This window comes from Pelobates fuscus, chromosome 1, assembly GCF_036172605.1.
Source record: "Pelobates fuscus isolate aPelFus1 chromosome 1, aPelFus1.pri, whole genome shotgun sequence".
Lineage (NCBI taxonomy): Eukaryota > Metazoa > Chordata > Amphibia > Anura > Pelobatidae > Pelobates > Pelobates fuscus.
Window position 1 is genome coordinate 329,570,897 of NC_086317.1, and position 62,983 is coordinate 329,633,879.

Sequence of the window (62,983 nt, forward strand, 5' to 3'; positions counted from 1 at the left end):
CAGGGTCCTACATATTGCAAGGCGGGCCTTGGAAACAGTATTTCTCGGACAAAGTAGTAACGACAGATCAAGTTTCCAATATTCTCCCAGAATACCTTGCTGAATATTCAGATGAGCATAGACAGGCGTCATGTTTCAGATTAATATCACATCTCTCTAGGTACCATTTTAGCATTTGAGCACTGTTTTAAAAGGTAAGTGTCCCTTCCCAGGGTTTTTATATTATATTTGCTTATCTCCTATATTTAACAAATATGTGTTTGTGGGGTCTATAAAATATAATAAAATGTAAGAACCCATACAGCTGTATCTACCTTGACCCTGGAATTGAGTGGCTCCAATATAGTTTCCTGTTATTCACTAAACCTACATGTAAAACAATGGAACATCACAAGAATGAATGAACGAACACAAAGTATAGATGATTATAATGGTTTATTCAATGGTGGAATTTCCAGAGATGTTACAGATCCCTTTTAAACACAGATGTAACCTATCCAAACACAACACCCATTCACTGACAGCACAGTTTCATCCGTTTGGGTTCCATAGGACGAAACGGAGAAGGGCATGGTTTCTTTGTGGTCCTTTTGGGTCTAATTCAAGCTTGATTTCTCTTTGGTTTGGTTTGCTAAAAGTACATGAGCAAATGTAGAATGAAGTGTGAAATGTGTTTGCATATTTAGAAAGAGCAATCTTCGTAAACAGAGGGTTTTATTGCATTATTCTTTCAACATGGCTTTTTTAATTACTTATTTTTTTTGCACATGTTGCTACCCTTTCTTATTCATATAAGAAATATTTAAGTTAGATATTACGGTTGGTAAAGAAGTTTTACTCATGTTTCATATTTTACATTTAATTATGTATTATTTAGAAATATCCATTTCATTTAAAAATGCTACTTTTTTTTAAAAATGCTACTTTTTTTTAATAGTCAAATGAAAAGATTTGTCAATACTTTTACAAACATTTAAAAAATTATAAAAAAGGGGGACAGAAAATAAAAAAAGGGGAGCAAAAAAGGGGGATAAAACATCCATTCAAATTATTTAGAGAAAATATGAGAAAGGGGGAAAAGTGAAGCATTAGAGACATCATCACTTTGTAATGAGTACTACCAGTTTCCATCTCCTTTTAGATCTTCAATCATAAACATTACCTACTGAGAAGAAAAACACAAGACTGATAGCTTCCACAACGACCATCAGATAAAAGACATTCTTCCAACTACTTGTGTACAACCATCTTAAAAGCAACTAGTTCCAGATGAGCAGATAAGAAATGCTGACAAGCTACATACAGGTATGTCGATAGACACATAATGACAGCTGTTAACTCTATAAACAATGTAATAATCATACTTATGTTATCCATTAGGCTCTAGTAATGTTGGTAATGCAGCCAGCAGCATGTAGGCAATTTATGGCATGTCTAATTACGCAGTTTAGGTCACCACAACGAGCATTTGTGTATTCTAAGGATGTCATGCAAATATATATACTATGAATGGTACACACGCACACATTTATTCATAAAATATTTTACCAGGAAGGATACATTGGGTATGTCCTGGGTCCACAAACACTGCATTGTTACAATAGTGTAAATATAATGTTAAAAACACACAATAATATAAACATACGGATATATAAATTTAACACATGTATGTATATGACTGTTATATTAATCGGAATCAGCTTGTAAGCATTAGGGTGCACTGTATTCTTTGCTGTGACAAATGTTGAATAATGGTGATAATATTCTTGAGTATGAAGTATTCTTGTTGGTGTTTAGATTCATATCTGTTGTTTTCCCTTAAAAAATATCCATCATGAAACGTGCACCCCTAAAAAAAAATCATGTGATCCATAAAGTGGAATTAGAATAGTGATCAGGGTAATATGAAAAAATTTAGAAATACATTTTTTTGGCATGTGTACCTTATTGGGCAGATGTCATATAATTTTCATTAACAGATCTGCACTATGTTAATATGCAAAACATAAGACTATATATAGTCTCAATTGTGCTCCACAGACCCAGATATCCTCTTTTAAATGTACAAAAATGTGCATTTTCTTCTAAGGCCTCTACTAAGTGAGTGATCATGCAGTCTTTTTTTTTATAGCATTTACACAAATAAATAAATGGGGGCCTGTAAATAGTGATTAGTTGAGAACTTGCTTATAGCATTTATTTTAATGTCTCCTACATCACATTACAAATTGTAAGCTCACCACAACTCACTATACAGTAAATAAAGACATTTGTTTCAGTTTTATAGATTGACAGGGGTTTTCACTTAAGACTGCATTGTCTAAGGGAAATACGCATTTAAGGTCAAATAGCAAAACTGAAAACATAACTGTCTTGAAATTTTTTTTCCTATTGGCTATTTGACCTAAAGATGGAAATTTACAATTTACAGCAGTCAATTTTATTGTTTTCAAAGATATTTACTGCTGGTTGTTCTTATCTTGAATTTAGGCTTTTCTCTACATTAAAAAGAAAAGAAAAAAGAAGAGCAGACCTCTTGCTCATCCAAAAGATAAACATTGAATTACAGGCATTTTTCCTCTTTTGGAAGTGATGACAGCAGCCTCTGTTCTACACAGCGTTTATCTGTCAATCAAGCCCATGAGTAATATATGTGTTATTTTTTAAATCTACAGCTGGATCCAGGGTCATCACTACACATCACCTATACCCTGATAGTACCTAAACTGAAATAAATCTAGAAGACTGGTTACCTTTCAGGTCACCTACATTGTCATTATAAAGGTAGGAGAGTGCAGAATGTAAAACATGGTCTATTAGTCACTCATTCAAAACAAGTGTTGCAATTTCAGATCACGGCCTCTAACACTCACTACTGTATAAAACTCCATCTCCAAGACTTTAAAGAGACACACTTAAGAAGCTTTACCTCCAATTTAAAGTCATAATCAAGATAATACATTAAAAAAAAAAATACACTCCATGTAACCCACCTAAAATTCTTGCACTAGCACAAATTAAACAGTTCAATTAGTACAAGTTCCACTACCCTGTTTTAGTGGTTCCCAAGCTTTTTGGAACGGGCATAATTTAATGACAGGGAAAAAAAACTATGAAAGCACTTTATCAGTGGCTTGTAAATGGTATTGTTTACATACTCTTAGTTGAAACATATACGGTACAAACACGTTTGTATCAATTTATGTGCAGTTCAGTGTGTGGTAAGAACTGTGAACCACTATTCTGGCCTAATTTTCCCATTTTATTGTCAATCCCTTTTTTTCCATAATTTGTATCATAATCCTCATAAATCCTCCTTCTTTGCAATGCTTCTCGCACCTAACGCTTTATGAAACCCTGCGATGGCGTTCTCAGTGTAATCTTGATTTTTTTTTATTTAAAATCCAGGATATCAGCTATGAGAAGCTGTCTACAAACCTCAGATCTTAACTAAGAACTTCTTTAGACCTTCTCTTTATTATGGAATGGTCATCTCTCGCTATCACTGGGAAACAGATACCGTAACCTAAACACTCTGAAAATTTGGAGCCCCAACTAAAAAGAAGAATTCAGATGTTAAATTAACATTCTAAGCATGGAATTAACTGTCTAATTAGTCTTCTCTATCATTTCATTTTAATGTTTGCTTCAGCAAAGGACAGAGCCTCTGGTTTGTCATACAAATGGGGTTATCACTGACAGACCTCACTGACTTGAGAATATACTAAAAACCAAAGGCAAATTTCAAGAAAAAAAACCCCACACATTCATACCTGAGAAGTGCTCAGTTTATTAGAACAGAATAATTTATCTTTAAAATATGAACACTTACTGAATGCATGCATTTGCTAGTATGATTTCTCAAAAAAAGAAAAAAAATGACTGTATTTGCCTGTGCAGCTAAGCATGAAAGTAGACGCAGGAAGCTGTTACTATGTATTTTGTGCCATAGTCAGTCCTTATAATTAAGCTTTGTCACAGTGGGAACTGACAGATCTGTCTTTAATTATGAGATTGTCAAAATTATGCAGAAGTGTGTACTAAGAATTAGAAATCTCTAACGTAATGAAGCAAACCACTCAGTCTGATACTAACATCTCTGCTAAAGGCACCCCAATCTACAGAGGAACATCTTTAGAATAAACCGTAATCTGCTGTAGACTGACACCAGTGATCACTGAGAGGAAATTGTGACTTGAGGAAATAATTAAACTGTATAAGAAGCCGTACATTTGTTCCCTGCAATGTCAGCCATTAGATAGAAGTTAGGAAAATTGACAATCGCAGCTGACAATTACATAGGTAATTAAAAGACATCTAATTTAAACATACATTGGATGTTAAGTCAGCCATGCTGGAGGTTTATTTTAGGATCATTAGCTTACATTGTGTTAAGCTTAATGGTAAGGAGTTTGGTGATCAGAATGGAAATATAAAGCTCTCTTTTTTACAATTAAAGGGACATTTCAGACACCTTAATAACTTCAGCTTGCTGAAGTGCTTTATGTAGGAAGCATGTGTCCTGGCTTGCTTAGCATCCAGTATATGTATACATTAGATATCTCTTTTTGTCATTTACTTCCGGGTTGCATAAACCAGTGGAGCTAAACACAAGAGATAGACAATTGTCCAAGGCACCTGCCTTGCAAATACTTTATCATTTAATTGTATTGGGAAGTCTGATTGGACAGCCACATGAAGAGATATGCCGCTTTTGCAATCTATTTTTACATAAACCCCCAATGAGGGTATATCAACTAAACAGTGACTATTTTAAACTTTTCTTTTTGTAGCTTGGCAGTTGTACCTTTAACTGAAAATGTGTCTATCTTAACCAGCATTGCAGAAAAGGGAAACATATCTGGAATAAATAATCAAAAGTATCATTGTCCGAAATGACTATTTTTTTTTTTTTATTACTTTTAGTGTATAATCATTAATGTTTAATTTATTATCATTATTGCTAAGAACGCATTCTTCAACACAAACATAGTACTAGGCAAAAGAGACAATAGATTGGGTTAAGCATGACAATGAATAATAGAATATGAGAAGATGTGGAGAAACCCCAACAGTATTACAGATGGACAGATCTCGCCATTAACATTTTTGAGTCAGTTCTACTACCTTCATGACTAATCAGTCGAAAGGAGGAGACAAAACAAAACAATGGTATACAATAATTTAATTTCAAGAAAATGCAGTAATTGTATATGCACTTAAGAGAATATGCACCCAGAGGACCCAGGTAATTTGACATATGGTTCTAAAATGGTTTTACAAATTGCACTTGGACTGTGCTAGGGCACTCCTGGCAACATAACCAACAGGGGGGTGTAGTGGTTATGGTGCTTGGAATGTTCCTATAAATGTATAAAACATTCAAGTGTCATTTTTTTTGGTAAAATCTTATTTTAGCGTTGTCCATAAACATATTTTGTTTTACTTTCTCATGCCTCTTGCAGTCAAAACTGACCACTTTGACCACAATAAATCAAGAGGAAGAAGCTTAAAACTGCAATTCTTACCAATCTTTCCAGTGAATTAACTAATGTAAACAAACTGTTACAGGATATGCTTTAAACTTTACTTTACATGCGCAACGCTTTATCACCTAGCCCCCCAAAGATACCTTCAACAGCAATACCCATGAATTGAATAGAACAATTATTAAACATGTTCAGGGTTATGAACTAATGTGTGGATTCTAAGGAACTAAACGTGAATTTAACATTTTAGTGCAAACTAGTTAGATTGATATGATAGTTGACATTTAGTTGAATTTTTCCACTTTGACAATTTTGGCCCGAAATTCATTGCATTTATTTGTGTGTCTTTAAAATGAGGTTGCCTGTACACCTGACTATAACCAGGCTAATCAAAAAAGATATATGTAATATTGAATTTATATTAAATTTGCAAATTACTCTGAGTTATGTTATTTATTTATATTATTAAAAGTAAAAAGGGAAAGAAAGAAAGAGAGATGAGAGAGAGAGAAAAAGAGAGAGAGAAAGAGCGCGCGCGAGAAAGAGAGAGAAAGAGAGAGAGAGAGAGAGAAAGAGTTTACAATGCACTCATATAATTAACAAGAATTAACCATCTGGTCCAGATGGCCTGTGAACCTATGAATAAGATACCTATATATCTTAGCTTAGAATATTCCTACGGCATTATTTTTAATCTCTGCAGACTGAATTTCTTCTGGCACAGAATTTCTATATTTACGGAAAGGAGATAGTATTTAAAAAGGAAACCAGAGCTCAACCTGGGAATTACTGACCTACACACTTGACATTGATATTGAGGAAGCAACATGAAGTGTTACTAAAGAACATAAATTCACACAAATATGTTTTGGACCACAAGAATATTAGGTCGGTCAGTGTAGTTTATGAAGGGTAGGTCGTATTGAAGTAGCTTGCCTGCTTTCTATGAGAATATAAGCAGGATGTTACACAATAAATGTGAATCACTTAAATTTGCAATATCTTTTCTAAGAGCTCTACTTATAGGGCTGGATTGTCATCTTGGAGTAAAGGTTTAATCGGTTAGCTGAATAGCAATTCTGTCATTGAACGCTATGGGAAAATTGCTAATCAGTAAGCAGAATAAACCATCTAGGAGAATACAGGCCGTAGACTCAGTACATTTAATGCAATGGGTAATAGGAATACATTAGTCAACATGTACAACATTCCTTCTTTAAAGAAAGTATTTGCTTCATATTCCATTTTGGAAAAATTTTTAAAAGAAAGTATCACAATGTACTATGAAATGAGTGCTAGCATGTTTCATTAGGCCCCAGCATTCATATAAAAAAGGCCACATTTTGAAAAGGTATTTTCTTTTATCAGATTGCCATAAAAGATAGAAATTACAACTAGCATACAGAAGTCTGAATGTGTTAAACAAAATAGAGCAGCAGAGAATCCCTGATTTCCTGTAGTCCAGTTATCTCGTTCCTACTTCTTTGTCAGTGTATGGTATTTTTGTCAACTTCCCTTTTGTCTTCTTGGGAGTTATGTGCTATTGTTGGTGTGTGAGGTAGTCTGCGTATCTGTTACCATGGTAATCATGAGTTAATGTTATTATTTACTACTGTAGGTATATATTTGTCAGCTGTGACAAATGGTTCTCTCAAATATATGTAACATTAACCAATATAAAATCTCTATGAATAATGAGCTTTGCTTTACAATATCAGTGTAATCCGCTAAATTGAGAATTGACGGAGAACTGCGAGGGAATAGTCGTTTTTTAACCATAAAAAGGGTAAGTGTAAAAATGGCAGTGTTGGTGAATGATTCCAATTCAGCTATTTTAAACAAACTTTTATACATCTTCATAAAGTCCCTGTTTAATGAATAACCCTGCAAATGTTTATTTCAGAGACCAATGCTAATTTCCTAATCACACCTCATTAAATATATATATATATACATGTGTGTGTAAGATTGAATCCTTTAGACCAGGGGTGCCCAAAAGGTAGATACCCATGGATTCTAAAACAGCAACTTCCATGATGCTGATTAGATTATATGCTTATTAAATCCTAGGTATAGACAACAGGTATTTTCCTGTTCACATTTAAAAGAGAAAAAAAAAAGAAAAAGTAAACTAGTCATAATGTCATCTGTATAAAGAAATGTACTACTCCTTTGCTATCAATACAAGTTGGACAGTGGACACTCAGGTCCACAAGGAAGGGATGTTGTCCAGAAGGAAAGTTTCAGGCATCAACCTACTCTTTGTAAGTCTTTGATACAATTTGCTGGCGATGCTAGCTCCGGTGTCCACATTACTTCTTTCTTGTGTATTCTTTATGGCACATACAGAATAAACATGAAAAAAAATGAAAATTGCTGAGACTGGTAAAATTGATGCGAGTTGTAAATCATTTAGTCACTAAGAAAAACATTTAATTCAAGAATACCTCTTTGGTATGGTCGGAGAAACAACTGGAAATGAAATGTTGTTGTCAATAGAGGGAAATTAATTCATGTCAAAGGTCTTGGTTAGAGATTTCTTGAATAATTTTAACCCCTTAAGGACCAAACTTCTGGAATAAAAGGGAATCATGACGTGTCACACACGTCATGTGTCCTTAAGGGGTTAAATAAAGCAACAGGTAGACAACAGACACATGAGATGTCACAGGTCAGTAATGTGGGTAGCTAGCATTACTTGATTTCTGCTCGAGTGTGCTTAATCATAGGCGTACTAAATAAAGCACAGTTAACTAAACTTCAATTAGTGAGCTTAAAATGAAAGGCAATACTAATAAAGGGTCTATGTATAGGAATATTGAGTGAAAAAATCAAATAACTATTTAATGGTATGAGCTACAATGATCACTTTAGTTGAAGTTTCTTCTAAATGTATTTTTGAGTACTTGCATAATATGCATTTTTTTTCTTTTTCTACTTTCCACCTGTCAGCATAATGCAATACAAGAGAATTCATCCAGTGTACTATTTGGCATTTTCAACAACTATCTGACATGCAAAGGAAAGCAAGTAAAAGAGAGACCTAAACACACGACGACCTGGTCTATAAAGTTTCCACACTTACAATAGACAATAGCAGTCTCACTGATCAATTCTCTGCCATGTAGGACTTAAATCACTTTTGCTTCTGTTTATGCAGGTCTAGCAACACCTCTGCTGGCTGTGACTCATGCAGCCTACATGAAAACAAAAAAATATGTGGCTGTTTAGTGTCCTGTTTAGTGTCCTGCCCCCCTCAGCTTGCAGGGAAAAGGTGTGTACTCACCTCTTCTCCCTCGCTGTACCGTACACATCGCGGCTAGCCTTACCTCCCTGCCTGAGATCATCAGTCTTGATGATTTCAGCCAATCCAATGCTTTCCCACAGGAAAAAAATGGAAGGCTATTGCATAAGTGCAGCATTTAACCTTAATCATATACAGGAAGCTCCTGCAAAGTCTAGCAAGCTATTAACAGTGCTGGAGATAAGAAATTATAAATTAAACAAAATTTGCAATAAAGGAAGTATAACCATTAGAGCTCACTTTACAGGAAGTGTTAGGAAGGCTGTTCAAGTTACTTGCAGGAAAACTAGTGATGTATAACCAAAGTGATTTAACTCTTAAATAGCAGAGAATTGAGCAGTGAGTCTGCAGGAGCATGATCTATACACCAAAATTGTTTCATTAAAGGGTTACTTGATTTCATCGATTTCAATAAAAGCTGAAAAACTATTTTTTTTATTTCCGTGCCTCTTCCTGACCTCACTGGGGCCACGCGTAGTCCAATCACAGACTTTTCATAGAGAAACCTGTGATTGGACCAATTGGATGTGAAACGAGGCAGGGAGGGTATGTAAAATAAAAGATTGCAATGGAGGGTGGTGGGAATGAGCGCCCATCGGGAGGGAAGGTAGGAGAGGAGAGTTAGCTTTCCTTTGCAGGTGATCTACCTGCAAAGGGAAGATTTTAGCAGTTGTCAGCAATGTTAAGTGTGTGCAGGTGTTAAGTATACACAGAATTGACATTAGCCAACCCAGGAACAGAGTTACATGTGGTTATGTGCAACTAGTCCCCAGCACACAATTACAAATATCTCAGTATGTGCAATGTTTCAAGCCAAAACACTTCACATACTGACTCCTGCCACCATGACCATGTTCATTGTGGTTGGGGTAACCCTTTAAGCTTAAGTTGTTTTGGTTACCAGGGCTGTCCCAAGATATTGTGCTGCCTGGGTCCAAGGATGAAATGCTGCCACTTGTCCCCTCACCAGAGCATCTGCCCAACCATTGTGTCATACATGATAATTAGAACTAAAATGAAACTTATCAAGATAATGATTAGATCAATAGATTCCATGAACATATTTAGAGCAATGTACACTAAATTAGATGTCACAACAATTATGCTTCAGAAATGGTATTAAAATATTAGCCAAGAACAATATACGTCAATCACTAACAATAATGAAGCAAAAAGAAGTAAATTAAATTGAGATGTGGGATGTATCCATTGTGTGTAGAGTGGATGCAGAGTTGGTGTGTTTAGTTGCTGCAGTGTGTTTATAGCTTATGTAGAGTGCGTGTAAATATGTAGAGTAGAACAGGGGCTGCATTATGTAATTTTAATTTATTCCCCCATCCCTGCCTCTTACTTCCCTTGGTGCAGTAGGTTTGAATATGCATGATGCAGCCAGTAGCCTGGGGCCCACAGTGTCATGTCTGTTATACAAAATGACTGCTTCCTGGGCTGACAGGCAAGTTTGCAGAGCAGGGGTGGGCTGGTAACTTGTGGCTTGGGGGGCAAAGACAATTTAGTGGCCTATAGTGCAGTTTTACCAACACACCTGTTAACATCAGCGATAGACACAACTACACAAACAAAATATATGTGTTGATAGACAAACAATATCAATGAATACAAAGAATTAAAGTGTTACACTTGGGCATTTACATGTGAACAGCCCAGGGAGCAACTCCCTGCCCACTTGACCCTTGAGCATCCCTAATCAATGAGGAAGATCTCCCCAAACAGGCAAGCATTTAGTAAAAGGAGTTCTGAAGGATTTTCCAGCAAGGGAATGCTAAACCTTAAATTCATAAACCTTTTATATTATGCCCATGAGCAGTAAATACATAGTATATCATGCCAATGAGCAGTGCATGTGTGGGATGTAGTGTTTGTGTAGTGGATGCAGTGTGTGTAGGGGATGTCCCATATTTGTGTATAGGAGTGTAAATTTGTGTATATTTGTGTATAGGAGTGTGTGTGTGTGTGTGTGTGTGTGTGTGTGTGCAAGGTAGAATGTGAAGGGGGTGAGGTTATGCAGTCTGTGGTAATGCAATCTGAGTGTGATGGGGATGTAGTGTGTAAGGAGTGTTTTGTGTGTCCGGGTGATGTAGTGTGTCTATGTTGGGCATGTTGTATGAGATAGGGGATGCAACATGTATAGGGAATGTATTGTGTGTGTGCTGGTGATGGAGTCTTATATGTGTGTGCTGGTGATACAGTGTTGTGTGTGCCCCATTTCCTGACACCCCTGTAATGGATTGTTTGGGGATTGTTTGACTGATGTGTTGCAGTCACATTCATAATAAAGTGTGGGGGGGGGGGGGGAAGGGTTTCAGTTGTTAATAAAGTGTTGCATTTCTGTCTAATATTCCTTTAAGTTATTGCTAGTATGGTGTATGTGTCTCTTGGCTTATGAGCAGAGTACCAGTTTGCGCTAGTTTTGAATAATAATGGACATCTTATATGCTGTTTTTGGATGGCCAGCATTTATGTATCAGTCATTTGGAATTTGTAGGTTTATTGATAATAGGTCTGTGTTTCTGTAGTGTGAGTGTTAGTGCGGAGCACTGTGTGTATAGGGGATATTTTGTGTGTATGGGAGGTAGTGTGTTTTTGCTGGGAATGCAGTGTGTAAGGGAATGTATTGTGTGTGTCTACGAGATGCAGTATTTGTGTTTATGCTTCAGTGCAGTGTGTCTGTGTGTTTGCTGGGGATTGCCTTCCTATATGCAGCATACGGTGTTATTTGCATTCCACAAATGCTGTTAGCTAATATCAGGGCTGCAAAATAACACTGCCAAAGTGATGCCTGTAGCCAAGGTCCTATTGGGACGTTTGGAAGACAGGCTCTTGGGGTAGGAGCAGTATTTGAGGGGGGTTTGTGCACTTAGTGGAGGGGTAGGAACTGTATTGTAGGGGATTTGGGGCTTTAGTGGGGGTGTAGGAATAGTTGTGAGGGGGACAGTGTCAGAATTGTGAAGGATTGGTGCTTTAGTGAGGGGATAAAGGTAGTATTGTGTGACTTTAGTGGGGGGTATGGGCAGTTTTGTGGGAGACTGGAGCCATGGTGTGGGGGTATTGTGTTGAGCATTAGTCTTCTGGGGGATAGGGGCAGTATTGTGGGGGCTTTAGGATGAGGGTAGAAACAGTATTGTAGGAATTGGGGCTTTGGTGGGATAGGGGCAGTTTTGTGGAATTAGGGTTTTAGTGTGGGGAATATGGGACTTAACGTGGTGGGGGTATGAACAGTATTGTGGACTTCTGTGGCTTTAGTGGGTAAGTGGGGCAGTATTGTGAGCACATACACAGTAAAATACATTTAAAAACACTAACAGACACAGTGCTTCTCTGAGGGAGCTCTTCTGCATATGAGCATTCCCTGTACAGCTCCCTTGCGGGCCTCCAGTGGTGTTTGGGCTTGAGTGACATCACATTCTGGTTTCCAGGACCATCACAGCCTGTGCAAGGGCCATACACTCACCCTTGAACAAACAAAATAAACAAAGTAGTGAGCGGACACTCGGCTCCAGGCAACATATTTTTATTAGCTGCGTGGCGCCAAGGGAGAGAGCGACACCTTGCTGCACTAGAGAGAGGCTGAGAAGCCACTCACCTAGCACAGTAGGATAGCCCCCTCTCCCCTCCCTAGTAATGCCACAGCCACTGTGACCTCGGAGCCCACACACAGTCCAGTCGCAAAGTGTTCGAAGGTAAAGCAAACCACTAACGTTTTGGCATGCGCGGCAAGTAATATCAGAGCACTGGAACTTCAGTGGAAATGTGCATAAATCCGAGTCCCTGGCCAACCCAGGTTAGCCTCCCCACCCCTGGATATTGTAGAATTTTAGGCAGCCTGGGCAGAGCAGCTGATGGTGGAACATGAGGACATATTATGTTAGAGAATACCAGGTGCGGTAAAATGCCACCTCTGTCAGAGTGCCGTCTGGAGCCATGGTCCCTTTGGGTCCTATGGATGTGCCGGCCCGGTTGGTGATTAAAGGTCCTCCCGCCCCACCACCTGTTCTCTAGATCCAATTCCCTTGCATCTCATCCGTACTCTGTCTTCTTCTCTTTCTCTACGTCTCACTAAAATTATCAATCTCTCTCTCTCCTCTGGCATATTTCCATCGCCCTTCAAACATGCAACTGTAACCCCAATTCTAAAGAAGTTTAACCTTGACCCTGACTCCCCGTCCAACTACCATTCTGTCTCGCTACTGCCTTTTGCATCTAAGATCCTTGAAAGAGTTGTGTATGTGAGATTGACAGACTTCCTCGAGTCCAACTCTCAGCTAGACCCACTTCAGTCTAGTTTCCGCGCTAAGCACTCTGTGGAAATGGTACTGACCAAAGTATCCAATGATCTACTCGCTGCAAAATTGCGTGGTCACTACTCTATCCTAATTCTCCTTGACCTATCTGCAGCTTTTGACACTGTTGATCATCAACAGCTACTTCTCATCCTCCGCAATATCGGTCTACAAGATATTTCTCTCTCCTGGTGCTCCTCCTACCTCTCCCAGCGCTCTTTCAGTGTTTCTTTCTCTGGCTCTGCTTCTTCTCCCCAAATCCTCTCTGTTGGTGTCTCCCAAGGTTCAATCCTTGGTCCCCTAGTGTTCTCTATCTATACTGCCTCCCTTGGTAAACTCATTAGCTCATTTGGCTTCCAATATCATTTATATGCGAATGACACGCAAATCTACCTGTCCTCTACTGATCTTTTCCTGTCCCTCTTGACTAGTGTCTCTGACTGCCTCTCTGCTATTTCTAACTGGATGGCAGCCCACTTCCTTAAACTCAACTTGACTAAAACTGAAATTCGGGTCTTTCCTCCCTCAAGTGTTGCTACTCCTGTGTCTGTCTCCCTCCAAGTCAATGTTGTTACCATCAGTTAAACCATGCAGGCTCGCTGCCTAGGTGTTCTCTTTGACTCCGACCTCTCCTTCATGCCTTACGTTCAGTCTATCACCAAATCCTATCGCTTCCATCTCAAAAACATTGCGCGCAACCGACCCTACTTAACACCAGATGCGACTAAGGTACTGGTCCATTCCACTGTCCTTTCTCGCCTTGAATACTGTAATCCGCTTACGTCTATCTTCTGTTCGTACTCCCACCTGTGATGCTCGCCTTCAAGACTTCTTGAGGGCTGCACCTTTCCTGTGGAACTCACTTCCTCCCTCCGTTAAATGCTCACCCAGTCTCCACTCCATCAAAAAATCATTAAAAAACTATTTCTTCATAAGCGTATCAATTAAACTGTTAATAGCTCCTGACTGATTCCTCTCTTGCAACTGTCATTAGTCTAATACTACACATAAAAGAGTAAGGAGGTGGGTGAAAGGTAGTGAGACCCAAGTGCAGGCAAGCCTCTGTATAAAGGTCACTCCAACCCTAATTACAAAATACAAAAAATAGAAAGTACAGGGCGCCACAGTCCCTATGTGGGTAATATAATAAATGAGGGTTAAAAAAAGGGGAATAAAATAGTAGAGTAAAAACAATAAAGTTTATTGAAAAAATATATATAAACAATCTCAACACACAATATGTGCAATATGTAAAATATATATATATATATATATATAAAAGCCACAATAGGCTAAAGACCCATAAGTATAGCAGCTCAATATAACATCTCTGTTAAGTAAGAAAGACAAAAAGTGCAAATGCTAGAGTACAAGACAAATAGAGTGAGAAGGCATATAGCCCATCTCTAGTATAAGTGAACAACACTCAGCCAAACATAAAAACTGCACAAGCAAAATAAGTAACCAAAGTACATGTAAAAAAGAAACTGCTGATACCAAATTGCAGGGTCCCAAGTGATGCTCAATGCGTTTCGTCTGTGCGACTTCCTCAGGAGCTTCTTCTTTCTTCCCATCTTCTCTCCTTTTTAACCCCTTAAGGACCAAACTTCTGGAATAAAAGGGAATCATGACATGTCACACATGTCATGTGTCCTTAACCCCTTAAGGACACATGACATGTGTGACATGTCATGATTCCCTTTTATTCCAGAAGTTTGGTCCTTAAGGGGTTAAGGGGTTAAGGTCCGTCGGTCTGTCAAGCCATTTCCGTAATCGCGCATGCGCACGTCTCGTCACGCGCGTCGACATACGTCATGCGCGACCACGCTGGAACGCAAAAACTTTATTGGTCTTATACACATCCGCATTGTGAACGTCCTACATCAAAAGCGTTCATATTTAATGTGGTGTGTGTGTACAGACCTGCCTAACTATCAGCTAACCCCTAACAGCAATTGCTATCAGCCCTAAAGTAAATATAAATAGGACTGATGGGGTACATTAAGTAAATGAAGAATGGGTAAAAGAAAAATAAATAGATAAGTAAAAACTAAGTAAATATTTTTTTTTATCAAATATATCAAAAAGTATATAGCAAAATATGATTAAATGAAGGAAAAAAATATATATATATGGAGGAAAAAATAGTATAAAAAAATATATAAAAAATAATAATAATAAAAAGTCCATTTATATTTCAAATGCATAATATAGGTTATACATAAAGTACATATGATCATGACTATCGATACATAGTAGTGACAGTCTAACTATACATCAGCGGACTTAAAGGATATGAATATCAACAGAAGAGGTATATCTATCATAAAATCAATATAATACAATTGCACAATAGCGGATGTAAATTTGTAAATTTCGAGGACCATAGTGTGATACATACTTATGAATGAATGATATTAAACAATGGAGGCAAACATCTAAATATTAATAAAAGATGTTAATACATATATTAAAAAATGTATTAAAAAATATATTAAAAATATATATGTTAAAATATACAGGAGGAAACATCAATAGAAAATCAATTCAGATAAAGGTGAGATGATGAGAGATAAAAAGAGATACAAAAGAGAGGGGGATTAGTACAAAATCAGTCAATCCATAAAAGCCAATACATCCAAATCCATGTTAAGTCCTGAGGGGACAGAGGATTTCATTTTGTATATCCATTCTGTCTTATACTATCCTTACCTTTTGTGTCACTTTACCACACTCCCTATAGCATGTAAGCTCATTGAGCAGGGCCCTCAACCCCTCTGTTCCTGTGTGTCCAACTTGTCTGGTTACAACTACATGTCTGTTCGTCCACCCATTGTAAAGCGCTGCAGAATTTGATGGCGCTATATAAATAATAACATAATAATAATAGAGTCACTTTAAATATTTGACAAGTACAATATAAGCCAGGCCTTAAAATTTCCCCTTGCAGATTAGCCATTGTTAAGTGAATATTCAGCCCTGGTGAGTGTACCATGTATCTTCCAGGCCTGTCATTACTTTTGGACCTGTATGGCAGATATAACCAATTGACATTGTATGGCATATGTATATTGTAGCATGTGACATCATATGGCTCTGTGACATGTTAAGTTAGTGGTAAGCATGAGCAAAAGTCTATAAGAGTATGGCAAAAACTACAGATGAGGCAAAATCAAGAGCTGCCAGAAACAGGTCACGATCACACACAAATAGTCTTTTCCTGTGTGTCCAACTTGTCTGGTTACAGCTACATGTTTGTTCGTCCACCCACTGTAAAGCGCTGCGGAATTTGTTGGCGCTATATATATAATAACATAATAATAATAAATGTGTGAAAGTGCATCAATGCATGCCAATACATTAGTTAAACACAGTTACCGTCAGAGAGTTTCCTGAAGATAGGGTATTACAAGCACAAATTAATTATGTCGCTATATATACTGTAAAATATTTACAAAAACAGTCTATGAAATCCTGTATGACCTTTAGAATGTAAGAGTTTGCTTTTTTTTAACCTATTCTGTACTGAGGGACCTATTCACTAAACCATGTACAGTACTTAAGTAATTTGGAAAAGTATAAGTATCCCATTCAACTGCAGACACAGGTTGCCTCTTTCAGAATGAATTTCCACCACAACTCACTGGTTAGTGCAAAAAAATCCAGACATTTCAGAACATAGTTTAAAGTGAGATTCACAGTGTAAGCTTTTGGGCAGGTCACTTTAAAACCATTGTATCAGATTTTACTGTCTGTCAAATTTGCTCTGTCAATATAACCATTACTCTATGATTCAAGGAATGATAATAACAATAGTCTGTATGCAGCCATTGTTCAGTCTATTCATCCAACGTTTTGATGTTTAGAGCTATCATCAGAGACAATCCTGTCTAGGATATTTTTTCTTAGTCTAGGACTCTCTCCTGACCCTAATCCTCCAAAGTGGCACGTAAAATGGATGGCTGGGGTGCACAGCTAAATGGGAATCCAGACCAGATTTCTATTGAGCTGAGCAGCCCACCCATGGAAGCATTATATGAGCAAAGTCTCTTCCATGTTAAAATTAGGATAAAACCCACTAATATTGTGGTTCTGTGACGTAGTAGTGGGCTTAACACAATATGGTAATATTGTGTAAGACAAGTGATTTTAACCCCTTAAGGACACAGGACATGTGTGACATCATGATTCCCTTTTATTCCAGACGTTTGGTCCTTAAGGGGTTAAGTAGCCTTGTGAAATGTAACATTGGAGAGAGAGAGAGTGTGTGTGTTTTGTTCCTTAATCTGTATTTTGAACAACAATCTATACACAAAATTACTGTTTTGTACTAACCTAATTTGATAAAATGTTACAAATAATGTTTTTTTCCTATTAAAACTCTGTACTGTAAGGGTTAAAAGAGCAGGGCAATTTACAGTAAACATATTTTGTAGGAATTTAAATTGATTCATAATAGACTATGTAGTAATCCTCTTTTCATTGCACAACAAGGAAGGGAAGATGTTGATGATAAATATCTTTCATTTTATTATTACATTTCAAATTACATCAAGCTAACATCCTATCCAGACCAGCTACAGGCCATACATTTTATGATTAAATGTTAATGCCAGTGTTATATTTCTCTCTCAAGAAAAAAATATTGTTATTTAATATTTTTATTTGGAAACCAATTATTAATTTTGGTGTACAACGTTATGATTTAGCATTTATTAGGTATCATAATCAGCCTAACTGTATTGCTAATATTTTTTTAGTAACCCATTGTACACAAAGAATTTTGACTGTTTATAACTTTGCTGCTAAAAAATAGACACAATCTTTCCTTCTGTATAGTCAGTAAATATAGTACCATGTTAAAGGGGAACGCTCACTTACCTGGAAATTACATACACGCACATGATAACATTTGCGTACTACTTCTTTGCCAACTTGCTAAACCTTAGCCATTGTATCTCTATGTCAGGATTACGGTATGATCCAGCACGTAGAATTGTGTAACACAGAGGACTGATAGGTAACGTATACCGGACCTTAGAATGGCCGGACTTAACGTACCAAAGAATAGTCAGAAATAGCAGAGGTCAAGGGACACAGAAAGAGACACAACGACAAGGAAAAGCCAGGGGTCATGGATGCCAGAAAACAGGGAAGTCAATATCGATGCCAAAGTCAAATAACCAGAAAAAACAGACTCAATAACGCGCTCTGGGACAACCACAAGGGAAACCACGACAGGGCACAGAGCAAGAGGAGAACTGGGCCTAAATACCCCGCCTGTGGATCTGATTGGTTATAACCGGCCTTTGACCCCAAAGAAGGTTACGATGTTCCTATATGCATGATTGCTGCTCAGCATAAACCTGTCAGGATTACTAGTTGATCCAGCACGTAGAATTGTGTCACACAGATGACTAATAGGTAACGTATTACCGGACCTTAGAATGGCCGGACTTAACGTACCAAAGAATAGTCAGGATACTTGCCCAGGTCAGGGGATACAGAAAGAGACACAACGATAAGAGAAAGCCAGAAGTCAGGGATACCAGAATACAGGGAAGTCAAAATCAAAGCCAAAGTCAAAAACCAGAAGAAACTTGAATGAGGAACGCGCTCTCAGACAACCACAAGGGAAACCACGACAGGGCAATGAGCAGGATGAGAACTGGGCCTAAATACCCCTCCTCTAGATCTGATAGGCTGTAACCGGCCTTTGACCCCAAAGGCAGTTACCAGATATCATTTGCATAATTGCTGCTCAGCATTAACCCTTCTGTGGATTTGGTTGCTGCTCGGCGCAACTTTTCCTGTGTGGACAGTAAATGCCATTAACCACATTTTTATAAGCGGATGAATACGTGACAAAACCCTCCTGTGGATTGATTGCTGCTCGGCACATCTTTTCCTATCAGGACAGTAAATGTCATTAATCACATGTTTATGTGCAGATGAATAACTGATTGCAGCATTGCTTACCATGCCATGCTAAAGCTGAAAGCAACGCAAATCTCACATCCACAATCCCAAACCTGCAGCCCACTTTCCTTGCAACATGGATGGGAAAAAATAAATATGTGTTAATGATGCAATAAACTAACCGATGTTCATGATCTTTTTAAGTCTTTTGAACTAGTAACAGAGGGAAGCTATGCAATTTGCATATCAAACATCTCTAATCTAGTACTAACATTCAAGCAAGCCCTCAGTGTACAAGGCATAAAGTAACTCCCCGTGGTTATTTTTGCCTTATTTGGGCCTCATCAGTAAAGTGTACCTGATACCCTTGTGTGCAATGTGGGGATTACTCCTTTTGATTTAGTTGGACTCTAGACATAGACTTGTCTATGAATAATTATCATTGGGCACAAACAACTGTAAAAAGATGTGATTTTGTCCTGATATGTCCCCATCTGTACCCATCAACTTACTCGTAAATAAAAAATAAATATATATATATTTCATTTACAGCTTATATTAAGGTTCTCTTTCAATTTTCCTAGACTGGATCCAGCTTTGCTTTTCTTTTTCAGAAAAATTATTACACTATCCCATCTGACTTAAAGGCCCAGTTTGGGTATCATGACAACTTCATCAAATGTAAGTTTTTGTGGTACTAGGAGGTCCCTGGCGATGGCTCACCTTAAGGTGTTAAACCATTTTCCACCCTGAATCTCTCTGTCGTTCTGTTTTCTCAAAATCGGGAAACCAGAAGTCTCCTGCAGAATTGGCGGTGGCACCGCTGATTGACTACGATGTTCAGCTGACACTCTCAACCAATCAGTGACTCCCAATTCATAAAACTGGCTTGAAGAAAAATAAAACCATTTTAAAGCCAGTTTATGAATGGTAAGGCATTCATTGACTGAGAGCATTGGTTGACCGCTCTTAGTCAATCAGCGGCGCCACTGCCCGATTCTGAAAGAGCCTTCTGGTTTCCCCAGATTTTCAAATGAGGAAAGGACAGAGATGCAGGGAGATTTAGTGCAAGAGCACAAACTTTGGGATAAACCGTACAAGAATTCTGGCAAACACAGGGACATAAATAGGTGCAAATGTGCCAGAAAGGTGGCATGAAAACAGCTGTGATAGATTATGTACCTGAAGTTTTACTGCTCAATTCTCTGCCATTTAGGAGTTAAATCACATCTGTTTCTGTCCATGCAGCCCTAGTCACATCTCTCCTGGCAGTGACTGACACTACCCGCTTACCGGCGAAACGCATGTCGGGGCTCAGCCGCACTCCTTATCCTGCTACTAAACCTCAACCTCTTCATATAGATATTCAAAATTAGATACATTTTTGCTTTATTCCTCCACTTTGCAGGACCGATCTTTGGGATTGGCAGGGAAGGTGTTTAGTTATTGTAGTGCATAGATAGCAGTAATTAAGGCTTATCTATCCTTCTTATTCAGCAGCAGATTAGGTGCCCTTGAAGGCACAGATTTAGGGTTTTATGTTACCACGACTATACCGTATATTCTAGCTTCGCTAACCTTCTAATATCCAGAAAAGGAACCTTGTATAAAACTGCACTTGACTTACCTCACCCTTTTAACTACTCTTTATGCACTGTCATTATCTATTCGCTTTTGCTTAATAGATAAACTGTGATATAGAAAGGCATTTATCTACCGGTCTCGATTTTGTTACATCTAGACCAGGGGTAGGCAACCTTTTAGCAGCACTGTGCCGATACAGGATTGTGATGTCCCATAGCGTGCCAGTCCTATTTTTTTTTTTTTTTGTATCGAGGGGTGTATGCTGCCGTATTCTGCTTGTGTTATTTTTACTGTAATTGCTTTGTATCGTTGTATTATGCGTATAAGCAGGGCCGTCTTTAGTAGTGACTGGACCCTGGGCAAAGCATTTGCTTGGGGCCCCCTGGACCCTGTCCCCCCTCCTCAGGCATGCAATCACGTCCTCCATCTCAACACAGTGGCGGACCTAAAGTAGAGAAGTGCAAGAATTTTTGGGGGTCTCCCTGTTGCACGGGTGATTAAATGGTAGATCTCCATCTGTCGTGCAACTCCAAAAATGCATTGACAGTTGGGGCTCTACCATTTACCCATGTTTGCAGGTCTGTATTTAGCACTAAGCAGTTTTTGTGTGTTTGAATGTAAACAGGTTTTTGTATGGAATATGTTTGTATGTGGTGTTGGCGTGATTGCAAGCATGTATTTGTGTAGTGTTGGTTTTTGAATGCAGGGGTGTATTTACATATAATTTTGGTGTGTAACACAGACATGTGTTTGTACGTAGTGTTGAAATTTGAATGCAGGGGTGTATTTGTGTGTAGTTTTAGTGTGTGAATGCTGAGATGTATGCACATACACACACACACACAGATCTATACACACTGAAATGCGCGCACACACACACAGATACATACACAGACATGCTGACACACACACAGACATGCTGACACACACACAGACATGCTGACACAGACATACACTTTAAAACCCACCCTCCAGTTTCCTACCTTTCCTGCTGGTGGCTGAAGGTGTTGGGAGTTCGAGTCTAGAGCTCTCGGCCAGCCCCCCTCCAATCAGCCTACTCTTCTTTCTCTTTGTGGGAGGAAATGATGCGCGGTCGTCACTTCCTCCCAGCCTGCTGCCGAAAAGCAAGGGGCCCGCTCGCGCTGTTAAAGCGCCTCAGCGTGCGACGGGGCCCCTGCTGACAGAAGCCCACCAGGTGGTCCTTTGCGCATGGGCAACGCGGTGGGCCTCCTTAGTGTGCGGATTACCGGCCAGAGGGTAAGAAATAGTTGAGGCCAGCAGGGCTCACGGTGCAGCTGGCCAGTTTGCCCCGCGTTAAAGACGGCCCTGCGTATACGAGCTATTATATTGTATATGTTTATGAGTAGTTTATGGTATTGTGTATGATACATATGAATGTGGGCTGTGTATGGGGGCTGCTTGTGGAATTGTGTATGTGTGTGGATGGATATGTCACAGTGTGTGTTTGGTAGTGTGTGGGGGCTGCTTGGAGTATTGCATGTGGGGTTGTGTGCATGTATATGGATTGTTAGTGGTGTTTCGTTTGCGGGTTGTGTGCATGTTTGTGTGTGGGCTGTCCGTATTATTTGTATGAGGGGAGGGTTATTCTGCATTTCTGTGTATATCTAGCAGTGTGGGTGGCTTCCAGTGGGGACTAGGCCAGCCACGGGAATGTCAAGGATAGGAGCTGCAACAGCAACTGCAAGCTGCTCTACTACAGTGTGGATTCCTATTCAGAAGTGCTGGGAGGAAGTGATCTAAGATTACTTCCTCTACGTGCTGCAATGCATAAATTGAGGATTGTCCTTCACTACCTTTTCGGATTAGCAGATATCTGATAGGTCAGAGCCTGTTTGGCTCTAGCAGCCTTGAGTGCCGTGCAAAGACACCTCGAGTGCCGTGCATGGCACTAGTGCCGTAGGTTGCCTACCCCTGATCTAGACATTTAGGTGATATCCCTGTTTCTTTTCCATCTGTTTTCCACCTACAAGATATATCTAGCTGCACAGATAGTTGCTACAGACAGCTACTTATCTCTATTCAGTTACACTTCTTACTCAAGGACTCAATTACATTGTTACAATTTTTTTGTTACTATCCAACTCTCGTAGAGCAATCTATCTGTGTGTCAAGGTATGTGTATCTGTGTGTCAAAGTGTGTGTATCTGTGTTTGTATGTGTCTGTGTATCAAGGTGTGTGTATCTGTGTTTGTATGTGCCAGTGTGTATGAATCTGACACACAGATACACACACACTGGCAGATAGTAGCACACAGATACACACACTGACACAGATACACACACCTTGACACAAAGTGTGTATCTGTGTGTGTGTATGTATCTGTGTGTATCTAGGTTTGTATGTGCCGGTGTGTCAAGGTGTGTATATCTGTATTTATTTGCGCCAGTGTGTGTATCTCTGTGTCAGTGTGTATCCGTGTGTGTGTGTGTGTGTGTATGTGTTTATGTATCTGACACACAGATACACACACACTGGCACACACATACACACACACAGACATGCTGACACACACACAGACATGCTGACACAGACATACACTTTAAAACCCACCCTCCAGTTTCCTACCTTTCCTGCTGGTGGCTGAAGGTGTTGGGAGTTCGAGTCTAGAGCTCTCGGCCAGCCCCCCTCCAATCAGCCTACTCTTCTTTCTCTTTGTGGGAGGAAATGATGCGCGGTCGTCACTTCCTCCCAGCCTGCTGCCGAAAAGCAAGGGGCCCGCTCGCGCTGTTAAAGCGCCTCAGCGTGCGACGGGGCCCCTGCTGACAGAAGCCCACCAGGTGGTCCTTTGCGCATGGGCAACGCGGTGGGCCTCCTTAGTGTGCGGATTACCGGCCAGAGGGTAAGAAATAGTTGAGGCCAGCAGGGCTCACGGTGCAGCTGGCCAGTTTGCCCCGCGTTAAAGACGGCCCTGCGTATACGAGCTATTATATTGTATATGTTTATGAGTAGTTTATGGTATTGTGTATGATACATATGAATGTGGGCTGTGTATGGGGGCTGCTTGTGGAATTGTGTATGTGTGTGGATGGATATGTCACAGTGTGTGTTTGGTAGTGTGTGGGGGCTGCTTGGGGTATTGCATGTGGGGTTGTGTGCATGTATATGGATTGTTAGTGGTGTTTCGTTTGCGGGTTGTGTGCATGTTTGTGTGTGGGCTGTCCGTATTATTTGTATGAGGGGAGGGTTATTCTGCATTTCTGTGTATATCTAGCAGTGTGGGTGGCTTCCAGTGGGGACTAGGCCAGCCACGGGAATGTCAAGGATAGGAGCTGCAACAGCAACTGCAAGCTGCTCTACTACAGTGTGGATTCCTATTCAGAAGTGCTGGGAGGAAGTGATCTAAGATTACTTCCTCTACGTGCTGCAATGCATAAATTGAGGATTGTCCTTCACTACCTTTTCGGATTAGCAGATATCTGATAGGTCAGAGCCTGTTTGGCTCTAGCAGCCTTGACTGCCGTGCAAAGACACCTCGAGTGCCGTGCATGGCACTAGTGCCGTAGGTTGCCTACCCCTGATCTAGACATTTAGGTGATATCCCTGTTTCTTTTCCATCTGTTTTCCACCTACAAGATATATCTAGCTGCACAGATAGTTGCTACAGACAGCTACTTATCTCTATTCAGTTACACTTCTTACTCAAGGACTCAATTACATTGTTACAATTTTTTTGTTACTATCCAACTCTCGTAGAGCAATCTATCTGTGTGTCAAGGTATGTGTATCTGTGTGTCAAAGTGTGTGTATCTGTGTTTGTATGTGTCTGTGTATCAAGGTGTGTGTATCTGTGTTTGTATGTGCCAGTGTGTATGAATCTGACACACAGATACACACACACTGGCAGATAGTAGCACACAGATACACACACTGACACAGATACACACACCTTGACACAAAGTGTGTATCTGTGTGTGTGTATGTATCTGTGTGTATCTAGGTTTGTATGTGCCGGTGTGTCAAGGTGTGTATATCTGTATTTATTTGCGCCAGTGTGTGTATCTCTGTGTCAGTGTGTATCCGTGTGTGTGTGTGTGTGTGTATGTGTTTATGTATCTGACACACAGATACACACACACTGGCACACACATACACACACTCAGATACACACTGACACACACATCTTGAGTCACAAATACACACACACTCAGATACACATAATAACAGATACACACTGGCACATACACACACTGACACATTCAGACATACACACACTGCCATACACACACACACACAAACAAACAGGCACATACAAACACACTGATACACACTGGCACATACACACACACTGACACATACACAAACATTGACACACAAATACACACTCAGACACACATACTCTGATAGACACACATGCAATCTCACTGACAAGCACACATTCACTCTCACTGACAAACACATACAAACAGACACACATACAATTATTATTATTTTGTTTTACATTTTACTCCACCCAGCCCCCTATCTTTAGGAGTGCTGGCATGGAGTCCCTGTGGTCCAGGTGGGCGGCTGGCGAGCGGTCCCTGTGGTCCAGTGGCGCTGCTCAGGGGCTGGCGTGCAGGCGGCGAGGGAGCAGTGATCTCCCTGCTCAGCTCCCTCGCGTGCCTCTTAGTGATGCCGGAGTGACGTCATATTCCGGCTCCAGCATCACTGCTGTGCGTGCGAGGGAGCTGAGCAGGGAGATCACTGGTCCCTCGCCGCCTGTGGCCATTTTATTTTTTTAACTTTTGGCGTAACACCAATTGGGAAACTCAGATCTAGACTTTATCCTCAGTGACTTTCGTTTCTATTCTCCACTATTTAGAATTTTTCTAGTATATGTAAAATCCATATAGCAAAATGTTTGTACTAATTCCACCCCCTTTTGTTCTCCCGGGTTTAGAGGTTTTTACCTTTTTAATTATACTTATTAAATGTTATATTTTATATGTGTTAATTTTACTATATCAGTGATTCCATTAGGACAGATTGCGCTCCCTCGCTCTCGTATCTAAATTGTCCCCAAGGGTTATTTCTCATATATACCTATAGCTTCCTACATGTTCTTTTTTGTAATTCACTTTGCATTCTCACTTTAGCGAATTACCGTGGGTTATTTACTAACAAACAAGTTATGGAGAATTAAGATCCAAATGGTAAATTCAGGCTAAAATAGCCAATTTGTAAATATTCATAAGGTCAGCTGGCGTTGCAGTATAGAATACTCCAGTAATTTGCATATTTACTCTGCTATTGCTTGGTTAACAATCTCTCACTGACTACAGATTTGCAATTTGCTGGTGAGTTCCACACATATCTCACAGTTTATTGAAAACCCTAACACTTGGTGTCAATGCTCGGTCTATTCACTAAACAGCGAGTTGCAGCGAGCAGGAAACCCACATTCAAACTTCAGGCTGGAATGGGTGAAAGAAATCCACCCTCCAGCCCCTCAGCTCCCCATTCACAATGTGCACAGGACTAGAGCCCCAAAGCATGTCGGGAGCTCGTGTCCGCGCACAGGATTGTGGGAGCTCGGAACGCCAGGCTCAGCGGATGACGCATGCGCCGTGTCCTCGCCGCGCGGCATTGTGGGTCGCAATGTGAGTGGCGCAGGGTCGGAGTTGCCGCCATCTTGTCGTCATTGGTTGGCTGCTGCACGGTGCAGGCCGCAGGTCGGAATTTACCGGACGAACAGCCGCCGTGTGCAGGTTTACCCACTCCAGTGTCACCGCGGGGACATGGGCCGCTCGCGCAGCCGCAGTTCGTCCAGGTCGAAGCACGTGAAGAGCAGCAAGCACAACAAGAAGCGGAGCCGGTCCCGGGAGAAAGAGCGGGTCAGGAAACGCTCCAAGTCCCGGGAGAGCAAGAGGAACCGGCGCCGGGAGTCTCGGTCACGGTCTCGGTCTAACACGGCTTCCCGCAGGGAACGGGAGAGGCCATCTTCCCCGCCGGACAGGATCGACATATTCGGGCGCAATCTGAGCAAGAGGAGCTCCCTGGACGAGAAGCAGAAGCGGGAGGATGAGGAGAAGAAGCTGGAGTACGAGAGGCAGCGGCGGATGTGAGTGTGTGTGGGTGCTGGGAGTCTGAGTGATGGAGTAGGCCCTGGCTGGGGCCTAGGGTGACGGAGTCAGTGATATGTGCCAGCACATGGCATCATGGGAAACGTAGTGCAGAGCAGCTGGAGAGCCAGGGAGGGGCTGAGATGCGGCCAGGTTATCTGTAAATTAGTAGGGCAGGCCTAAAGGGAGGTGATTTTGTCAGTCTGGACAGGCAAGCCATATAGTAGTTCTGCAGAGGGGGCTATTAGTTTATTTTGCATTGATCATTTTAGGTGAATTGTTAAACGGCTGAGTATTATGTGAAACTATAAAAGCTAGATATGCCAAACAATTAGTCGTCACAGAACTTGACATTCCAGTGCAATTAAAGTATACCAAAAGGCAAATTTAGGACTACAGTGAAGATGGCAGCACCTTTCAGGTAAGCATAGCTTCTCCCACTGGCTTCTACAACACAAGTTCTCCTATAAACTTTTTTTTTCCCAGCAAAATATGCAGACACCCAAAAGTGACAAGTGTTTAGCCCACGTTTTTACTGCATTAATTGGGTTAGCAAGTCAGGTGACCTGTTCAACCAATAAATTCTATCTGAATTTGGACAAAACATATTTGTTCCCACTTCATTTGCAAGTACAAGTTGCTGTTTAAATCTTTCACACATTGCAGGTGGAAGTTAAAAAAAAATGTAACTGTGACTGGCTGTGGAACAGAATCAAGTTTTATGTCCAGAGTGTTTCTCTTAAAGTGGCACTGTCAACTTGTGGGGACTTTGCATAATGTGCGCAGACTCATGACGGTGACTTCGCCCTTCTTAGCAATGGGCAGATCTTCCGCTGTCTAGAAGTGCCAATCCCCAACCGTCACCATTGCAAGGAATTGGTACTGTCTATGGAGGATCCCGCGGGACCCTCCATATATCTCAATGTTGCATTCTCATGCAATAGTACATCAGTGTTGTCATCTCCTGTCGCTGGAGACCTGCTGGAATTGTCCGCTAGACCAGATTAGTGTAATTTAAACTCTCCCTGCATTCAAATACTAACACTACACACAAACATGCCCCTACAATTAAACACCTAACTACACATAAACACACCCTTGCATTCAAACACCAACACTACACACAAACATACATTCTGCATACAACTGCATCCACACACATGCTCCATACAAAAAACATGCCTACATTCAAACACAAATGCAATCATGCAAGTATGAGCAAAAAGTAGATCCAGCTTTATCCCCAATAAAGCATTGTGTGTGTTGCACAACATTTGGTCTACCTTTCGACCTTTCTTGCGCAAGTGGAGGTCCAAAAAAGTTCTTGTGCCAAGGCCCTCTCTGGATTTATCTATCATTATACCAGCCCTAGAGGCAAAGGTAAATCGAACTTAGCCTAACCTCATGGGCAGCTCCAGCTTCTTCCAACTGGTCCTCTTCTACCGACAACAATGCTCTACTCTTGCACAAGAGTGCAGCATTGAATTGTTTGGGGAGTCTCATCGGATTGTCCATATACAGTGCAAATTCCTTGCACTGGTGAAGGCTGGGGGATTGACACGTCTAGATAGCAGGAGTGTCAGAAGTTTCCTAGAAGTGTCAGGCGTAGGAAAAACCCTCCCTGCTTCTTACATGCCAGGGAGGGGGAATATGGCATTCCCTGGTGGGGCCCGCGACCTTCCTGGCGGGTCCTAGCACACACTTACCTACCCAGCAGCTCCCCTGTCCAACTCTTGCGGCCTGTGTGCTGCGCTGAGCATTGCATTGCTCTGGCGGCCGCGGAACTTGCGGGATTTAGACGGGGGCTGCTGGGAAGGTAAGTAAGAGTGTGCTGGGACTGCCGCGGGCCCCCAAGGATCCTGATGGCGGCTCTGGTCTGCAATATCGGTATCTTTATTGGTCGATCCCTACTGAAGGCAATGATTATACTCACTAGAACAACCACATTAAGCTGTAGTTGTTCTGGTGACTACAGTGTCCCTTTAAATGTACAGAATATCGGCAATCGGTCCAAAAGGTGACTGTTAATCTGTATCGACATTGCACCCGGAAAAAAGTATATCGGTCTCAGTATATCTTTTGCCTGGGTTGGAATTTCACTGCAATTCCAACAAAGTCAATAAGAGTATTTTCTAAAGATTTTATGTTTACGAAATTCTCATTTTGCTAGAGGGCGAGGTGGGAGTGCCACTTTAAGCAGCTGTTTTCATTAAAAGTGGTCCTGTTGTCGGTCTTGTAATTGCAAGTTGCATCTTACTAGCCAGGCATACAATTTACTCATCACTACAAAACTCCCTCTGCACTTCTGCATAATTTCTGCACATAAGGAGGGCAGTCCTCCTGCAGTGATACCTAGGAATACGGCAGCAGGATATATAGACACTTTGACCTCAAATGGTTCATGCACCATGAATCATTTCGTAGCAAGACTGTGGATGCATTATTTGCATTGCAGTATGCATTGTGTAGCGGTTAGTGGACTCCATGATTGTAGTCTTTAGCACTATGCCAATGAAGTAGCAACAAAAGCTAAGAAAGACAGAAATAAATATAATGGGAATAGCTTTTCACACACACACATATATATATATATATATATATATATATATATATATATATATATATTATATATTATCCAGTTGTACCCAGCACACACACTCACAGTTTATCAAAAAATGCCGGGTGCATTTCAGCCATAGCCAAAACATATATAGAGATATCAAAAAGTGAAGGCTTGCACTCACGGTCTGTTGTTGGAATTAAAACAATTCTTCTTTATTCAATATTGCTTAAAACATAGTTGCTGTCATCTTATCGACGTTTCAGCCACATCAGTGGCTTTCATCAGGATCAACTCAGCTCACTGATGTGGCTGAAACGTCGATAAGATGACAGCAACTATGTTTTAAGCAATATTGAATAAAGAAGAATTGTTTTAATTCCAACAACAGACCGTGAGTGCAAGCCTTCACTTTTTGATATCTCTCTCTCTCTCTCGCTATATATATATATATATATATATATTTGAGAGTATGTTTATTAGTATAATGATAAAATTTTAATAGTTTACAATGTTAATTACAGTGAAATCATGGAACCCATACATTATTCGCAATGCTGTGAGAAATACTTATTTTAGCTTTGTTGAAATCTAAATCTTCTTCCTTACAGCAGGCAACAAGAAATCGAAGAAAAACTCATCGAGGAAGAAACAGCACGACGTGTGGAAGAATTGGTTGCCAAGCGTGTAGAGGAAGAATTGGAGAAAAGGAAAGATGAAATAGAAAGAGAGGTTCTGCGCAGAGTCGAGGAAGCTAAACGCATCATGGAAAAACAGTTGCTCGAGGAACTCGAGCGACAGAGACAGGCTGAACTAGCTGCCCAGAAAGCCAGAGAGGTAACGCTTGGTCGTTTGGAAAGTAGCCACAGTCCATGGCAAAACTTTCTCAGTTTTTTCTTTTTTGGTTTTGCTCTCTTTGATATGTAATGAGTAGGCATTTCATTTATGGTGTTTAACACTTAACTTTCAGAGCTCTGAGCTGGTTAAATGTCATTGCTCTTCTCTTGTACCCTTTGGTATAAAGGGGGTTTACAGCCTGTTTGTTTGGTTCCACTTCCCTCCTATACCACTGAGGTTCATTGTAAGTTTGTTTAATGTATCAGAAACTTTTGCCATGGCTGTAGTATTTTATACATTTGAGTCCACTCCAAATCCTTTAATTGAATACTGTAGCAAATGTTGACTGATGTGCCATGCCATTGAAAGAAATGAAGCATTTGGCCTATGAGCTACAGTAACTGGAAATGAACTTTTTTTTTAATATATATATATATATATATATATACTTTTTTTTATTTATTTTTTCATGAACCAATTGCGAGCCATTTTGTTTCTTTTTTTTCACAGCCCTGGGGTTTATTTCCTTTTTAATCTAAACGTTTAAGCACTCTTGCTATTAATGTGCTTAATAATCTTGTGATAACCAGTTATTTGTCCAATCCATTAACAAATCTGAGTACATAGTCATAACATCCTTTTCTCCTCTAGATATCTCTGAAGAGACTCTAATCCAAATTGTGTATATAAAATATTGCTTTTCAGCAGGTGGAGCAAAAGCTGAAAGTATATCAGTTATTGGCTACCGAAACAAACCTATTGTTTTCTGTACTGATCGCTCCAGAATTGATGCACAATAAATTTCCTTTACAGTGATAAATAAGAGACGTTTTGACACATTGCCAGATTTGAATTTGACTCGATTCTACTCAGTGAGTTCAGAATACTTAATTAGGCAGTTAATCTGCATGTTTTATCTTACATCTATTTCCCTTTATTGTTTGGGTACTTGTTTTTACATTTTTAGGCTTCTGTGTCTTTACTAACGTCTAATTATGCGTCTTATGCTTAAACATAAATTATATGATTATGCTTTAAGTTGTAACATAGATTTAAAAAAAAAAAAAAGGTAAAGAAGGTTTTGCATTCCCCCTTTTTTTTTATGGGATATGGTTGAAGAATGCAAAATCAAGTGGTAGGCCTTGTAAAGTTGCTGTCAAACTTGTAGTCGTCAAATTAAAGGTATTTTCCATTGTCTCCTACTCCTTTCAGTGACTCCCTTACTCTGGTAAGGTATTTCAATGAAGTGTGTGGCAGAAAGGGATATATACACATGTAGTAAAATATGTATGAGAACTAGTCTGTAGATTGACATTCACCACATGGCTGTAGCAACCATCTATTTCACATGTTTCATTTTCATGCAGTACCAGAGGGCTCACCTGATTGGAAGGGTGCATAAAAATAAAATATATCTTTTATCATGTAACCCTCCTACTAAATATTTTTTCTTTTATCTTCAGTTACTTTAAATATTATTTGAGTAACCGGTTCCTGTTTAATATGCACCTTGTTACTTACAGCAATTTGTGGAGTTTTGTTTTGGCAAGCATGTCACAAGCACACATGCAGTATTCATCTACATCCTTTTCCTTTTGCTTAAAGCATAAGTTGCCATTTTACATATACAATTTCCTCATTGTGGTCTCTGCATTATTACTTCGCCATTGATAAGAATATGAAAAATAGCTGAGAATTTTTGGAATTTATTTTAAAGGTGCATTCCCCTTTAACGCAGACCTTTAAAATTAGCTCATTGTATTTTGGGCGTAAATTTTAACCTATTTTGGAAGTATGTGAAGTCGATGTATAAAACCAGATCATTTATAACCAAAAGAGAGATTACAAGCATCCTGTTTATTTAACTTTGCTTGTGTGAATTAATGGATTGCACCTTTAAAGAAACATAACAATTTTCCCTTTTTTTTTTTTTTTTTTTTAATCCCCTAGTGCCTCAACAACATATGGATTAATAGTTGTGTTTGGTTAACAATTATTGTTTGTATGTTATGAATTGTTTGCCTTAGGAATGATGAATTAAATATTTTTGTTCCCTCTTACAAATGAACATCTGCATTCCTCAGTTCAGCCTTCCTTTTATGTTTCTTATAATTGGTTGAGCTGCCGATGGCAGGTGTTGCCAAGCTAACAGTACAAATCATTTTAAAGAGGAAGCTGGCGCGTATGGCAGCTGAGGAGCACACTCTGCAGGACACTGGACAAGACAGTAAATATTCAACTTTTAATGCTGATTAAAGGAGTATAGGTAAAGAATACGTAGGTATACGTTATTGGTGAGACAAATTATTCCCTTTATCTTTATATTTAATTTTTCTTTTTAATTTCATAAATGCTACCCAGTTCTGTAGTTGTCCTTGTTGATATGTGTGACTTTTTTTAAACATAAAAAAAGCAAAATCTTTAATGGTTAGGAGTTGCTAGGGAGGGTTTAATTGGTTGCTGTTTGGATTGGGAGGGTTGAGCTGAATTTAGTGCTAGATGATGTCTGTAGTGAATTCTCAATTTCATGTTTTTTTTCTGTTTTGTTTTGGTTTTTGTTTGTTTTGGTTTTTTGAAAAAGAAAAATGGTGGCTCTTGGGCTGCCCCTTAAATCCCTAAAAGAGTTAAGGCAGATTATAGGAAGATAAAAACAAATAAATACCACATGTTTTTAACATTTCCTTGTGTCCTCCATTTAGGAAGAAGAACGTTCTAAGCGTGAGGAGCTAGAGCGAATACTTGAAGAAAATAACCGTAAAATTGCTGATGCACAGGCTAAACTGGTAAGACTTTTATTTCTATTTTAAACCAATTTTTAGTGGAATTACCATATCTAGTTCAATTGGCTACTTTCTTAGCTTTTTATATATATATATATGTGTATATATATATATATATATATATATATATATATATAGTGCACTCCCTTACATGCCAAACCTATGTATCAATATGTATGCTACTGAAAGCTTGTCAATGATGTTGTGGCATCACAAGCATGTCTGTAAATTGTTACACTGCAAAAAGAGAGAACCGTGCAAAAAAAGATAACAGTGTAACAATTTACAGACATGCTTGTGATGCCCCAACATCATTGACAAGCTTTCACTATTTTAAAAAATATATTGAGAACAAGTGTGAATCAAAACGGATAGAAATGATTGCACAAGAGGAAAACAAGGAAAAAGCCACCAAGTAGATTAGACACTAAGCTCAAGACAGTAGTGCTTTAAGTCAGGATGCATCAGATAGACAAACTGTAATTATGCTGCAAATAGTAGCTTGGGAAAATAATAAAGAGTAGTAACTGAGCAAGTGTATATGCTCGGGTCAGCTGAACATAGTCAACTCGGCCCACACCTGTATCTGCAAATCTGGGTCTAGGAAGGTGCGTTAAAAAATGAGGGCTTACTGGGGCACCGCATTGTGCAGCATCACTGCAGACCCAGGCGTGATCGGGAACCAGCTCCAAACATGCATAGGCCCCCTTCATTATCTCTAAACAGAAGCCTCCGGGTGGCGGTGCTGCACTCTGGTGTGTGGGTTGCGGATGGTTATACATAACTTGGTTCCTCGCTGGGGGCTGTGCTGGAAACGTGGTCAGTGTAGGCTGTTTTTTCCGATCTTCCCAGCTCCTCCAGAACTGCTGACACATGGCTTCAAACGATGCAGAAAATTCTGTTTCCCATTTTTGAGCAGCAGTAGCTGTGCTGTCTGCCATCTTGGACAGGCCACGTGTAAACCTCCTTCACTGGGGGTAAGTATTTGCTTGGTGGAAGCCGTGACAACCCCCACCAGCCCCGGGGGGGATGGGTAGTACGGGGCTCTGAGCATCCACAGAGAAGCAAACCCGGGGAACCACAGTCGGGGAAATCGTCCGCTTCTCCCACCAGGCCACAACAGGTTAGAGGCCTCAGCCGCTCTGCACGTGAATGACCGGTTCGGATACCCACTTCAGATTTGCTCAGAAGGTGCCAGACAAGGGTACTCATGTGGGAAAGTCCAGTTTTAGGGATTGTTCACCCTTAAAGTTGCTTTTAATGCAAGATTGGTCTGGAGCTCAGTGTATCTGTGACCCCCCTAGCTTTTTTTTTTCTTCTTCTTTTTTTAAATACATCATAGCCCATTCCTAACCATAACTAATCTCCTTTTCACCCATCACTTAAAGTAACACTATAGGGTCAGGAACACAAACGTGTATTCCTGATCCTACAGTGTTAAAAAAAAAACAGGTTAGCCTCTCCTTGCCTCCCTTAAATAACTAGAGAACTCTCCTTGGTTCCGCTCTGGCTTCTCCCCAAATCCGCCACCTTGGCTGAAATCAGAATTGATGATCTCAGCCAATCACAATGCTTTCCCATAGGCAATTCTTATGATCTCTGCCAAGAAGGCGAAGCCAAGGGCGCCTCCCTTGCCAATCTCCTCGTAGGGATGCATTGAATGAATGCATCTCTGCAGGGAAAGCTCAGCACTTAATATCAGTGCTGTACACTCTGCAGCACTGACCCTTTAGCAACTCTAGTGACTTGTTTTTCTCCGAAAAGGCAGTATGTAGATTAAATAGCCTGCAGGGGCATGCTGTACACACCTGTTAAGATGTAGTTGTTCTGGTGACTCTAATGTCCCTTTAGACATGTAATATTTATTCTAATCTTATTATAAGAATATACTTAATTGTGGTGTTTTAAAAGTAAAAATAATCTGATACAATTAGCATATTCGCAGCACTCTACAATAGGAAACAAGACAAACAACATTTAATTCTAACAAAACATGGCATATGGGAACAGTAGGTGCAGGCAACCCTATCCAAAGGAGCTCACAATTTAAAGTGATTTATCTTTTATTTATTAAAAAAATAATTCTGGTCTAGTGCAATCCTGTGTGGACATTTTAAAGGAACACTACATTGTCAAGAATACAAACCTGTATTCCTGGCACTATTGTTTTAACATCGATGTTAAGGTTTCCGCACCCCTGTTTAATAAGGTGCTTTACTCACCTTATTTTCAGCACCGCACCGGTCTCGTCATAGCTTGCCCCACCTCCTTGACTGACCTCATTTGGCAATCTTTACCAATCCAATGCTTTCCTATGGGAAAGAATTGGGTGGCTATTGTGCATGTGCAGCAAAATGCTGCGCCTTTCCGCATTTTCTCATACAGATGCATTCAATCAATGCATTTTTATGGAGCGCATTCAGTGCCTCCATGCAGAGCGTGGAGAAGGTGAACATCAGCACTGACCCAGGAAGCACCAACTAGTGTCCGTCTGAGTGACCGCCACTCGAGGTGTTACTAGGCAGTAATGTCAACACTGCATTTTCTTTAAGCAGTGTCCATTTTACTAAAAGACAGCCCAGCACAGAAACACAATGTGTACAGTACATGAATTTCATGCCTATGCATTGCCACCTCCCAAACTAAATTGCAGTGTGCTTCTCTTCTTCATTTTGTTAGTATATGACTATCGTGAATATAGCTCTGCTGTTATGTCAAACAAGAGAGACTCTGTCCAGATCTTCATGAATCAAGCCTTGGACAAAAGTGGAAGGAGAAGGGCAGAGCTAATGGCACTAGACTCAACCCTTCTTAAAAGGACCACTATAGTCTGCCTATAAAAGGAAGAGACAGGTCACCTAGCCCAAAGTTTGTATGCAAACACTTTATATAGAGATATCTCTATATATAGTGGTTGCATACAAACACACACATTATAAATAAATATTGTTAAACATTCACACACACTATCTTTTTTTCCTATCTATCCATTTCTATCTACACTGGCTCTCTCACTTACACACTCACATTCACTCTCTCCCTCACTTTTTCTCACACTGATGAGATGAGGTTTAACTGGAAGGCACCTAGGGACAGGTGGTTGAGATGAGGGGTAACTGGCAGCACTGGGGGCGTGAGATGAGGGGTAACTGGTAGCACTGGAGGGGGGTGAAATGAGGGGTAACTGGCAGCACTGGGGGCGGTGAAATGAGGGGTAACTGGCAGCAGTGGGGGCGGTGAGATGAGGGGTAACTGGCTGCACTGGGGGCGGTGAGATGAGAGGGTGAATGGCAGCACCGGGGGACGGTGAGATGAGGGTGCATGGTACCACCGGGGGGCGGTGAGATGAGGGTGAATGGCAGCACCGGGGGGCGGTGAGATGAGGGTGAATGGCAGCACCGGGGGGCGGTAAGATGAGGGTGAATGGCAGCACCGGGGGGGGGGGCGGTGAGATGAGGGTGAATGGCAGCACCGGGGGGGGGGGGGGGGGGTGAGATGAGGGTGAATGGCAGCACCGGGGGGGGGGGGGCGGTGTGATGATGGTGAATGGCAGCACCGGGGGGCGGTAAGATGAGGAGATGAGGGTGAATGGCAGCACCGGGGGGCGGTGAGATGAGGGTGAATGGCAGCACCGGGGGGCGGTGAGATGAGGGTGAATGGCAGCACCCGGGGGGCGGTGAGATGAGGGTGAATGGCAGCACCCGGGGGGCGGTGAGATGAGGGTGAATGGCAGCACCCGGGGGGCGGTGAGATGAGGGTGAATGGCAGCACCCGGGGGGCGGTGAGATGAGGGTGAATGGCAGCACCCGGGGGGCGGTGAGATGAGGGTGAATGGCAGCACCCGGGGGGCGGTGAGATGAGGGTGAATGGCAGCACCCGGGGGGCGGTGAGATGAGGGTGAATGGCAGCACCGGGGGGCGGTGAGATGGGGGGGTAAATGGCAGCACCGGGGGGCGGTGAGATGGGGGGGTAAATGGCAGCACCGGGGGGCGGCGAGATGGGGGGGGGGTAAATGGCAGCACCGGGGGGCGGCGAGATGGGGGGGGGGGGTAAATGGTAGCACCGGGGGCGGCGAGATGGGGGGGGGATAAATGGCAGCACCGGGGGCGGTGAAATGGGGGGGGGGGGGTAAATGGCAGCACCGGGGGCGGTGAGATTGGGGGGCCGTAAATGGCAGCAATGGGGGGGGGGGGGAATGGCAGCACTGGGGGCGGTGAAAGGGGGGGGGGGTAAATGGCAGCACCGGGGGGGGAAATGGCAGCACCGGGGGCGGTGAAATGGGGGCCGTAAATGGCAGCACCGGGGGCGGTGAAATGGGGGCCGTAAATGGCAGCACCGGGGGCGGTGAAATGGGGGCCGTAAATGGCAGCACCGGGTGCGGTGAAATGGGGGCCGTAAATGGCAGCACCGGGGGCGGTGAAATGGGGGGGGTAAATGGCAGCACCGGGGGGCGGTGAAATGGGGGTAAATGGCAGCACCGGGGAGGGTGATGAGCTGAGGGGTGACTGCTGCTGCACCGGGGAGGGGCTGGTGAGATTGAGGGTTAATTGGCAGCACCAGGGGTGGGGGGAGATTAGGTTAAAATAAGCAGATGAGGGTTAATCTCTGGGTATTTTAGCTGTGGCAGAACAGTACAAGCTACATTACATTATATGGATTATATTACTTGATCCAGCCCTGACCAGATTCACCATGCTCCTGCCGAATCTGTAGCATCTTCCTTCTCTTAGAACTTCTGTTTCAGTGATCAGACCACACGCTTCCTGCCTTTCCAAAGGCAGCAATGTCCCTTACCCTCAGCAGGGCTAAAAGCTTTACAAAAAAACAGCGTGCTTAATGTTCAGAACGGCATGCAACGGGTCTTGGGTGATAGAAATTCCCCATGCCTGTGTATTATATTTGAGAGATTGCTGATCACTTCCTGTATGGTGAAATGTGTTAAGGTCTCTAGCACAGGGCTCATCAAATCCAAGCCAGCCCTAGAAACTGGTTTGGCCCTCCATATGCTCTCCTATGCAGCTTTCTGACTGATAGCACTACAAGGATGTGACATCGCATCTGCTCAGTACTATGAGCAAGGCTCAAAATTCCAGGTAATAGCCTGGCCTAGGACGTTAACTCGGAATAAAATAGTTTTGTCCTCTTTGGTTTGGTGTATGAATGGAAGTGGGTATATTGTGAGAGTTTAAAGGGAAACTCCAGTGCCAGAAAAACGATCAGTTTTTCTGGCACTGGAGGGTCCCTCTCCCTCCCACCCCAGAATCCCTGGTTACTGAAGGGGTGAAAACCCCTTCAGTCACTTACCTGGGACAGCGGCGATGTCCCTCGCCGCTGCCTCCGCGACGCTCCTCCTGGTGATTACGTCGGCCGGTGGGCGAGACTAATCTCGCCCACCGGCCGAGGAGACCTAATGCGCATGCGTGGAAATGCCGCGCATGAGCATTACATCTCCCCATAGGAAATCATTTCAATGCTTTCCTATGGGGAATAGAGCGACGCTGGAGGTCCTCACACAGCGTGAGGACGTCCAGCGACGCTCTAGCACAGGAAACCTGTGCTAGAAACTAGGAAGTGACCTCTAGTGGCTGTCTAGTAGACAGCCACTAGAGGTGGAGTTAACCCTGCAAGGTAATTATTGCAGTTTATGAAAAACTGCAATAATTACAGTTGCAGGGTTAAGGGTAGTGGGAGTTGGCACCCAGACCACTCCAATGAGCAGAAGTGGTCTGGGTGCCTACAGTGTCCCTTTAATGTGTTGTGTGTATGCAGGAGTGTTAATTTGTGTGACTGTAAGGGAGATTGTATCTGTAAATAAAGGGGTATTTTGTATCAGCCTTGTCATTTAACTACATGTTAAGAGTTGTGACAGTTTAAACTCTTATTTAATTTGCAGGCTGAGGAGCAATTGAAAATTGTAGAAGAACAAAGAAAAATCCATGAGGAACGGATGAAATTAGAGCAAGAGAGACAACGTCAGCAGAAAGAAGAGCAAAAAATTATTTTGGGCAAGGGAAAGTCAAGACCAAAATTGTCTTTTTCATTGAAAAGCCCAGATTAACAGGGGCCACTGAACATTTTCTCATCAAATCAAGACTATGTATGATAGCTTCATGTTGAAGTGTATTTGTTTTTTTTTTTTTATGTTTGTTTTTTTTTTTTCTCCCCCCAAAGTCTGGACTGGAATGTCAGTTTGTTATAAAAGGGGCTGTGCTCTGAATCCCTTATTTTTTATATATAATTTGTTGAATGAAATATGTCAAATCCTTACCAGATCACTACCAAGCATTTCACAAATTATGTATCATTACCTCTATAGAAATCTTAATACATTGCTATGTGGTCTGATAAGGTTTTAACTGACACGTCTAGTATAATTCTCCTCCTTCCCCTCAGACATGCGGTTTCCTCTAATCTGAAATTTTACAAAGCGTTAGGTTGGTGTTTGCAACCATAAAGTGCCACAGTATTTTGGAGCTTTGTAGTGTATTATAAAATGTCTTTATAATGCTTTTCCACTTGCCCTTGATGTTCCTGGTACAGGTAAGGATATCGGTGATTAAAAAAAAAAAAAACTCTCCTGGAGTCTCTCTAGTACAGTATTGTCCGTTAAAAAAATGTTTTTAAATACATTATTGCAACCCAGCCAGCGCTCAGCTATGTAAAAAAACACCAATTTGCTGAATAAAGTCTTAAGTGCTTCACATATGGTTGTGAATGTTTTAAAGGTATTTATTATTGGAATGAAAACACGCATTATTCAGCATTTTCGAAGGCAAAACCTTTAGGTGTTTGTGTATTTATCTATTTTTCCTTGCTGTTCTATGAATGTTGGTTTTATGCTAACTGCATCCCATATTGCAGCTGTAATATCATGTTTAAACAGCTGTTTGATTTAACTGCCTCAAACAAATACCTAGCGCCTCCTAATTATAACATAAAAATGCATGCAGTAGCAATCAAGTAAATTCATCATCTTCAATAGAAAGAGCATTTTGGAAGCTAAGAAATGTTTCTGCAAATGAAGAGCAGTCATTGCAGGAGCTACAAAATACAGGTCCCATCAATGCAAATGTTCAACAATTAAATTTTCTCTCACAAAACCGCTATACATGTGTTTTCATTCAAGCAGAAAAGCTTCACATTGTGTTTTCTTTTCTGAAAGGATTTATTGTAAGTGTCCATGTCCTCCCGAATCTGTAAATTAAACTTTTTTCTTTTTTTTTTTTTTCTTCATGGGTTTTAATTTTTTTCTTATTTTTTAAGTATGTACATTTTAATTTTGGTATCCAAAGCAACAGTTTATTTTTAATAGGTGTGAGTCTGCTCTAAAATAAAACATGAACTGCATTTTGTGACTTTTGTACCAAGCATCTGTCTAGTATTGTATTTTATTTATTTTTATGGCTTTTTTTTTTAAACCTAAGTCTCACTTTTTTATGTTCGTCTATATTTTTAGATTGTGTATTCCCATCCTTTAAATATAGTAGCCTAAGTAAATTAAAAAAAAAACTGCAGTTACAATTTATTCAAAGATCATAGATGTATAACTAAACAAACCTGCAGTTTGCATTGTTAAACAAATTGGCAATTGTGAGTGAGATTTGCTAATCATGCCAGGTGGTTATGACTAATTTGTGTGTATGTACTTTTGGTGGCAGAGACATGATGAAACACACGTGCTAAATATTTCAATTTGAAAGTCTTGGTTATGAATGAAACTAAACTGTTACCCGATCACTCTTACCACCAAAACCACTAAAGTTTAATGTACCGTTTGTAGAAATTGCAATGTTTACATTTTTCAGACAACATAATATTTGAGGCACTTCTTACTCAAGACCTTCATATTTTGAAGGCTTGCACATTCAGTATCAGCATGCAAGTTTGAAAATGCCAGCCATCTAATGCTTTTCATTGAGAAGCATTGGATTTACCAGAACATCAGAGAGATGGTTTTGGAGGAGGCAGAACAGCTAACAAGAGAAGACTGTCATGGCATTGGAATATAGGTTTTAAGTAAGTTTTTGTGTTTTATAAAAGGGATTTATGATTTGAGATAATAAAATAACACTAAAGTTAAAGGGTTAGTTAAAACAAACTTTACCACTTACCGTTCATGGGAGGGGGAGCGCTAATATTCATGCAATGGAAACACATAAAGCCCCTGCATACAGGAAAACGTAAATTCAATGCTTTCCTATGGGGATTTTATGGTTGCTCCATATCCTCCTGCATAGCATGAGGAAATCCAGCGTCAGGCGACCAACAGTCAGTTAGCCACCAAGAAGTGTCTCCGACAGTCACTAGGGGCAATCTAAATCCTGCAATGTAATTATGATTTAAATTGTGCAACTGGGTCATTTAAAGGGGTGTAGCCATGAAAAGAGATGGAGCTCTAGCTGGACCTATAACATTGTTGACCTGTTATTTTATTATTTATATAGCCCAGCAAATTCCTGTAGTGCTGTTGAGCATAAGATTTAGATTGCAAAAGTAGCTTCCTTCCTCACTGCTCTGAAGAGCAGGGAAAATAACAGGGTCAAACAAAAAGGTCTTCTTAAACAGTTTTGTTCTGTTTCCTGACGTATCTGCTGTGAGTGGGCGGAATTTGCCCAATTGTATATAGTGCCATGATTAGCCAGGAGAGAAGGAAAATAAGGTTGAATAAAGACATAGCACATGTGTTCTCGTTCTAAAGATACAAAGTATCCCTTGCCATGAAAGTTATAAATACAAACAAAGCATGAGGTCTATAAAAAGCTCCTCAATAAATTACTAGATGTAAATAGGTTACAATATCAAAGGGAGTCGATCGTGCCAGGAAAACAAACTTGTTTCCTTGGCACTATAGATTTCCCCTGTGTCAAGGCCCCCTCCCACGGCATTGAAGGGGTTAACCACTTCAGTCACTTACCTGGGTACAGCGCCAATGTCTCTCTCTGCACTGGTTCAGCTCTGCAACAGCTCGCATTAGGATGTCCCCATAGGAAAGCATTATTCATAGGAAAACTTTGACGCTGGAAGTCCAAATGCAGAGCGCGAGGACGTCCAGCGTCGGATAGCGGATCAAAAGTTCAATTCCGGAAGTCCCTCTAGTGCAGTGATGGCGAACCTATGGCACGCGTGCCACAGGTGGCACGCCGGGCCCTCTCTGTGGGCACGCGGCCACAGGTCCGCCATCACTGCAGAGTAGGCACCTGCCTGCCCGAAACGGCAGGCGCCTACTCTGCTTCCGGTTCGGGAGGCAGGGGGAGGGATCTGTGATGCTGATCCCCTGTCCTCCCGCGCGATGCTGTGTGGAGCGTTGCCGAGCGTTACCATGGCAACGCACCACACAGCATCGCGCGGGAGGACAGGGGATCAGCATCACAGATCCCTCCCCTGCCTCCCGAACCGGAAGCACTGCCTGCCACCACCGGACCACCAGGGATGGCTGTGTCCCCCCCCCCCCACTTCATTAAAGGTAAGAAGGAGGGGGGGGGGATACTGACACACAGAACCCCTACCCCCCCAGAAGTACCCTTACACCCCTAGCCCCCACAGCACCCCCCCAGAAGTACCCTTACCCCCCACAGCACCACCCCACCCCCCCAGAAGTACCCTTACCCCCCCAGCACCACCCCTATCTCCCCAGAACCACCCTAGTCCCCACAGCACCCCCCAGAAGTACCCTTAGCCCCCACAGCACCACCCCACCGCCCCAGAAGTACCCTTACCCCCCCCAGCACCATCCCTATCTCCCCAGCACCACCCCTACCCCCCAGCAGTACCCCTACCATCCCAGCAGTACCCCCACCCCCCCCAGCACCCCTACCCCCCTCAGCAGTACCCCTACCACCATCAGCAGTACCCCTACCACCATCAGCAGCACCCTACCCCCCCAGAAGTACCCTTACCCCCACAGCACCACCCCTATCTCCCCAGCACCACCCCTACCCCCCACAGCACCCCCCCAGCAGCACCGTACCCCCCAGAAGTACCCTTACCCCCCACAGCACCACCCCTATCTCCCCAGCACCACCCCTACCCCCCACAGCACCACCCCACCCCCCCAGCAGCACCCTACTCCCCCATAAGTACCCCTACCACCCCAGCAGTACCCCTACCCCCCCACACACCGCACCCCTACCCCCACACACAGTACCCCTACCCACACACAGTACCCCTATACCCCCCCAGCAGTACCCCTACCCCCCCACACAGTACCTTACCCCTCAGCAGTACCCCTACCCCTCAGCAGTACCCCTACTTCCCAGTAGTCCCCCTACCCCCCCACAGCACCCCTACCCCCCCCACAGCAGTATCCCTACCCCCCACAGCAGTACCCATACCCTGCCAGCAGTATCCCTACCCCCCACACAGTAGCCCTACCCCCCAGCAGTACCCCTACCCCCCACACAGCACAGCACCCCTCTTACACACACATACAGCACCCCTACCCCACGCACAGCACCCGTCTCACACACACATACAGCACCCCTCACACACACGCACAGCACCCCCCTCACACACACACAGCACCCCCACAAACACACACACAGCACCCCCCCAAACACACACACACAGCACCCCCCCCAAACACACACACAGCACCCCGCCAAACACACACACAGCACCCCCCAAACACACACACAGCACCCCCCAAACACACACACAGCACCCCCCCAAACACACACACAGCACCCCCCCAAACACACACACACAGCACCCCCCCAAACACACACACACAGCAACCCCCCAAACACACACACAGCACCCCCCAAACACACACACAGCACCCCCCAAACAAACACACAGCACCCCACACACACACACACAGCACCCCCACACACTTACACAGCACCCCCCACACACTTACACAGCACCCCTCATACACTTACACAGCACCCCTCATACACTTATACAGTACCCCTCATACACACACAGCACCCCTCATACACACACAGCACCCCTCATACACACACACAGCAACCCTCATACACACACACAGCACCCCTCATACACACACACAGCACCCCTCATACACACACAAAGCACCCCTCACATACAACACACACACACACACACGCACCCCCCCTCCACACACACGCAATTGCCGTGTTGGCACTTTAAGGAAAAAAAGTTGGCATGTATTGCGGTTTGGGCACTCGGGCTCAAAAAGGTTCGCCATCACTGCTCTAGTGGCTTTCTGGTAGACAGCCTCTAGAGGAGGAGTTAACCCTCAGAGATAATTATTGCAGATTATAAAAACTGCAATAATTATCACTACAGGGTTAAGGGTGGTGGGAGTTTGTACCCTGGGAGGACATTTATGGGACTACTTTATAGAATGTTTGCCTGAGCAGGTAACATTGAACATAGTAGATGGGAGTTTTTTTTGCTAAACAAGAAATTATGGAAAGTTGACAGTAATTACCGTATAAAGGTCAAAGTTTAGCTCTTGAATCCCACTTTCCATTAACAAATTGACAGTTGGCAATGTTGACCTAAAATCTGTAAGTCTCCTATTACTTTGTTTAGTGAATAAAGCTCATCGTGGTAACATTCATAATATATTGTTACATTATGAAGATGGCAGATTGGGAACATGACATGATTTGTAGAAATATATAAAAATAAGAGCGCAAAAGAAAGTCAATAAATAACCAGATTTCTGGTAACAAATTAGTAAATAAACAAATACATACAAGCAGCTAAAAAAACATTGGAAATTTCCTAATTTCTCATATACATTGTAACATAAAAAAAAAGTGTTTGCACTATGTGAGAAGAAAAAAACTTCATGTTCATAGTGTAAGTTGGAAATATATATAATCTTCTTAGGAAAATATGTTTATGGATGTCCAAGGTGGATGTTGAAGGGGTTAGTTTCGTTGTAATAAGCTCCACTGGTTTAAAACACAGAAATATTGTAACATACGATAAAAACACCTAATCCCCAAAAGGAACCCTTACATGAACTAATGGTGATACTTGTCTCCAAGATATCATAAGCAAGCATTGGTAAGCATAAGTGCAAGTTATGGTCATTAATATCTTTTCTTCTTAAAGGACCACTCTAGGCACCCAGACGACTTCAGCTTAATGAAGTGGTCTGGGTGCCAGGTACCTCTAGGATTAACCCTTTTTTTTTATAAACATAGCAGTTTCAGAGAAACTGCTATGTTTATACTCAGGGTTAATCCAGCCTCCAAATCCTCTAGTGGCTGTCTCACTGACAGCCGCTAGAGGCGCTTGCGTGATTCTCACTGTGAAAATCACAATGAGAGCACGCAAGCGTCCATAGGAAAGCATTGTAAATGCTTTCCTATGCGACCGGCTGAATGCGAGCGCGGCTCCTGCCGCGCATGCGCATTCAGCCGATGACGTCGCGATCAAGATGGAGAGGAGGAGGAAAGCTCCCCGCCCGGCGCTGGAAAAAGAGGTAAGTTTAACCCCTTCCTCTCTCCAGAGCCCGGCGGGAGGGGGTCCCTGAGGGTGGGGGCACCCTCAGGGTACTCTAGTGCCAGGAAAACGAGTATGTTTTCCTGGCACTAGAGTGGTCCTTTAAGAGTACTTGTGAGCACCCTCTTTTATTTTGAAGGTTTTTCTTCTCACATAGCACTAACACGTTTTTTTATGATTTATAGTAAACCTATATATCCATCAGAGCTAATAATTGAGTATGTCAATTAAATATGCAAGACAATGTAAAGAGGAAAGAAACAATAGGTAATTAGGACCCTGCTAAACCAGATGCATATCTGTTCATATGTTCTATTATATGTAATATGTATCAACTTACTCAAAGAGACTCCGTGAGATGATGCTGGATGTCCTCACGCTTTGCAGTCAATGCGCATTAGGTTTCTGGATAATGCCGACAGAGGAGACACAGGGCAATCCAATGCCAAGGTAAATCATGTAAGTGTAAAAATTATATTCTAACCCTTTATTTTCCAGTGGGGGACCACTGGGGCAGAGAGTGACGACATTGTTAGGAATACACTTTTTAGTATTCTTAACACTATAGTGTTCCTTTAAGAAATCGTACTAGATCTGCAATGTTATACATTTTTTATATATATAAATATATGTATTAATCACAAATGTGAAATTTCTAGCAGTATAATGGGGGCAATGGCTGTCATTTACATATGTACTTAACAAAACCTTTTACTGAACTTAAAATACTGTTTCTAAAAAATGTAAAAAATATAATTGGATTATGTATAAAGAATGCAACTAAAGGACAACGTTGTGTAATTAGAACATCCAGTTGATACATTACCATAGTTTCCATGGTGACTGCTCCACTTTTAGAGCCCCAACCCAAAATACTTCTCAAATTAACCCCACTATGCTTTTGTTTGCCTTAGTTTAATCCATGTATTACGATTATACCCGAGATATATATTATTAGATATTAGACATTGTTAGTGTACCACTATTTCTTTTTTTTTTAACATAGGATAGGAAAAGTGCTTTTTTAAAAATGAGTAAAGATCAGGCAAATTGCATGATTCTTTCATACACGCTGGGGAAAAGTGTATCTCCTTTTGGGCTGGAAATTTCGCCCATTGCTTCTGCTCAGTAAGGTGCCAATCAAAAACAATGATTGATTTTCAAAGAAATAATGGCATTTGCTAAGTATGTTATCTGTGGAATGGCATTTAGAGCTAGATCCTAAGCCTTTTCAATATGCAACCCCTGGTCTAACCTACTGCTAAAAAGATAAGATAACTTGTTTCAAGCAAAGCTAGTAAAAAAAAAAAAAAAGATTCAGTCTGCCAAGATATGTTATCTTGTTCACTGATGATACTAATTGTTAGTGTTTGTCTTTGAAGATATAGGTTTCTTTGTAACATTGTCATTTACATGATAATCAATTGAGGAAAATTATCATTCTATTTTGAAATTTCAGGTTTGTATGATTAACTCTGTATGAGTAAGATTAAGTAAAGTGTTTTAGTTACATTTTAGTTACATAAATGTTAGGTCTATTATATTTTTATAATGTTTACAATGTTTGTTTTCTAGCATTTAGGATAGGGTATCTTTAGGGTGTTTAATTTGTTGATATTCAAGACAGCATAATAATTTGACAACTGTTGGGAAGAACTTTTCATGAGATTATACGGTGATTTGTTAATTCATGATTTGGGTGAATGAATGGTCAAAAATATGGATGAATTGTAATTTGTCCAAAAAAGAATGCACAATGTCTATTCAGAACACTATCTGGACTTTATATTGTGCAACAAAAAAACAAAATGGGGGAACTGGCCATACTCGTGCTTTTCCACATGAACTTGTATTTCATTTTTAATAATTTGAGGCTTTTGGAGTTTAGGTGTGACATTGTATATACCTTCAAACTCCCTAAGTGTGACCAATGACGTATGACTGAACATAACTCTGTTTCACGCAGCTCCATTGCTAATGATAGAAAAAAAAAAGAGAGGAAAGGGGAGACTGAATGCACTTCACATCACTACTGGATGCTTTGTCAACATAAACATTTTTAAAACGTCCAGTAGTGACATGAAACACATTCCCAGTTTCATTTAGTTTTGCCCTAATATTGTAATTAATCTACACTACCCATTCTCCAGATATCTCTTCTTTTCATTCCATTAAAGCGGCACTGTCATGCCGAACTTACCTTTCCCCAATCGCTCCCTCTTCTCGCCCTCTTTAAGGATCTGTTCTTCATTTCTTCCTGTCTGCTCTAATTTTCTTTAAAACATGAGACAAAGTAGGTACTATTTTGTCTTATGTATTTTTCCTACGCTTGACCAGCTTTGACCCAGGGGAGGAGCAAAGTCCGCTCCATTTCTTGTGGTCAAAGCAAATTTCCCACAATACTCACCTTCCTCCTGCTGCTTCATTCGCCGTTCAAACACCGAGGTAACTAACAAATTTCATCCTAACAGAATGAGAACAGTTTGTCCATTTGTGTTAGGACACAATTCAGGAGTATTTCATTCGAATTGGAATTTCATTAGAATTATTATTTTTATTATGGTATTTATATAGCGCCATCAAATTCCGCAGCGCTTTACAATGGATGGACGAACAGACATGTAGTTGTAACCAGACAAGCTGGACACACAGGAACAGAGGGGTTGAGGGGCCCTGCTCAATGAGCTTACATGCTAGAGGGAGTGAGGTAAAATGACACAAAAAGGTAAGGATAGTATTAGACTAGTGACAGTTGCATAAGAGGAATCAGTCAGGAGCTATTAACAGTTTAATTGATACGCTTATGAAGAAATGGGTTTTTAACGATTTTTTTGAAGGAGTGGAGACTGGGTGAGCATCTAACGGAGGAGGGAAGCGAGTTCCGCAGGAACGGTGCAGCCCTCGAGAATTCTTGAAGGCGAGCATCAGTGGTGGGAGTACGGACAGAAGATAGACGTAAGTCTTCAGCAGATCTTAAAGGCCTAGACGGGACATACTTGTGTATAAGGGAGGATAGATAGGTGGGAGCAGCATTATGTAGCGATTTGAAAGCAAGAACCAGAATTTTAAATGGAGCTCTATATATTATAGGAAGCCAATGTAGGGACTGACAGAAGGGTGAGGCCTGGGAGGTGCGGGCGGACAGGAAGATGAGCCTCGCTGCCGCATTCATTATGGACTGTAACGGTGCAAGTTGGGAGCACGTAAGACCAGTGAGAAGCGGATTACAGTAGTCATGGCGAGAAAGGACAGTGGAATGGACCAACACCTTAGTCGCATCTGGCGTTAAGAAGGGGCGGATGCGCGCAGTGTTTTTGAGATGGAAATAACAGGATTTGGCGATAGATTGAACATGAGGCTTGAAGGAGAGGTTGGAGTCAATGAAACTCCGAACCAATTAACAAAAGTTGTTTTCTTCTCAAGCACGACCCTTCCTTTTCTCCCCTTTCCTCTTATTTTGTGTCATTTTCTTTCCTCATGCGTATAACTACTCTCCATTTGCTCTTCTTGCCCTATCAGTCCCTCTCTTCTCTAGCATAGTTGGTAGGAGTCAGTTAAATAGGAATTCCCTATTGTATGGAAGAATTTGCATGAATTGTGTGAGAAGTGAACCACATTTTTTTTATTTTATTTCTTGCAATAAAGTAGAGAAGTTTTGCCTCCCAGCCTCCATTTTGAAGTTAAACTATCCAATATTTTTTTTTTTTTTAAACTGGATTAGATCTTTATCAATTGTTGGTTGGAAAGTTGAATACATTACTATCATATCCCTGAATATTGGGCAACAGGCAGAAACATTACGTTGATTTCCATGATTGATCCAATTTGACTCATATTCTTTTCTTATTTCTTACTTATGTATACTTTTTTTTATGGAGAAGATTCTGAAGTGGTTAATCTTTATATTTTCTGTGAGAGTTTCTATGAGAGTTTTTTTTTTTTTTGCAACGTACACAGTTTTTCCGAAACATGCTTTTGGAAATCATCAGATATGTTGTTCATGGCTGATTTCAAATGTTCTTTGTAGGTAAGACACTTCGAGCAAGAGTATGTTTTACATTATCTGCCCTTTTAAATATTTTTATAGCTTTTAGATGTTTTCCTGGTATTTCATCCCATGCAACGAACAGCCAGTATTTACTTTGTGTTTTCTGACCAATAGAGCATGATTGTTTTATTTAGTCAAGGAGGCGAAACTAAAATCATTATAGGTTTGGGTTTTTTTTGAGTTTCCATTTACAATGATTTTTTGATCTTTAGTCTTGAGTTGTTTTCAATGGATATATTTTCCTAAGTCAGTGTTGACTAAAAGTAGTTGCCCTGATATTTGTCAACTACATTTCCCATGATGCTTAGCCAACCTTAGTCTGGCTAAGCATCAAGGGAAAAAATATCACAATCATTTTGGATGCCAAGTCTAATCATCATAACCCAAAGGGGTGTATTCACTAAATAATATGTTATGGTGAATTGGAAACTATTTGGATAAATCGGTTGCCAGTTTGCAACAACTTACTGTTTTAATATTATTTTTAGCATTTATATAGCGCCAACATATTCTGCAGCGCTTTACAATATTATAAAGGCAGAAACTTAACAATAAATGAGACAATTACAAAGTACTGGAAGAACAGGTTTATTGAGGACCCTGTTCGAGAGAGCTTACAATCTAGAGTTATTATTATTATTAGTTGTGCACCTATATCTTCCACGGTGCTGAATGCACAATGAATGGATGAGATATTAATAAAATCAACAATTATTAAAGTAAACAAGACAAATTTTAATTTTATTTTTATGTATGTTTATTGAGTTTTTAAAATAATAATAAAGCAGTATGCGCGTATTGTAGTACAAATCAGCAGCCAAAACAGGTGAGTCTCAGAACAAAAGCATAGTACATGAATGAAACAAACATTATATAATAACAAAATGCCAGTGCTTGAGATCTGAAATATCCGATTGTGCCTGGTAATATGAGAGAAATACTTGTAATAACGCATATATAGCATATTCACAGTTGAGTATTGGACTAGTATTGTACTAGAATACAAATGATAAATAGAATAACCTGGGCAGCATGTATATGACAGCCTACTGGTTGAGAAGATTGAGGTGGACGCCACAGCTCATGAGCAGCTGTCTGGTAGTAGCGTCATATTTAGAAATAACGCCTAAGGGGACCATATGCATAGGTAGGTTTGGTACTTGTGTGTAAGGTAGTAATGAGTCTTCTCAATAATACGTATGGATTCAACCTTTTTTTTTCTATTAATGGGACCTGTGGATCAGTGCCTTGGCTGCGTTAAACAGGGGTGGCATTAATGAGTGTAGGTATTTGAAAGTCGACACTGCCGCGGGGTGAAAGAGGTAAAATTCAGGAGAATTAGGCACCTCTATACCGGTAATGGAAGTGAGGAGGTGAAAGGTCTTAAGCCAGTAAGGTTTCATTTTTGCACAGTGCCACCACTATTGGTCAGTTCTCCCTGTATATTGATGGCATCTCTAGCAAAGCCTATGTACTTTTGAGACATATGTGGAGGATCTGTGGGGTAAAATGCCACCTGTTCAGTAGTTTGTAGTTAACCAATTGCATAGCAGTGTCTATGCAAGTAGAGTGGGTCATCAAAAAAATATTTCTGTAATTATTTTCTGTTAAGGAGATGTCTAGAGAGGAACACATCAGTGTCAGGAATACATATTTGTTCCTTTAATAAATGGCTGCAAAAAATGGATTTAGTTGTTGATCTTGGACGTGTTGAATGGGGGTTGGCAGAGAGTAGATAAGGGAGTGATCTGGTTACCATCAACTAAAAGTGTCAATTTTACATAATGTTCAATGTATGGCAAGAGGGGGGTAAGGCAATGAAGGCCAGGTGGAATTTGTTTTATATAAACCAGTTAGTGACGGCCCTGTATAATCGAGTTAACAATCCAACGTAATCACAATAGCTGAAGGATCAAATCTGATACCGCATAAAATATCTGCTTATTTTTCGATTTGACTTTTGTAAATAATACCCCAAATGTTTCCAACTCGGGCTAAGGCCACACCAAAAATCCTGTATTGAAATATTTCCCAGTTCTTTTCCTAGGGAGATGCTGACAAAACCTAGATAATGGTGTACCTCGCGTTCGTGCGTGTGAGCCATTGACATAAGAGTACGCAGAAATCTTTTAGAACAAAGTAGGTAATCACTTGTGCATTTGCAAACTGTGATGCAGATATTTTTAATCAGACATGTCATCTGTACGTGACTGAGCCACATTAAACCTGCATTTCTCTTTGAAATGTACATATTAATATTTTCCTAAGAAAATATGGGTTTCTCCCCTGGTATTCATAGTGTAACTGAAACATTTCCAAAAAAGGGATGAGATGTCATTTTTAACATTTTTTTTATTTATTTTTTGCTTCATTTATAATCACTGCTTTTCCTTTTCTTTCTGTGCAGACAATTTAAGTTTTAATAAATATTTGTTCCACCTTTCATGTCTGGAAGATCACTTCCTCCCATCTTGTATGAATTTTGCTCACTCATTTGTTTCGCTGTATTGGCTGCTGGAAAGCTGTTTGTGAAATAACCATGATCAAACTCACCTCTTTGAAGACATAATAAGATCAGGAATCATCTGATTTGATTTAGCAATGGGAGCTTAACGGATCTGTACCTGGTTAAAGTGTTCTGGCTTTTTAAACAATGTAAATCTTTAAAATGGGAACTATAAGCATGCAGAATGAAAATATATACAAGTTATGCTAGCTTTGGTCTTGTAAAGGAGAGTTTGTATGATACAAATGCTTCTCTTGTTTCATCCTATAGACTGTAAGCTCGTTTGAGCAGGGTCCTCTTCAACCTATTGTTCCTGTAAGTTTTCTTGTAAATGTCCTATTTATTGTTACATTCCCCCCCCCCCCCCCCCCCCCAAAAAAAAAAATATTGTAAAGCGCTATGGAATCTGTTGGTGCTATATAAATGGCAATAATCATAATTTACAGGCACAAGTATTGGTTCTTTCAGCTGAGCAAACTTAAAAATGTCACTGCAGGACAATTTATGACCATAAATGCCCAAATTAGTTGAAGTATGGGAAAATGTACACACTTAAAGTATGAGCATGCCATAGTGAAAAGGGTTTTATATGAAACATCATGAGAGAGATGTAGTCAAAAATGTATGTAAGTGTTATTGGACTTGCTTGTTAATATTTTTTCTGCAAGAAGTAACTCTTTATTTTGTGATAGGGTGTGAAGAGAGACTATTGAACCCAAAACCCCCCAAAAATTAAAATAATTGATAGCCATCCACAGATAAAGACAAACATACAAACTCAAGCACAGACCGAATCTCAGAGACACACAGAACAACACGCGCACATGACAAATTAATTCATTAGATATCAGAGCAGTAACTCTATTTGTTGTTTAATACTCTCAGGAGAGAGAAAAATCAAATCACTTTTGGAATTCAAATCATGGTTATTTACTGAAAATGGAATAAATAGATGAGGATAAAGTAATGGAAACGCGAAGATTGCTCATATGATGATTCATAAAATGTTTAAAGTAGTAATAAGTTATGTTCTCTGGGTTTTGCTAATTTAGAAAAGTATCTTTGGCTTCAGCTTCTGATTCCACCTCCACATAAATACTTATGAACAGACAGAAGCACATATATGCTAAGAGACAGGCAAATACACACATTCATTCATGCAGAATCACACAAAAAGACAGACAAGCATGAAAATACACGTGAACAGTTATGTAACTTTAAAATCAATACACAATCCTACACAGACAGAAACACACTGACAGAAATATATATATACAGGCACACTCATTAAAGAACAGAGAAGGACAAGTAAAAAGGATGGGCTGCATAGGTAAACACAAACAAGCAATACACATGATTTAAAATAAATATTGTACACATTGTCTATTTGAACTCACAATAAAGTATGAGCATCCACTCATTAAGGCATTTTTTTCTATCTTTCTTGTATTTTGTGATACAAGTGGTTCACTTGGGAAGAAGCTCTGACAATGGTGGCGTTTTTCCTGTGAGTGCAGGATATTACTACAAAAAATATACATATTGCCATGCAAAACTGAGAAAAACATACGAACTCAAGCAAAGAACAAGGACTCTTAAAGACAAACATACACATGCGCTCAAGACTGAGACACATAGAAATACTCATGAGCAGAAAGAACTCACAGACACACTTCTGGAGAAACACTCAACATGCAGACGCACTTATGATAAGACAGAGACACACTGACACAAAGAAACATTAAATAAATGGAGCTTGTATAGAGATAAACATGCATACAGATATAAAAAAACACCACGTACAGAAAGAGACAAACACACACACACACACACATATATATATATATAGATAGTCTTATGAATAGTCATACTCATTCAAGGGTCACACAATAACAGAAACACAAAGACGTTCACAAACTGACAAGGCCGGCCAGTGACACACTAATGTACAGACACGTGCTCTCATTAGTATCTCTCCCTTTCCATACCCTTTATTTTTTTAGTTTCCTATCAGATAAACCAGCATGTTTGACTTTCGTCCTTCCTATGTCTTTCCCTTCCCCACAGCACAGCTGACCACCATGCTATTTTGTCTGGTTGTTGTGTTTATTCATGCCTAGCCTCATCAGTGAAGTTCCTGTATGTCATGTAACAATATATCAAGGTCTTTTTAGCTCACTCACAACTGCAACCCCACTGGTATGGTCCATTTATCTCACAAATATTCAAACTTTTCTTTATGCTGTTTGTTTTTTGTATTATAAGCTGAACTGAAATTGGAGCATTACTGTATCGTCGGCCATTTTGATCTGCCCTGAGAGCCTCTTAATGATAATTACTAATTAATGTTCCTTAGCTTGCAGCCAAGATTTCTTATTAGTGGGAAGATGTCCTGATACCAGCTGGCAAAGATTAAAATATTAATATATTGTTAAAAGCAGAGAATTGCTATACAGCAGATTTGCCTCTCTATTTCCATGGCATGAGCATAGATTCAAAGAGCATTTTGCAGTAAACACTGTTTACATTACAGCCTAAGGATATCTCCACTGACCACTGCTCATATGGCTAACTAGAGGTGCTTCCTATGCAGTGCTGGACAGTGAGCAGTACTGCCATTCAGTATCTCCACCCTCTGTATGGAGACACTAAATGTTCCTCACAGAGATGCATTGATTCAATACATATCTATGAGGAGATGCTGATTGGCCAGGGCTGTGTGTGGCTTGTGCTGACCCTGCCCCTAATCTGCCTCCTTGACAGTCTCCTACAAGAAAGCATTGTGATTGACTGAGATCATCACTTCTGATGATGTCAGCCAAGGAGGCAGATCTGGGTCAGAGCCAGTACCAGCAGACTGGAATAAAATTAAGCATTTAATAGGGAGGGGCAGGGGGTTAGATGGTGGTTTTAACACTATAGGATTAGGGAATGCATGTTTGTGTTCCTGACCCTATAGTGTTCCTTTGAAGGGTTACTCCTAGCACTATGATCACATCATTGATTTGAAATGGTCATCATGCTTAGACACTGCATGTGCAGTGTTTCACTGAAACACTGCATATATAGAGATCAATTCCTTAGGTACCAGAGGTGCAATTCCCCCTTTAGAAGCATCATTAGCCAGCCCTGAGCATAGTTCCATCAAATCATCTATTAATTCTGTTCAAATTTTGAGTTTGATATTAGCACGCACAGCGCACTGGTGCCAGACAACTAGTGGTGAGCACGCCCCCATCCTGCCCCTTTCCTCCCATGAGTCTCACCTCCCTCCCTCTTACGTGAGGGTAAGTGACATCAGCCGAGTAGGAACAGACTGCAAGAAGGACTTGGCTCTGGAAAAAAAGATATGTGTATGCATTTTTTATTATTTATTTTTTGTGTGTTTGTGAGGGGGTGGTGAGAAACACTCAAGTAGTATTACTACAACTGAAACCATTTTAGTAAATAATCTTGAAAATGTTCCATGAATATTATGGGAAAACCAATGCCCTTCTCCACATCATTCTTACTGAGATCTTGAGCTTACTCTTTCCTAAATGCCAAACAGCAGCTGTTTTGTTGTTACATTTCAACTGCTATAATCTCTGCCAGCAGTAACTTTTAGAAATATAACGATTTATTCTCAAAACAATGAATTGTATTGAAGAGCAATGCCGCAATTTTTTTTTTCAAATCAGAAATTTTGGCCTAAATTTGGTTTGTAGTTCACTATTGAGTGTTCACCGGTGAATAATAATCCCTATTCTGTGATGGTTGGACAAACGGGGAAGTGATTAAAAACCAAACATTTTCCAGGGAACCAAAGGAGAAAAAACATGATTCAGAAATATTTGACAATTTTTTTTTTAATAGACAATTTAAAGCACATTTACAACAAAAAAATATTTTTCTATAAATGGTGGAAAACAATATCTTCAGATATAAATACTACATCGTGATATCTAGGTTTACTGGTTAAAGACAAATAACTTTTATGTTGTATTTACTAGAATTGGTCATATTTTTTTCCAACTGCTTCATTTGACCTAACTTTTACAATTAATTATTTGCCACCACAGTGGTTTTTTTTTCTTGACTAATCATGGTAGCATCCATCCTCAGAACCAAAACAGGACAGGAAATAGAATTAAAATTAGGACTATATATTTAACAGGTCCCTCCTCCCTCCGTATATCAGTCTTTTTTTCTGTCCTCAGACAGACAGACAGACAGACAGACATGATTTTATTTCTAAATATCGTTTTCTTTTTTGGCCACCATCACAGGTGCACAACTAGTAAAACTGCAAAAATTGAGATTTTTCTTCAAATCAGCAACTTTAGTTTAGGTGTTGCACTACGCCACAAAACTGTATTTAGTGAATAACACGCATAACTGTTTGATGAATAGGCCCTTACAGTAGCCATTTTGTTTATTTCACACTATGTGTTACTGTTTAACCATTTGTACCACGCTGACAAATCCTTCTCATGTCTTAGTTTGATGACATGAGAAGGTCACTCTAATTCGAACAGTACCTTTCCAATGTCCAGCAGGAGCTTTCTATACTGTCTGTGCCCCACTGATTCCAAACACATTCTATAATCTGCTTCTTTCATTCTGTTTGCCCCCTTGTAACAATCAGGATGCTCTAATGTCTTGTCTAGCAGAGAACATAGGAAGTTGGGGGAAAAGCACATGAATCACTTGTCATCATATAAATGAAGAAACAATAGTCACACAATTAGTGCATGTGTGAAGTTATATATAAACCCATGAAAATAGGACACGAGGAAAAGGATGGCTCTAATTAAGAAAACCAAAATATTATCTGGAGGTATAATTATAATCTGCTGTCAGTGACTCATTGTTAAGGGCACTTGGGTCTGTGCAATACAGGAATCTCCTCTATTTAATGCAATATAGGTTGGATTAAATTTGGATTATGCAATATGCAAATAAATCAAGTGATTAGTAATCATAGAAGACTCTACTGTCTTTCATTTATAATGGTGGTTATCTACTCGTCGTCACATATATGCATATATGGTGTTTTTAATCAATTCAAATAGTTATTGGATGAGCCTAGTGAGAGTTGTAGTTTGCAAATGCTGAAGCGCAGCAAATGTTTTACTATGAGAATATTACTATAAAAAAGAAAAAAAACTGCTTCATTTTAGAGAGAGCACTCCCTGTAGTAAGCCTTGCATTGAAGGCCAGTCCTAAGCCTGTGACCTTTCTAAGACACCCAATGCCCATTCAGCCACAGTCTTGAACCCTTAAATCCTATGGCTGGGGCTGGATAAGCCTTATTCTGACAGCTATTCCTTCACTCAGCTTCAGGTTCTGGTTAGCAGTTGATCCAGTCACGGCAGCAGTCTGAATGATGATGGCATAAGACAGAAAAACGTGTTATGGGAGAAATTCAAGATTATGTGACTATTGCGCACAGAGCAGGGCATGGGCTGTTAGTGGATTGATTTGCAATGACCCCTAATAGGTGTGGTATTTGTCTGTGCTGTCTTTCCAATTCTTTGTTCATTCTCTTTCCCCTTTCACTTATATTATTATTATTATTATTATTTTATTATTTATATAGTGCCATCAGATTCCGTAGCGCTGTACAATGGGTGGACTAACATACATGTAATTGTAACCAGACAACTACAGGAACAGAGGGGTGGAGGGCCCTGCTCCATGAGCTTACATTCTAGAGGGATATATATTTGTATTTATTTGTTTTAATATTGTGTGCAGTGTGTGATAGGTTCTATTTAACCGATCACAGATCATTAATATAAGACTCCAATAAAGTCAGCATTGAAGTGCCCAACTCCTGTACCAGCAAGAGCCTGGCTCTCAAAGGGTTAAATCATTCCTTTCCATAGACATAACATTACCTTTCAATGTGATGTTTATCTAGAACAGAAGTCTAACGTCCCTTGCTCTGTAGACAGTTTGGCAGGATATCTCCTTTTGGAGTTGTGGCTTTTCTTTTACTCTCTTTTTTTTGGTATTATTGCTGGTATTTGTTTGGATCTTATCAGTAGTCTAGGAATCCTTTGATGTGAAATCCCAGCTCCTGTGAGGTATGTTTGGGGCTGTGATTTTTGCAAGGGATTCATTTCTACATGTGTTCGTTTTCATTCTGATTATTGGTCAGGATGACAGGTCTTCCGGGATATATATCCTGTGTAGTGTCTGCACAGGCTGCTTTATTGTGTATATGTGTATGTGTTTGTGGATTGCGTATGTGTTGTGTATGTGTGAGCTTGTGTCTGAGTGGGTGGAGGTGAGAGAGCATTCAAAGCATGCCGACCATCAAATTTAATCATATGAATTGAGACAAAGCAATGATTTAATTCAATTAGGTTTAGTTAGTCAATAAAAAGTGGACACAATTAAGTCTGTAAATTAAATTAACTCCAGCAAGTCATGTAAACATATAAAAGGGATGGAAATCGATGGATTAAAATGGGGTGGGGGAGTAATGGAGAGCTGTAAAATAATTTCATTACTTTATCTAATTTATTATTAAAGAGATTTTTAAAAGTATACTGTATCTTTAAAGTAAAATATTTGTAATTACAATGTAAAAGTTATATTTAGTAACCATCCACCCATGTGGTAAACACACTCACTAATATTCCAAATATGACCCTAGTACAGATCGCTCAATAATAATAGATGTTGATGGTTTTAGATGGAGTCATGACTTGGGGATGGAGCAGCTCTGCCCACAGTTTGTGTGTCTAGACTCTAGTCTGATATACAAATACGTTTAACTTGGAATCTGGATCAGGGTTGTGGCATGCCTTATACTGTTAGCCTAATATACAATACACATCTGGAATAAAACAACCACAAACACTACATAGATTGCACAAATCTTCTTCATTTCAAGATTTTGTATAATACAAAGCTACTGAAAATAGAGAGTCAGGTAAAACGATAAATTGATAAATACACATATTATTTTATTTGCATTGATTGATAAGAGTATCCATCAATTAATAGAGCTGCTTTTATTTGATTAATCCGTTTGGAATGGTATGTGTCTTATGTAAAATGTAGATTCTGAAGTATATTGTAAAGTATAGGAAGGAATCTATAAATTGATTATCTGTTTCCCTATCTCTCTTTAATTAAATGAATTAATGAATAGCTGTATTAATGTGCAAATACACATTATTTAGCTACTAAGGTATTTGAATGTTAAAGTATATATATATATATATATATATATATATATATATATATATATATATATATATATATATAGGTGTTTGTCAGTATATATATATATATATAGGTGTTTGTCAGTATATATATATATATGTGTGTTTGTCAGTATATATATATATATAGGTGTTTGTCAGTATATATATATGTGTGTGTTTGTCAGTATATATATATATATATATACTGTATTTGCTGACATAGAGTTATGTTTGTGTGAATGTACAGATAGAATCTACACATGAGGTCTATTTATAGAGACAGAGATAATTTCAAAAAATATACAGATGCAAAAAGAGACACACAAGTTTAATGACGAATAGCCCAGAGATTTCTCCCAAGGTATGTTTATCAGAGCAATTGTTTTCTGGTTTATTTATAGTAATAAAGTTATATTTGGATCCTGTGCAGGGATCTCCATTTCCTTTAGTTCAGCTGAAACGCGGATGCAGCAGAGAGAGGTCACCAAATACTCAGATCCTTTACATCTATCACAACTGGTGCTATTTTAAACAAAAATAAACAATATACAAGGCAGTAACTGCCTCTGTTTAATTCTATGCCACTCAAAGAGGGGCGATTTTCAGACATAGGCTTTAGCTGAGCGTTGCTACCAAGCTGTATGTAATTCCTCCCAATAAAAAAGTATGTAACTATTCTAAAGAATATGCATAATATATTAAAATATATTAAAATATTATGGCTCTAATACAATATAAATAAATATAAACAATGAGCACAGACAAATAAACACACAGACATTTAGCTGCAGACACACATACATACACACACACACAATCAAACCATAACACACAAACACAAACACAAAACATTCACTCACAGACTAGACATACACTCACTCACAGACATGACACAGAGAGTTACACACTCACAAGTAGACAGACATACACACTCACAGACAGGCAGACACACATGGATTGGATACATCACAAGCCTGTAATTTACTCTAGTCTCATGGTTACAGAAGTGGAGATCCGTGTTTGGGTATTCCTTGTTTTGTGTACACTAAGTGATGGATATCTGTCCAGTAGAAAGCCTGTCTCCTACTTAATGTGATTTGATCCCATCCTTAGACCCAGTCCCTTTATTCTGATGTAAACCGGATCCTCGACCTTTGTGAAGCTGCACATTAAATTAATAGTTTGCTGGAAAAGAGACCTTTTGAAAATGGAGTGTGAAAGACAAACTGCCTTCTGTCTTTGATGGAGAAAAACACATTTCTCAGATAAGACACTCGAGGAAAAAAACTGAAAATAGTATCAAGAAATCGGTGAATTACTGTTCAGCAAGAAATGTATTTTATATAAATCAGGGGTAGACCTTCCGTCCATCAATCAATCAATCAATCCATCCAGTTAAACATTGAGTACATTTGCTGGAAACGTTTATTTACCAAGTGAAAAATCAAGTCATGCACCTACTGACTTAGTAATAATCAGTTTGCAGAGTTCCAGGTGAAATATGTCCTGGAGAAAACTCTCCATGTTGGGGGATCATATTCAATAATAGGGTAATTGCAAAGTCACCAATTTCAACAAAATCCCACTTCCTGGTTAGATCCCATACTAGAGGGGATTTAAAAAAGATCTACATTAAAATACCCTGGAAAAGACACGTCTAAAAACAAGTCAATATATCCCCCCTCTCTGTCCTAGCTCCAAATATACTCTCTCTGCTCAACTCATCTACGTTTATGTAATATTTAAGGGGACACGTGGTATCTATACTAGCATCATTTATTTCTAATATACCTCTAAACATGATTGTAACCACCAGTATGCAGACAGGTCAACTGATGCCTATAGAGTATAGAGCCTTTGTTTCTGACCAAGGAAGTAAGCGTCCATGAAAATAATGTAAGGGGATTGGAGGAAAGGGGGCATTAATCACATCACCCTTAGCAGAAGGTATGTGAGGCCTTATAACTTACCCCTTCGAAGGTCTCCCAAAAGGCATTGTTTATAGTGGTGGGTGGCGGTAGGGGGGTTGGCAGATAGATACTTTTATTTATTCATTGATTAAACTTGAAATTGTCAGTGGCCAGTTACGAAACAGATATATTTATTATTGACATATATCCTAAGTATATGTCTGATTATAGCAGCCCCTCAGCCTATCCTGAAACATCAGTAAATAGCCCTCACAGAGCATCAAAGAAAAAAATGTTCAATAATGATTAGGCAAATGAAGAACCAAATGGCAATATGGGCTAAGCCTTCAAATATATTCCCACTTTTTCAGAATGTGGTGGGGTTTGCATGGGATAACGAGATTCTTCTCACTGATCCTATGCTAGATGTGTGTCAAACCACTACTGATGAAAATGCATTATGACATGCAAGTCATACTTTCTGAGCAGTTTCACCAAATTTCACAATGCAAGAAAAAAAACTACAAAAACATTGCACTGTGTCCCCTGCTTTCTTGTGGTTGTCTTATAAGACAAGAGACACCCCAGGTATTCCTCCTTTCTGTGTTTAAGGGGGTGCTTGATGTACTGTCCTACTCTTTGCCTATTACATTTATTTTCAGATAGAGACTTGTGTTGATGTGGTCCCCAGTTAACCACAAGACAGAAGGCTCCTGCTTCACTCCATTTAAGGGAGGTGAGGGGTTAAATTTGAAGTTGATATCCTGAGAATGTTTCCTTCAAACCTAACTTGACAATTTGGACTTTAAGACTAGACTGCAATACCAATGATATCTGGCAAGTTCCCTTTTTATCCATATTAGAATGTTCTGTGCACCCTTCATAGAATAATCTTTTGTTCTTATCTCCTGTCACTCAAACATGATTACATCAAAATAGAATGGGGGAAAGAGCAGAGCATTGTACCTGTATATCCTGAGTACAATCGGCCAGGCTGGATACCACTCTAAACATTGTAGATTTAGGATTAGGGAACAGATAAAGCGCATTGTTCACACAGAGACCCCCTAATGCATATGTTTTCCGTTCCTTTCACCATGTTTACCCCTATATATAAACCCCTTATAAGTCAATAGGGGGCATAGACATGTTGTGACGAATAACTCCCATCAAGATTATTTAGTAGCTTGATAACTACTTGAATGTATTTAATATACGTATATATGTGATAAAAAGTGCATAATAATATTATTATATGTTATAATCGTTTACACATATATCTCCCTGTTTGCATATTCTTTATGCATACAATTTACCATGGTCGTATACTTTATGAGTCTATCGTTCACACCCTTTTCACTGTAAATTAGTACAATCTAGTGTTGGATTATACGTCTTGTTTGTTTAGTGAGCTGTGCTGGTTTATCGAAATGGTTAATGCTATACATGATGAGTTTTAGGACCGCGCGGAGCCGCTGCACAGGCGGTCTGGTGAGAGCAAATTGACCGCTAGTGGGCGCTGTGACTCCGTGTAAAAAGAGCCAGCAAAGAGCCAGCTCAGAGCCCGAGCAGATATTCCATTAGACCTGCAGCTGCAGAGCCGAGCTTTCTCAAGCCTCTCCATGTCTCTCTCTCTTTCACTCTCATCATGGAGACAGTGTTAGCAATGCCTTGCAACATGCAAAATAAATATACTGCATGTCTATTAAATGCTAATAATTATACAAATAAATATATTGCATGCTAATAATTAGGAATAAATGATATCATAATAAATATACTGCATGTTAAAAATCAAGAATAAATACAAATAATAAAATAATAAACATTTTGTTTTCCTGCTCCTATCCCCTTCTAGCTGATTGCACAGGGCTGGTATAAAATGCTGGTATGCCTGTTATCCCCTCCACTAAGACACCTCTTGACAAAGTGAGATTAGTGCCCACTGCCCAGACGTGGTGCAAAGCACTTGAGGGGAGCAGCCAGGATCTGTGCTAGAAATTTTTTTTATCACCTCTTTGCTTGTCGCAAAAACTGAC

At 40.3% G+C, this 62,983-nt stretch overlaps 1 protein-coding gene across 2 annotated transcripts; it reads left to right on the forward strand.

Annotated features, from left to right (window-relative positions):
* The first annotated feature begins 26,172 nt into the window (after positions 1-26,172).
* Positions 26,173-39,537, forward strand: ARGLU1 (arginine and glutamate rich 1). 2 transcript variants are annotated; one of them, XM_063459934.1, is made up of 4 exons: positions 26,173-26,656; positions 29,832-30,054; positions 32,754-32,837; positions 38,728-39,537. In XM_063459934.1, the coding sequence occupies exons 1-4, from the start codon at positions 26,334-26,336 to the stop codon at positions 38,890-38,892; spliced, it is 795 nt and encodes a 264-aa protein (XP_063316004.1). In that variant the 5' UTR covers positions 26,173-26,333; the 3' UTR covers positions 38,893-39,537. The 2 variants fall into 2 exon arrangements, with proteins under 2 accessions (XP_063316004.1, XP_063315996.1); XM_063459926.1 differs by having other exon boundaries at positions 26,174-26,656; positions 29,829-30,054.
* The last annotated feature ends 23,446 nt before the right edge of the window (positions 39,538-62,983 follow it).

What these genes read in the sequence shown, in the direction of transcription:
- ARGLU1 (XM_063459926.1), top strand. Translation starts at nt 26,334, where the DNA reads ATGGGCCGCTCGCGCAGCCGCAGTTCGTCCAGGTCGAAGCACGTGAAG. An exon ending in CTGCCCAGAAAGCCAGAGAG is followed by an intron (nt 30,055 to 32,753) that starts GTAACGCTTGGT and finishes TCCTCCATTTAG; the next exon opens with GAAGAAGAACGTTCTAAGCG. An exon ending in CTGATGCACAGGCTAAACTG is followed by an intron (nt 32,838 to 38,727) that starts GTAAGACTTTTA and finishes TTTAATTTGCAG; the next exon opens with GCTGAGGAGCAATTGAAAAT.